We start from the raw sequence: 72,089 nt of genomic DNA on the forward strand, positions 1-72,089 counted from the left end.
AAAGTGTATTCAAGAAAAATACCCTTAAAACCATTAAAACTCCAGTTTTCATGTATGTTGAGTCTTGATGCGGAGAGACTTATTAACGACGCTTTTAATTGGTTTGAAATATTTTAAAATTTTTATGGCGATCGCATTTTGAGAGCGTTAAAAGCTACTCACTCATCAATAGCCACACCTCTAACAATTTCCGTCTTTAACGAATTGACTTCTTTGATGAAAAACGCAATCATTGCCCGGAGCTTTTCTTTCATTGCAAACTCATCTTCCAAAGAAGAAAGTTATTTCTAATTTCACTCATCTGAATAAAGGCAAGAATCTCTGACGGAAGAAATTTTTAATCAAGAGTTGAGTTGCTTCAGTTCTTCTTCGGGAACAAATTTAATCAGGTGTAGTTCCATGCCTAAAAGCTGAGCATTCACGAAACTGAATTAAGAGTTTCAAAGCATGAAAAGGGAAACTTTTGATTTGAAAAGTGCAAAGAAGACCGAAACCGTTTAATTTTTCACTCGCACGGCACATCGAGAGTGGAAGACCTAAATTGAAATCTCTTAGAGCTGAGAAAAAATCATTTCTCCTAAGCGTGAACTTGAATTCTGAACGTGAAAATCTTTACGAAGTTTCATCCTTAAATTTGATACATGACATAATTCTTTCGAAGAAAACAACTGACGCCTCGACTTGCATCTACGCCATCATAATTTCAATTTTCACCTGGAAAGCGAGGTTCTAAAATTACGGAAAAGTAAATAAATTGGTGTATGACACTTTGATTTACGTTAGAAAAGTTTAGCGCAACTTTAGCTTAAATTTTTTTTCCTAAAAATATTAAAAATATTTTCAGCAAGACATTCATATAGCTTTTCTCATTATGACATTAAGGACAGCATAGAAGGTTGTAGGTAAATACATTATAAAAAGTATTTTAAAACTGAAACAGGTACTGTGTAAAATTAAATCGACGCACGTTGCATTTCTTTGCTGTTGCTATGATATGAAAACGTCGTATTGTTTTCTTTAATAGGCCCTCAATTGACATAACGAATGCTAAAAGCAGGCCGATGAGAGGCCATTTTAGCCTAGTCGGAAACTAGGGGCCCGTTCCTTGAGAGGGGGGGAGGGCGACAACGATGCAAAAAAAATAAAAGAAAGAAGAAAAATAGGAAAGAAAAGGGGGGGGACTCGGAATAAGAGAACACGTAAAGATTAAGTAAAATTTACTCTTTTGGTATTTACTGTTGTTGCACTAAAAATAGAGTGGTTTTCTAGCAAGCAGTTTTGCTTTTCCCCCCTTTTCTTTCCCCATTTTTTCTCTTATTTCCCTCTTTTCTTTTCTTTTCTTCTTCTTTTTTCTTTTTAGAGAAGACCCGTCTTGACTCTCTGCTGCCCTGGCTAGGAACTGAATTTGTTTTTATTGTGTAGCTGTGGATAATACTGCAACCGATAAAACTAACTTTTGATCAAGTTAAGAAAAAAAGTTTTAGCTAGTGAAATGAAGATTAAGTGTACTGTAAAATTCATTAATAATTCGACGAAAAATGGTCTAATTGACGACCAAGCAGCTCGACCTTGAATGTCACGGATCTGGATAAAATTCTGGATTTAAGTTAATTCGCACTAGATATGAGAGCAGTTTAAGCGCATTGGCCCAACTTTTGTTCAGGAGGGGGGGGGGGGGGCTCGAAGTTCATTTCTTCTACTTCCTGAAAAGCAACGGCGTTTTCATTGGAATTTGAACTTTGGCACAATATTTGCTCCGCCAACATTTATTGGCATGCTTTGTCAGTTCAACGTAAGAGAGAGGAGATGCATTCTATAGTGATGTACGGTGACATGCGGGGTGTGGGCGCAATAATTGAACAAGTAAGAAACATAAACGACTATATTTACACACACGAGTATTTACATTACGTTTTCTTAACGAGATCTACACAGAGACTGAAACATAGTTACTGCGGAGCATGCGTCGACGATCGCTCCCTCTAGCGGTGGACTCTTCTTGTGTACTTACCTCGAACATTCCGCCCACCTTGAAACAGTGTTGTTTCAACATGAAATATTTAAGTATTAGTACAAATACAAAAAAGTAATTAAAATATGAATAATGCAATTATGAATACAAACATTAGCAATTTAACCAAAAAAAAGTGTAAAATATAGTTTAAAAGTCAATCATTGTCCATTGGCAGTTTGCATAACTTAACGATGGGTCTCTTAAGCTGTCTGTCAGAAGTTTTTACTGCTGCCACTCTAACACAACCGTCTTTTCCTGGAAAAACCTCCGACATGCGTCCCAGACGCCACTTTAGCGGGGGTAAGTTTTCATTTTTAACCAGTACGAGGTCTCCAACTTTCAAATTGGGTTTTCTGGAAAACCACTTTGGTCGTTGTTGTAAACGGGTCACATACTCGGAACTCCAACGCTTCCAGAAGTGCTGCAATAGACGTTGCGTCAGCTGCCAGCGTGTCAGATGGTTGAGTTTAGAAGATGTAAAATCTGTTTCTGGAACAGCGTTTAGAGGACCACCAGTAAGAAAGTGTCCTGGTGTGAGCACTGAAAAGTCATTTGGATCACTGGACAGAGGTGAGAGAGGACGAGAGTTGAGACATGCCTCAACTTGCACTATGATCGTGTATAACTCTTCGTAAGTTAATATTACGTTTGATATGATGCGCTTAAGATGGAATTTCACAGATTTGATGCCCGTTTCCCAAATGCCTCCCATGTGAGGAGCAGCTGGTAGGTTGAAGTGCCAGTTGATACCCTCATCAGATAAGTAATGAGCTATTTTCTCGTTATGGTTTAATGATTTGAATAATGCATGAAGTTCGTCAAGTTCCTTCTTCGCACCAATAAAATTAGTGCCGCAATCACTGTAAATGTCAGAACATTTACTGCGACGTGAAATAAAACGTTTAAAGGCAGCTATGAAGACATTTGTTGGCAAATCACTAACTAGTTCACAGTGAATTGCTCTGGTTGAAAAGCACACAAACAGACATAGATATGCTTTGCAGGTTTTTGCTCTGGAGCTCTTTGACATCCGTATGGAAAAAGGGCCACCATAGTCAACGCCACATTTAAAAAATGGTCGGGATGGAGTTACTCGTGCAGCTGGCAAATCGCCTAACATTTGCTGAGCGGTTTGAGCTTTAATCTTGGCACATGTCATGCATTTCCTAATGCGTTGTCGAATAGCATCTCTAGCAGATAGTATCCAGTATTCACGTTGGATGCACGCTTGAAGTAACTGAGGTCCGGCATGTAAGTTCGTTACATGGACTGAAGAAATCAACAGATCCGTGAAAAAGCTGCGTTTAGGTAACAAAATAGGATATTTTTGATTTTCCGGTAGGTTTGCATGGCGAAGACGACCGCCCACCCTGAGCAAACCGTAATCATCAAGGACAGGATTTAGAGACAAGATCTTACTCTTTGTAGGTAGTGTGCGAGAATGCTTCAAACAGTCTATTTCTGGGTGAAAATTCTGTTCTTGAACTTGTTTGATCCAGAATTTAAGTGCATGGTCAAGTTCTTGTGATGTCAGCAGTCCTAAATTTCTTTTTTCCTTTGAACGTTTGAAATTGTAAATAAACCTGAAACAATAAACTGTAACTCGCTTCAATTTGGAGAGCGAAGAAAATTTATGCAATAATTCTAGAATGTCACTGTTTTCTGCTGTCGCTGTTGCGACGTGGGTTGCAGGTACGGTTTTCTTTTCTTCTGCACGAATTTCATCAGTTTGAATGTACTGAAATTGTTCGTGCGAGATATCTTCTTGCAAATACAAAAAATCAGGGCCTTGCCACCACAGCGGAAAGTTCTGTAACTGTTCAAGAGTCATTCCCCGTGATGCACAGTCTGCTGGATTTAACTTGCCGTCTACGTGGTTCCAAAGAGCTTCAGGAACAAGTTCATGAATCTTTTCTACTCTATGCGCAGCAAAAGTTTTCCACCGGCTAGAGTGTGATGCTAGCCAGCACAAAACAATTGTGGAGTCTGTCCAGCACAATATCTTAACTAAATCGAGTTGTAGCGCTCGAGACGTAAAGCGAACAAGTTTAGCTAACAAGAAGGCACCACAAAGTTCAAGTCGAGGAAGAGAAACAAATTTTATAGGTGATACTCTGGTCTTGCTAGTAACCAGTTGCACGTTAATGTTGCCATTCATCGAAATCGTTCGTATGTATACTGCAGCCGCGTATGCTTTTTCGGAGGCATCACAAAATCCGTGAAGTTCTATGATGTTGCTGTAAGGTTGAAGAATGTACCTGGGTACTTTAATTTCTTTTAGTTGAAATAAGTCTTCGACTAGAGATTTCCATTCTAGCTGTAAATCTGGTGGAAGATTTTCGTCCCAGCTGAGCTTCAATTTCCAGAGGTGTTGAATAAGCAACTTGAATTTAAGAACAACGGGAGAAATCCATCCAGAAGGATCGAAAATTGTAGATATGAAGGATAGCACGATACGTTTGCTGCAAAATTCTGACACAGGAGGTAAGTTCCACCTAAAAGAAAAAGTGTCTGTTGCTGGGTTCCACAGAACTCCAAGGGTCTTAACATCATCTGTAATTTCCAGAGGCAAAGATGTTGCACGACTTTCTGGGGGAATATTTTCAAGTACCAATTCTTCATTCGATGACAATTTTTTGATTTCAAATCCTCCACGCTTCAACATTTCAATTATTTCTTGTTGCAGTTGAATTGCTTCTTCAACGGAATCGGCTCCAGTCATGAGATCGTCTACATAAAAATCTGATTTAACTACTTGAGACGCGTGCGGAAATTTCTCACTTTCTTCTGCTGCAAGTTGTTGCAGACATTTCGTGGCCAAATATGGAGCTGAAGCTGTGCCATATGTGACTGTCAGCAAGCGGAATTCCTTAACTTCCTCGTCTGACGATTGTCTCCAGAGTATTTTTTGGTATTGTGTGTCGTCCGGGTGAATCAAAATTTGCCTATACATTTTAACAATGTCACTTGTCATAGCGATTCTATGTTTGCGAAATCTCAATAATAAGGTCGCTATGTTGTCCTGTAAAGTTGGACCTACCATAAGCTTGTCGTTGAGAGATGCTCCACTTAACGATTTAGCAGACGCATCGAAGACAACGCGAAACTTAGAAGACTGAGATGATTTCATAACAGCGTGATGCGGAAGATAGAAATGTTCTCCTGAATTATCATTTTCTGAACACAGTTCCATGTGACCTAACATTACATATTCGCGCATGAATTCTCTGTATAATTTCATTTTTTCGGGTTTGCTGACAAAACTGTTCTCATTTTGAATCAACCTCTTTTCTGCGACTTCACGAGATGAACCCAATTTTAGATTATCATTGTGAAAAGGTAACCTTACGATAAACCTACCCTCATCATTACGTGTAAATGTGGAGTGAAAATGGTTTTCACATGCCTGTTCTGAAGGGGAGAGTATTTTTTTGTTTGGAATTTCTTCTAATTCCCACAACTTCTGAACTTCGAACTCCTCACAACGAGTGAAGTGAGTATAAACGCGATTTGAGTTGCCTTGAGTTTTTCCCACTTTTCTCAAGATAAACCATCCAAAAATTGTTTCCTGAGCCATCAAATTCTCTCCTGGAATAACAATATGCCCACTCAGCATTATGTTTGCTAGCACGTCAGCACCCAGCAGGACATCAATGGTGCTAGGTTGATTACAATTTTTATCTGCAAGTATCAAATGCTTAAAATATTTCAATTTCGCATCATCAATTTTATTCTGGGGAAGATTATTTGTAATTTTAGGGATGGTTAATGCATCAACAGTGAGTGTCAAATCAATATCTGAGACTGGCGATATTTTAATTTGAGCTGCACCCGAAATTTTATTCGATTCATTAGAGCCTAACCCTGCAACAGTAACACTAACCCGCTGCCGTGGAATACCTAACCGCTGTAAACAATCCTCTCTAAAAAAGCTTGCTTGAGATGCACAATCAATTAGAGCTTTACGAAAATGCGCATTTCCATACTTGTCGTGCACATTAATAATAGCAGTTGGAAGCAAAACATTTTGTGCATTCAAATTAGATTCCGAATAATGATTTGATACTAACGTATCACTTTTCTGTTCTTCATTTTTGACATTTGATGTTTCGTGGAGCAAAGTGTTATGCTTACGATCGCATTTTTTGCACTTTGAACTCTTACATGTATTAGCAAAATGATTTGGTCGAAAACAATTCAAACAAATTTTCATTTGTATTACGAAGTCCTTTCTCGCACTAATTGGCATTTCTTTAAATTTATCGCACTGATAAATTGCATGTGAATTATCCTTACAGTATAAACAAGTGTTCGTAACAGCCATATGTTTTGACTCTATTTTGTTTTTTGATGAGAAAGATTTTTCGTTCGGTGTCCTTGACGAAAATGATCCGGCGCCGTGTGTGTTATGTCTCAGACACGCTAAAGCTGCAGCGCGTTTTTCAATGAATTCGCGAAATGATTTGAATGTTGGAACTTCCGATCTGTTCAAACTCAATGTAAACTGACGTAATGTTTCAGAATCCAGTTTCTTTTTCAAGAAATAAACTAGAAGGGTATCCCAATGAGATACTGGTTGTTTTAGTATTTCTAAAGTGTCAATACACTGATTAGTAATATCTAATAACTTTCTTAATCCATGAGATGACTCAGAATTTAAATTTGGTTGCGAAAATAATCGGTCTAGGGTTGCATTAATTATTTCCGAAACGTTTTCATATCTATCACTAATTAATTTCCATGCTTTATTGTAATTTTCATTCGTGATTTGCAGAGCTTGAATTAAAACAGATGCTTGGCCTTTAATCGAAAGCTTGAGATATTGCAAACGTTGAGCATCAGAAAGAGATGAATTGTTATGAATGGTTGCAATGAATAAGTCACGAAAACTTAGCCATTCACAAAAATTACCTGAAAATGTCGGTAGTTCTATTTTGGGTAATTTAACAGAGTTCAAATGATGTTCTGAATTCGACTGATTTGATACGTGAGAAGCATTAATCGTACTGGTCTCACCTGCTGTTTTGGTTTTAATTTCTTTAGAAATTGTTACCTTTAAACTTTCAATTTTAGATGCGATTTCATCATATTCTTTGTCGTTTGCCTCGATTTCCGTATCCTTTTGAGCTAGGATAATCTCCGCGTTTAACTCGTGAAATTCATGCCATAAATCCCGAGCATCAGAGCCATGTATTTCGAGTTCTTCAATAGTAATTGCATCTGAATTAATTTTGTCGTTAAGAATATTAATTAATCGAGTCGTCCTACCTTTGAGGTAGCTCCGTTTCTTCTTTAGGTTATTCATAGTGTTTGAATGTTCTACTCGTTGACAATTGAATTGTGCTTCTTCCACTAATTTATTGCTGCTGTCGACGGACCAGAAACATGTACGGTGACATGTGGGGTGTGGGCACAATAATTGAACAAGTAAGAAACATAAACGACTATATTTACACACACGAGTATTTACATTACGTTTTGTTAACGAGATCTACACAGAGACTGAAACATAGTTACTGCGGAGCATGCGTCGACGATCGCTCCCTCTAGCGGTGGACTCTTCTTGTGTACTTACCTCGAACAAGTGAATTCATTCAACTGACACATATACTGCACAGCAATAGCGGGAAAGGTGTAAAACAAGAAGTTCTGTCTAGAACTAGATGAGCCTACTTTCCCGTATACCCATACTACTTTCTAGTACCTGATCAATATTCTCAAAAATAGCTAAAATCGCAATTTTTTTCAAACATATTTTAAAAATACTTTAAGCTGATTTCTAGGAATAAAATAATAATAAAAAAAAACAGCAACTTTTAAACAAAGCAGCTAATACACTTTTTTCCATTAAAAAAATCTTTAACAGCTTTCAAAACGAGAAAATAATAATTAAAATTAATCAGCTCATTAAAATAAATACATATATCAAAAAAAAAAAAATCGTTTCTTTTCCCCTGTTGCCAAAAAACATTTTTTTAAATGAAATAATGCACTTAACAAAACAAACAAACAAAAAAAAAAAAACAATAAAATGTCAACTTAAAGAAATAATTTTCTTTGTCAAAAAAAAAAAAAAAAATCGTCTGCGCATATCTTTATGTAGAAACATAAATGACTTCGAGTTTATTCGCCAAAAACTGAGTACCAAAATTGAAACTTTAGCGTAAAAATAAAAACAAGTCATATCAACAATAATTATTTCACAGTTAAAACCATAGCTGCGGAGTCGGAGTCAATCTCATTTTGAGATAAAGGAGTCGGAGTCGAATATTTTAGAATCGGAGTCAGTCATTTGTCCACCGTGTATAAATTTTTGCCAAAACTACGAAGTCAGAGTCAAAGTCGGGGAGTCGGAGTCCGATTAATTGTCGGGCGTCGGAGTCGGAGTCAAGTGCCCCTAAATTCTCGGAGTCGAAGTCTGGAGTTTGACGTCAAGAGTTATTTCCAACAAAATTTGTTTGAAGTAAATCCGCCTTCAAGTACGGAATCTTCATTGACTTTTAGTTTCCCCGTAGACACTATTGTTAAGGGATTTGAACTGTTCAAAATTAAACGAAAAATTGTTCAAATCAAAAAGATATTTTATATACAAGTTTTTCATCAAAAACTTTTTCCTACAAAGCTTGTTTGAAGCAAATTCGCCTCACAGTTCGGAATTGCTTTGAATTTCCCCGTAGGCGCTAATGTTAAGTTTTTTTGAACTGTTCAAAATTGAACAAAAAATAGTTCAAATCAAAAAGTGAAATATGGGAATGAGGTGTCCTCGCCGAGATCTTTCGAACAAAAAAAAAGTTTGTTCGAATCGGACTATTCATTCAAAAGTTATTAGGGGGGACAGACAGACAGACCGACAGACAGACAGACAGACCGACAGACAGACAGACCGACAGACATTTTTCCCCATCTCAATACCCTACTTTCCAATTTTTAATTTTTCAATATTTATTTAATTATTTTATTTATTTTTGACTTTTTTTTGTTTTTCACGATATTTTTAAGATGCATTAAGCCTTCTTTCATGCTTTTTTCTTCTTTTTCTGACTTTTACTGGGAAAGTAGGCTAAAAAAGGTTATTTCGTATCTAGTACGAATTGACGTAAACATAGAATTTTGTCGGACCTGTGACCCTCAAGTTCGTGTTGTTTCGTTGTAAAGCATATTAACTAATTTTTCATTCGTTCACTGTAAGAGTAAAAACTTAAAAATGTAAGACGAGTTTATTAGTCAATTAAATAATTCACGGACTGGGTGAGAAAGGATTTGCTCGTCTTAGATGTAGACAGTTTGTGTGTTCATTTGTTTACAGTGTGAGTAAATTCTAAAACGTCACAGGATATTTACATGCAGCGTTCCGAGATTTCATTGAATTCCAAATGAAAAATTGCATTGTTTGATTATCTACTAGCGGTACCCGCACGGCTTTGCCCAAGTAGAAAATTAAAAGGTGATTTGGTTCGCCTGTATATTTACAAATAATGGATGATGAATTTCTCGCCAATATGCTATGTTAACTTGCTCGTTCATGCTACGGTAATTTGCTCGTCCATGTTGTGAGAATTTGCTCGTCCATGTTGTGAGAATTTACTCGGCCATGTTATGGTGATTCGCTCGGTAAAATGGGCTTAAAATTGTTATAGAAAAAGAACAAAATCGAATTTTTGAAAAATCGCTTCGAAGTGCTCATCCCTGTGGTGAACTAATTTTATACAAAATTTAATGAAAATCTGTTGAACGGTCTTCGCTAAGCGTGTAACAGAGATTGAGACATCCAGAGATCCAGAGACACAGACTTTCGGCATTATTATTAGTATAGATAAAGATCAATGTTGTTCAAAATAATCACAGTTAAATATTATCGGAAGCAGGTTTGTGAATTCAGTCTGTGCTCTATAGCTCAGGGGTTGGATTTTATTTATTTATTCATTTATTTTTTTCATTTTAATATACACTCTGTCGCAAAAAAAATATATGCACCCAGAAGAAATTGAGCTACACCCACGAAACATGGCAGGCATGTAGTGTGTAGGGAGATAAGAAGATGATTAAAAATTCAGAATAATAAATAATTTTATTAAGCAGTTACAGCATGCAAAAGGTTACAAATCAATAAGTAGTAAAGTCGCCTCTGGCAGCTATACAAGCCGAAACAACGACGTGGCATCGAATCAATTAGGTCACTTATGACCCCCTGCGGAAGATCATGCCATAATCTTTGTAACTGCGTCGTTAATTCTCCTGTATCCCGAGATGGCTGCAGTTGCCTTCCCAGCACGTCCCAGACATGCTATATGGCGAAAGGTTTGGTGACCTGGCAGGCCATGGGAGTACGTCATATCCATGAAGACGATGTTGAGAGAGTCGCGGTATATGGACGAGCATTGTCCTGCTGATAAATGGTACCTGGGCGACTTGATAGCATGGACAGAACAATCGGCGTTAAAATGCTGTCCTCGTATCTGCGAGCAGTCAAAGTGCCTTGGAGAACAACTAGAGGTGATCGTGTGTCCCAAGAAATCGCTCCCTACCCTGTTATACCTTGTGAAATGGCTGCATGCCGCTCGACGACAAATGTTGGATCAGAGCGCTGGCCAGTGCGCCTCCACACGCGTGTGCGGTGATCATCAGCACTGAGACTGAATCGGGATTCATCGCTGAAGATCACACGCCTCCAGTCTGTTACACTCCAAGCTGCCTGATGCCGGCAAAAATCCAGTCGACTCTGCCTGTGATGTGGGGTCAGTGACAAGCGTCTTAATGGACGCCGGCTCCTTAAGCCAACTTTGGCCAGTCGTCTCCTAATGGTTTCTCTTGATACCACCGGATGCCTGAAAGGAGGTAAGTGGCGTTGAATCGATGCTAGTGACGTTGTCGGTGCCGACGTGGCCGCTCTTCTGATTGCGCGATCCTCGCTTTCATTTGTGTTCCTGGAACGCCCTGATCCTCCGCGATGGTCGATTCTCCCTTCCGTGATCCACTGTTGCCAACACCGAGCAACTACCATATCACTCCGATTGAGGTGGGGGCTGATGCTCCTGTTTGACCAGCCTGCTTCTCTGAGGCCTATTATACGGCCCCTATCGAACTCTGTCAGCTATTCGTACAGCCGCCGGTTACGGCTTAGAGGCATCTTAAGTCACAATACAGTCTACCGAAGTCAACAGATTCGATTGAATAGCCCTACGTCACAAGTACTCATGCTTTTAAACTCTCCCACCTGTGCAAACTCATATGCTCATAACGCACTTAGCCTTGTTTCATTGGAGCTGAAGTTTTAATCATTTGCATATCGGCTACCAAACTGTCTTTGTGCCGAGTTTCAAGATTGTGGCTCTAATTCTTCTAGGTGCATATATTTTTTGCGACAGAGTGTATATTCGAATGCTTTCCTATTATATCGGACAGGAAATTTCAGTCGTTAAAGGAATTTTTTTCCTCCTGCCAAATAAATATTTCAGTCCATCTATGTCGTAATTCTCAGCAAAGGTACAACTATACTGTTCATAATCGTGCTTTAAAAGTAAAAAGAACAAAAAAAAAAATAAATAAATAAATAAATAAATAAATAAATAAAAATAAAAATAACGTGCATCAAACTACTTTTTCTGTACTTGATCTGCTTTGGAACGTTTTCTTGACTGAGTTAATTTTCCCGTTATTTAAAAGATGGAACTTTAATTACATTTTCAGTTAAATTTAATGATTTTTTAAAGCTTTTAATGCGAGCAAGCACTATTACATTTGCGTAATTGAAATTAAAAGATTTCATTTTTACAATTAGAATAACCTCTTCAATTATCAGACCATCGGTGAACCAGGATCAAGATTTCACCGAATGGTGAATTTAGAAAAACAATGGAATAAGAATCTATTTTCCCCGGTACACTTATCAGTTTCAATCTTTTCGATTACGAAGTTTTAAAAGAATCGCATTTTTAAGCTATTGAACATAAAAGGTGATGAAAATAGAGGAAAGAGAGAAGAAAACTTTACATTGAATAACTTTATTCCAATCATATTTTTAATTTTGATCTTCCTTTTAAGACCGTAATCAAAGCAAAATGTCGTTAAGGCAAGAATCAATATTCACCAAAATAATCTGACAAAGATAAAATCCTTGAATGGTCTTTGAATTTTTATTTAAGGGAGGGACAATTTAAGATAACAATGCCTCTTCAGACTAATAAATGAACTTTGTGATTTAGGTTAATTGTCAGTTTTTTCCACATATAAAAGCACCTACGATAACAATTAGAATTTTAAAGTTGAATACCTTTCAGAAATGATTATCTCAGACTGGATTGTGTTTGTTTGAAACATAATTTCACCAGTGGTCTTAGATTTTTGTTTACAGAATGGGAAATAAAAGCGAACTTACTATTTGATTGTTTTAACGCGTGAATAGGGGATGTCTCTGGGGTAGTTGTAGATTGAATTTTAGACGATGTTAAAAATTTGCTTTTGATTTAAAAATATGTTACTATTTCAATACAACTTTGCCAAACCAGATACAGTTAAGGAAGAAAAGCTGTTTCGACTTGATTTTCAAAGGAAAAATAAAGTGAAATTAAACAAGCATTCTATGTCATCGGAAAACCTTTTAGCTTGTACCAATTTCAAAATTTAGATGAAGCCACTTTTTTAATGATCTTAAAAATGGAATGTAAATCAGTAAGTAAATGTTTGCAATTTGAAGTAATTTCTTTTGTACGTGGGCGGGAGGAAGGAACAGGATAAACGCACCAAAAATGGGATTATGTACACCACAGGATTGCTAACATTTGTCTTTAGAGTCCATCGAGTAGACCCGAAAATCGGTTGAAAGCAACAGAAACGAGGGTTGCTACAATCAAGCTGTGGCGAAACAAGTTTTTATTTTTTGTGAAGCATCATTGTTTATTAACAACTAGCTGCGTTGCCCGGTTTTGCCCGGTCTACCTTGAAAAAAACCATTGCGTCAAGTGAAGTATCTTCAATAACCAGGATTAAATGAAAAAAAAAAAAAAAACATCATGCAAAATTTTCTCGCCAAACAATTACGACAGACACTAAAATAATTTTAAGAAATTAAAATAAAATGAGAAAGATAGATTTAAAAGGCGTAACCATGGAAACACAAAATAAAATAAGTTTAAGAATTGAAAATGAGAAAGATGGAAATAAACAATGGATTCAAAAAGCGTTACCGTGAAAACGCACAATAAAATGGTTAAAAACTTGAATAGAGAGATTTTTGAACTTCATTTAATTCGCTTGTAACTTTTTTCCTAATGGAGATAGAGGGTTAAACTTTCGACCTTAGGTCGAGTTAGATCTGGAGTAAAAAAAGCAGCTCTATCCAATGCTGTCAAAAAGAAAACTGTGGGACAATTCCTTCACTTTTTATTGATGGATTTGATGAAGAAAGTAGTGCCTAAATTCCAGCGAAGCCTAAAACAATTCGAGCTAAAAACGCAAAAAACTCCCGCCGCAACCAAGTTAGAGCATTGGAACAAATTGCGTAGAACACGGAAAATTCTTCCCTTTCCATCGATATATAATATTACTATTCGCGAGTAATTTTTCACCCCCATATTCGGGAATTTACGTGAAAATTGGGCATAAATTGGAACAAAATAAGAACTATTCATCGAATTGTTTTCGAACTGGTATGCAAACCTTCTCAGGACTTAAAGGAACAATTTGTGAAAATTTCAGAAAAATCAGCCGGATAGTTCTCGATTTTTGCGGGTTCAAGCACACAGACGCTTTTTGGAGATGTCATTTTATACTATGTACAGAAGTTTTAGCTAAATACTCGCGCCCAACTTAGCGTTAATGAGCACATTGTGGTGATCGCCTTTACTGGTCTCCCCATTTCCTTCAAGTTTGATGTTTTTACTCTTCCGACGAGAGCCAACAATACTAAGGCACACTATATACCTTTTCTTTTTGTCGAAACAGTCAACATGATTAATAAAAAATATTAATATTGAGCTTAAAATGAAATTCAGCATTCTATGGTTCAACAGATTTTAGCTTAAAAGCTCTAACATTAAAAACAAACCTTCTTAGGTTAGATAGAAATTTTCATTTTTTTAAACACAGGGGAATGGTTGTTTACACGGGATGGCATTTATTATGAGGTACCACAAAAATAACACTGGAAAATATGTCTTCATTTTTTATATAAATTATTTTCACTTCAAACAAATGACATTATTTTTTTTTTTTTAAAAACGACGTCTATATGAGCCTACATGAGGCATTTTTTACACACCGAACGAAATGTTCACCCCTCAGATCGCTTGAAAAAGACCCTGCGCAGACACATACACCGCAACATTTTCATCTTCACTTTCCCTTATCCATTCTTCCTTTTCAGGAGAAAGAAAAGCTTACGCTCCCCCATATTGCGTATATTTCTCAATATTGCGCCCTACTCCATATTGCGCGATTCTCCAATCTGCTTTTCATTCTTATTCACTGTTTCCAGTCACAACACAGCCTCAGAGCAACAGTAAGACACCTGATCCCAGAAATAACGCTAAGATGTCATACTGTTGCTCTGAGGCGACGATAAACTCTTGGACAGTTTTGACGGTTCTTGCGTATTATTCCGTCATCGACATCTTCCGCAGTTGTCGGATGCATGCATACTAGAAAACATAAGCATTCCATATTACGAGGTATCGTCATATTGGGCACTTAGCCCAATATTTATTTTAAATTATGTATAAGTGCTTGTTTTCCACTTTTTCTTTTTTTTTGTTTTTGGTGACTCATACAAATCATAGATATAACTGTGTTCTGCTTTTTTTTTTTAAATATTCGCTGCCTAAAAGTAATGCATTACTTTATGGATAACTAAATAAAATACATTTTTAGCAATCACTAAGTGATTTTGAAAGAGGAGGTTTTAAAACGGTATCTGCAAAGCGTGCATTCTCTCGATTTGATGATTCAGTGCTATGCGCATGAAGAAATAAAAAATAATAACAATCAGTATTTTGTATAAAAATTAAATAAGCAAAAATCTCTTTAGTTTTTGAGCAATAAGGATTTTTAATTTGATTGGCAGGGACTGGGGAAAACAGGCAATCCGTTAGACACTTATTTTCCCCTTTTTATCTGACTACTTTCAATTTTCTTTATTTTTAAATATTTATCTTTTTTTTTTTTTTTTTTTTGAATCTTTACTCTTATTCATTATTTTAAAATTTTGTCCGTTATTAATTTTTTTTAATTTGTATTTCATTATTTTAACGATATTTTTGCAGTAAATTTGTCTTGATTTCACATACTTTAATTAATTTTTATTTCTAAAACCATCAATGAAAAGAAAATGGTGAAAAATTGATTCAAAATGAGTCAATTATGGCTACGATAGTTCGATAGTACCGCGTTTTCTATCAGGTATAAAATGTTAATAATACACATTCCTTCTTTTCGAGTGAAAAAACACAGTAGCAAGTTTATTTCTCCCTCTATTTTATAATCTAAAGAAAATAAGAATCACTCTACTACATTTTTATAAGACATGATGAAATATTTCTGATCATCGATATTTTATACAAGAGCAATTTTATAGCAAGAGTTTTGGAATTCCAATTCTATTCTTTTAGTTCTGTGTGTTTTCACTTCGAATCATTCGGGGAAAGAGCAAAACAATTCTGTTTTCTTTCTTAAACTTTTATCACGGAATTAGTTTTTTTGGCTAGAATTGTTATTTAAGCTACGGAACACTACTTTAAAATAGCGTTGAAATAGATGTCGGAAAGAATGAATTTTAGATCTCTTTCTGGTGTTAGAATTTCATTTAGCAGGGAAGAATTATCCATAATTCAGTAAAAAAGGCAATTTTTGGTCAGGGGATAAGTTAGTTGCATTTTTTACTACGTTTTGTTTGAAGTTACATAAATTTGTCCTACGAAATATAGATGGCTTTTTAAAACTGACATTAAATTATTGCCAGAAAAGGATCTCTTATGTATTTTTCTGCTCACTTAATGAAAGAATGAATGAATAAAACCATTTCTATGTTATTAAAGAAGAAATAAATCCGACATCATGTGGCTATTTCATTATTCTTTCAGTAAATGCTGGATGATACAAAGGATAGGAAGCCCGAGCTAAGTATCCGCCTAAGTAATCGGAACAAAAATTTAACTTGGCTGTTTGAAGGTATTCGTAACTCCAGAGCTCGATTACGCTACCTTGCGGTGATTAATAATACTAAAGAAAAAGGTAAAACATTCCATTCCACGTGTTCTCTTTAGGGTAAATTACAGGCTTCACATAGTTTGTGGTGAAATGTAATTTCAGAAGAATAGAAAAGAAAGCTTCCCACAAACAGATGAAAAATTACTGTCATTCACTAAGCGTCAAAGCAAGTTATAAGCTACGGCATTTTTTTTTTTTTTTTGTTTTACCTTTTTCATCCGCCATTAGATATTGGCTTCAGCTCCCCCTATAGTTTATTGGAGTTGCGAATTCTCTGGCAAGTGTTATGATTTTAAACAACGTAGAGTTCACGATTACAGATAGAAAAATGTGAAAATTTTGAATGGCAGCACCCACTTTTTTGAATTGACACACATTTTAAAAATTCATGGATTGAGCTGTTTTCGATATTAAACGCCTGATATATTATAAGATATTCTGTGTAAAAAAGAAGCTTTGTTATTTAAAATGAACTTTAGTAAATGCGTGTGTTTATAGTTTTGTACGTGTGCATAATGAAATGATATTTATCGAAGAGCAAACACTTTAATCTACATTCACTGTAAAAAAAATTGTGCAACCTTACTCCATTAAATCTGTTACACATCGCTTGGCAGGGTTGGCCGGATTGGACCCAATTGGGTTGGACCCAATGGGTTTTTTTGAAAAAACCCATTTAAAAAAACCCATTATTTAACCCACTTTTGGGTTTTTTTAAATGTTCTAAGAAGTTTTTAAAAAAAATAATTAATTTAAATACTTTTACAATTCAAACTTCTATTTTATTTGTTCTTCGCCACAGACAATGTACATTTTAAATAAATATACTTAACTTTTTTCTTTAACTTGTTAAATAAATAACCCAAATTATCTTGACTATGTCCTGTCACCTCTGATTTTATCAATATTTGTAGATTGTACATAGGAAACTACTCTAGTCAAAAGGCTTTCGTGTGAAATATTTTCTGGAAACCAACATGTCACAAATCTCGATTAAACAAGGTATATTTTTTAGAAATTAACAGGTTTTACAAATGGACGGACGGAAAACAGAATAGGATGTACAGTATTTTCATTATCTTACGAAAAAGTTTAATATTTGTTACGCTGTATACAGAAATAGAAAAACAGGCAACATAAAATTCAAAGAAATGTCTTGATTAAGCTGGAATTCAGTAAATAGGGATTTAAACTACTTGAGGTTCTACAGAAGTTTTGCATAACAAAATGAAATATAATAAAGTAAAATGCCAAAAAAAAAAAAATGTAATTAAAAACGAACAATAGATTTTATTACTCAAGAAGTAGCTTTGCCTTAACTGTTGGTAATCATGGAAACTAAAAAATCTGAAACTTCACCATTCTTGGGTTTTGTCGTCTTTCATACTTTTCTTCAAAAAACGTTGAATTTTAACTAGTTTTCCAGCTTTTTTTACCCCAAGACAATTTTTGCGCTTTGTCCATATACTTACGCTACAATATGCTACAAGTACCCTACATTTTCACTAAAAAAATACAAAAAAAACCCACATTTCTTTTAAAAAACCCACTTTTAGTTGGGTTTTTTTGGGTTTTATTTAAAAAAACCCAAAAAACCCTGGGTCCATGGGCTTTTTAAAAAAAACCCGGGTTTTTGCCAACCCTGTCGCTTGGTGAAAGGTACACCATGGTAATGTAACTATAGCGTAACGTCTCACTCATTTTTGCGTAAGGTTATTCCAGAATTTTCTGTATGCTTACAGAGAAATTGTTTGAAACGTTACCCCCTGGCAAAAATTAAGCTTTCATCTGACTTTCTTGAACGGGTACTCATTTTTAATTGTGAGTAGACTTATACATCAAATTAACTATTCGATGGTTTAAATTACTCAAACGTATTAAATGATCAAGTAATAGTTGCTTTCTATACGTTTTAAATTAAAAGCTGTTATAGTTTCGTTATAACAGTATAAATAAAATAAAGCTATAAACCCCTTGATTTTTTCTTCTTTACAGCTTTAGCTTTCAATCATTCGTTTATTCAATATTTATCAAGTTCATGAGAGAGGAAATAACCTGAGTGGTGTCCGAACCCACAACGCATGTCTCATTGACAGGTCGCAAAGCAGCCGCAAAGGCTGGTTTTATTTTCGCCAATAAGAATTTACAAATTTTGCACCATGTCGATCTTTATGGAATCGGATCGAATGGGATGAATTCCATCGATCGGAATGGATCGGAATGGATCGAATTCCACCAAGGTTCCTCCAACAATTTGAGTTTTTAAAACAATGATACTACACACTCCAGAATTCGTGTAACGTTACACCCATTAGCAGTTATTTTTGACCAATGACCATTTGTGTTTAAATGTTTATTCGTTTTCATTGGTGGGAAAATAACGGTTGAAAAAATCATGGTTTTTAATTTTTGAAATTTGTTACATTGATGCAGTTTGCATATACTTTTGCGTCTCTATTGTCGAATCGTACGTATATTAAAAAAAATATTATTAAGTTTGTAAACACCATTTAGGATTTCGGACAGAGCAAATTTATGGTAAATGAATTGTTACAAAATAATCAATCCTTGTTTTTTGCAAAGACAAATTACTCATTTTTAAGTTCAGTTTGATTGTTTTAGCAGATGCAAAACATTCTAAGAAATTTAAATTTGCATTAGTATTTTATCGCAGCTACTTCATTTACGACTCCCAAGAGAAAAGTATAAATCTGCTCTAAAAAAATAGAAAAGCGGTTCTAAAAAATCAATAGTTTTCTAAAGTCAACTTCTAAAATAGTTTTTATACTCTATGAAAGAATCCGAGAACCGCAAAGTTAGATGAAAAAGCGAAAAATATAACATTTTCTTAGTTCTATTACGGGCACTTTCTTCCTGAAAATCGAATTCTGTATAAAATTACACATTTTTGCTGTCAAAAGCTAAAATATTATGAGAAGTAAAATATTTTGCTTGAATTCTTAATGAAATTTTGCGATCAGAGGAAAAGCATTTTCCCCACAAAGTTGGTAACATTCTGCTATAAATATTTTAACAAGAAGTCAAAAAATCTCGAACATTTTCCCTGAAGTGCTAGTTCAGAGCTTTTTTTTTTTTTTTTTTTTTCGGGAAGTAAATAAATTGAAAACTTTTTTAACGTCTTGAGAATCGATTTTCTTAAACGAATATCCTAATAAGTTAATCTTTTTTTTTTTTCATCTTTGTATGAAATAAAGAAGGTAATGTATTCGCAGAAAACGTTTCTCAAGTTTCGTTCTAAATTTTCCATTTTACTTACTCTGTAATGAATGTTGATAAGTTCTTTCGATCCTGAATGTTGACAAGTGTGCACGTGCGTATATTCCTACGAGCGTGTGAACAAGCGATTTTGACAGACCAGTGTTATTATAGTTATCTCGAGTTTTCTCGCGAAATCTGCATGTACGCATGAACGTTTGTGAGCATGTACGTATATATCTTGCAGAACTCGAAAACCGTATGTAATAGACGGTTGGCATTTTGTATGTAGACTCTGTATAAAGCTTAAATGCTCTTTTTGGTTGCATTTCAATCTTCTACATAGGGTGTTTTACGCATTTTATGTTTCAAACTGGTGTTGAGTGTTGATTATAACGCAATCTGTAGGGTTGTCATAAATTAGCAACCACTAAGCGGTATATTGCGAACTTTTTGCCATCGTGTGATATTACCAAGTTGGAGACAAATTTTGTGACGAAAATGAGACACCGAATTCGGTTTCAGTTTGTTGCTACCTTGCAATGCATTTTTTATTACATGAAATGCTTGTAATCAATTAAAGTATAACTTTTAAAATGATTTTCAATTTTTGCTCTTGATTCTGCTTTCGTAAACAGTAAAACTTAGTATAGTAGCTATTATTACGTTTGAGTCGAGAATTCGTATGAAAGAAAAAGAAGGAAGTTTCGGTCACAACATAATAGATTCCATTTCACAAAGCTAATTTTTGATAAAACAGTTTTATGTGACATATAGGACTTTTTTTTTAAACAAGTGCGAGGAAAATAAATTTTTCATGTAATCTCATGACAAAAAACAAATCGCGTTTTAGGTTGTTTATTTATTTAACCAAACTGAGTTTTTCTCTGGAGATAAATATATTAACCACGCGTTCTAACCCTTCTTTAAATATTTACAGTAGTGTGCTACCACCGACAAAAGGGAAATGATTTTCTTCAAGTTTCATTAACAATTCAAGAGAAATCTAGTTCTTTTTTTATAAAATATTTTGGTTTCTGGCAGTGGAAGTAAGGAATTTTCTTTTTATAAGAAGGAATTTGAAGTAAAAAAATTGCCATAATAGCTCTGTAAAGTAATATGTTCTTTACGAGGTAATTGTAGTGCATCTATTTATTTGTCATACAGTTTTCTGGAAATGCTTAGGAATTTCAAATCCAGCGTTTTCGTCTGAAAAGATATTTTTATAAAAGTTTATAGTATCGGTGCGTCTAGTTGCGCTGACGTTGTACATTGAATTTTTTTTCTTCTCAAAAATTGCAATTTGCCACTGTTTAGTGAACCGAAATAAAATTATTTTCGTACCTTACCTTAAAAAGAATCCAGGAATAGAACTTTTAAGTCTTGTTTATTGAAAAGTATATACAGTTGGCTCTCTGTTTAACGACTTTCAAGGGACCACAAAAAATCTTCTTTAAGTAGAGAGCGTCCTTAAATAAAATGCTTTTAACACTACAGTGGACCATCTGGGACCGTGAAAAGCCGTCGTTAAATAGAGAAAGTCGTTAAATAGAGCGTCATTAAACAGAGAGCCAACTGTATATGGTATAATATATACATGGTAAATTTCACAGGAAACTTTTTAGAGGAACACATTTACTTTGTGCTTCCAGTGTACAACTTACAATAACATGCACTGTTAAAAATTCAGAAAACTTTTATGGTAAAATATTGCTGTAAAACGGAGTGTTTACAGTACAGAAAAAAGTACAGGAAATTGGACAGAAGAAAATAAACGATTGCAGTGCCAATTGAAACACACTACGTGACTAACAGCGCGAAGCACATAAAATCGCATTTCCCCTCACTCGATGTGCCTCGAATGGTATGGTGGTCAGCAAAGCCACCGATCAGTACGAAGATCCCGAGTTTGTACCTGCTGCGTGCATCTCGCCTTTTTTAACTCTCGTTTATTCTACCACAAAGTTTTACCGTAAAATAGGGTTTTACGGTAAAAGTAAAAGTTACTAGCAACGTGGATGCCCGTAACTGTTACTGTAAAACTTCAGGATTTGTTTCCAGCAGTGTATCAATAATTCTAATTCGTAGTTCTATTTGAAATGTTACCACTAATAGAAACATAATCAGTTATTCGCACTTTGGCTGTATTAGAAAACTTTTAGACAGGAGTGAGGTTCGACCACTACATTTACAACGTTTGTAGTGTACGTTTGATTCACGAAAAGGTATAGCCTCAGCTAACTTTCTGTTTCCTAAATTACATAGTTGGAAATCTCGTGAAATGGAGAGGAGAGACTAGTGTCCTTGCTAAACTGATATCCCCAATGTCTCTCGTCTTACATTAATTCAACTGGTATATTAATAAGAGCAAACGATTATGAAATATTGTTGTACAATAAATTATTTACAATTCAATTAAACTATTGGAGGTACTGTAGCCTTTGGCCAATGACTGCTGACAGAGGTAAAACAAAGACCCACCTACTTACAGCTATCCAATCAGATGTCCGTCTTACCCACACCAAAATGCAAAGTTTTTCCTCTTTGGCTAATTTTTTAAATCATCACAAGGGGGCGTATCCAAGCTCTTGAACTGCGAATCTGTTTATATTTAAGTTGTATGAAAGTAAGTTGACAATTCTTGTATTTACACATAACTATAGATTAAATTTTTTGGAATATCAATGGGTAATGGCTTGGTTGATAGCAAAAAGCTTTGGAAATTACTTAGTTTTCGTGAAATTCAATGAAAGTTTGAGCAGAATTTTCCATCCGTTGATTTTACAAATGAATATTTGTCAAGTTCTGAAAATTTGTCTACCTATTATCAAACTACATGGACCATCTATAAGTTTCATAGAAATATTTTGAACTCTTCTCAACTAAAAGTACTTCAATACAAATAAAAGCGTTCATTTGAATTTGTTTCCATTGATTTTTTTTTTGAGTGTTAAATGGTAACTCTACCAGAGTAATTGGATGAAATTTTTTTTTGTTAATTTCGTTGGCCTCAGACGTGGCTCCAAGGGAGGGGCAGGGGGGGCAATTGCCCCCCTGTCGGAAACGTCTTGCCCCCCCGTCGGGGAAAATTTAGTATTTCGTCGGGGAATCTGTTTGCTTTGGCGTTTATCGTAAATGATAAAAATTTTCTCATATATGAACTCGAAAAAAAAATTAGTAGAAAAAAAGTAGAAGTATCTTATATATATATATATATATATATATATATATATATATATATATAAAGGAAACAAAAAATAAATCCCCTTTGAGGCAAGGTTAGCCCGAGTCCGTATAACGTCGTCCAGATGGTGACAAAATATAGCTATTGCTTCGGGGGAAATGGTGTGTTTTGATCCTTGACATTTCTGTTTGTCGATGCAGGGTGTCGATGAGCTGGTTTTGACCTCAGGGTGTCCACTTAGACTAAAAGACTACCACTTAGACTACCCTCCCCGTCCCTGCAGAATGTAGTGGTGATTACCAGTCAGGCCTAAGGCGTCGTCATCGGGTTACGAGATAAATACGTACCGAATGACAATAGCCGAGACGAGAGGAGAGGAGGGGGGGGGGGGTCATGGGAGAAAAAACATGCTTCGGAGATTTTTGCTTTTCTATTACATTCGCTAAACAGCTCTTCATCAGCATGTCAAGTGTGCAGACCCAGACGCACTCATTGGTACGTTTTAAAGTACTTTATTTTCACTCAGAAGTTACAAGTAAGTTATTACTATAGTTATTTTCAGCTTTTCTGATTATTGTTGGATTATTCTGCAACAAAACATATCGATGAGTAAACTATCCTTTTACCTCATACAAGGAAGTGTACTAAAGTATGTACTAAAGTTAATGTTTTAATTTTTTAGTGTAATGATGTCTTGTCGGCAAATGCTAAATGCAGGAAAAAAATTCTTTGGACTAATATAATAAAAGCAAATAGATGTTTAACATTTTAAATACATTTTTCTCAAAAACTTATATTGATCTTGTTTGTAGACTGCATAATAGTTTTGTTGGGAATGAAGAAGAAATGAGAATGATTTACTAAACATTGGGCTTGGCGAATCAACACACCAAACAATCATTGGATTATTAAACGTCGGGTTGGTGGCATCGGGCGTCGGGTTGGTAACATCGGGTTTGTGTTCTTTTTGAGAAAAATGTCTGGGGGAGGGGGAGGGGCGAACCTTTTGGAAAAGGGAAAATTAAAGAAATAAATAAATCATGTGTTAAAAGCAATTGAAAACATACATTTTGCTTCCAAATTTATTTTCTTCAGATGTTATCATGTAGTCGAAACTCATATTTCTAACTTTAAAGTAAAAGCTGCGCTTAGCCCAGACCGCTGTAATCATTTGATCGGACCAAGTCCAATTCAAAAGTCAACATTGCTCCTTCGAGATCGATCAAACCATCTTACAGACTGATACCAGACTCAATCTTGTTTAAGTTTTTTTTTTTTTTTTTTCAAGCTATATTTTATTTTTTTTATTACGCTTTTTTTTTTTCCAAGTACTAAAATAGTGTAAAAAAGCAGTGCTGCGCAGTCAGAGTCGGACAGATTTTGGAGACAAAGAGTCTGAGTCGGCATTTGTAGGTTAAAAATTCCAAGAGTCGGAGTCATTTTCCCTCAATGCCTGTAACACTGCCAGTGATCGCGGGGTCGGAGTGAGAGTTGGAATCGAACTGATTTTAAGGTAAAGGAGTCGGAGTTGAATTGTTTGTCGGTGAGTTGAAGGGGTGATTAAAAACTAATTGTATCGAAAGCCAATGTGAGCAAGAAGCAATGAGTTGTCTTTTCGTTTCCCGCGCTGTATCTCTCTGTCGACTGCTGTCATTGGTTTTTCGAATCAAAAACAATTTTTACTGTGTATTATCTTAATTTTTGAAAGAGTTTATAACTTAAAAAAAGTTTTGTTTGCCTATTTCTGTCCTGATATTTTTGTAGTTCCAACTACATCTTATAAGGCTTCAAAATGCAGAATTTTATATCTATTTTTCAAAATTTCCTCCGGGGAAGAAATCCCCGGGCCCCCTACAATTGGGAATATTTTGTACTCCACTTAAAGGGGAGTCATGTGTCACTTTCTTGATAACATTTCCCCTCTTAAGGTCAATCTAACACAGGACATCAGAAAAAACACATTAAAATACGATCAACAAAAATTAAAGTATTGCTGTATGTATCAGATGAAAGAGACAGACATAGTAAAGGAGAAAAAAAAAATTAAAAAAAAAAAGCCTCTCTCTCTCTTACACCACCGAGAGAAACGTTGTTAAAACTACAAAAGGGGTCCCATACCTAAAATAGCTTAGGGCCCCGTTAAATCCAGCCCTGAGTTTGAGTCGGCTATTTTCCCTCCGACTCCGTAGATCTGCAAAAATGGTCCATGTAGATAAGTTTTGAGGTAAGACTTTGAATTTGCATCCCCCCCCCCCTTAGTCTGGAAAGTGAATTAAAACTTGAAATTTGAAAGTATGACAGATTTCAACCGGCATGTTCAATAAAAAGTTTGAAACTAATGGTTATGCATTTTCGAATTATGAATGCTTCAAAAAATTTGAAAAATAAAAAAGTTAGGTATATAGTTAATTTAAAAAAAAGAAAAACCTTACACAAGAGAAACTTGTGCAATTAATGTTAATTACTTTGATACTTAATAGGTTTGTTTATGGCGTAATATCGTCGGCACTATGCTGAACTACCGAATGTGAAAATTGGCTCTTTTCAGGAGAGCCGAAACAATATTTTTGTCCACCAGACGCTTTAGTTATTTTCAATGTTTTGATTTTTATAAATAACAGTAAATAAGTGTAAATCTTATTGTTTGAAGTACAGTAAACTCTCGATTATCCACGAGCGGATTATCCGCGAAAGTCTCAGAAGAAGAAAAAAAAATAGTTAACTTAATCCTTGTGGAGAAAATTTTTGTTCTTCAAAAACACGGATCTGAAATCAATTCGTCCCAGATTTTTTTTCCCTTTCCCATGACAAGTGCTCCTTCTCAAAAAACGTGAAAGTCGTTATGCATTTTCATCAACTTCTCTTTGACACGTGCCTCAAGGGAAAGCGTTCAGCTGATTTCGGTAAAACACATGTGTTTACTGAAGACCCCTAGTTTATCCCCGAAGGAGCGTATGACATTATCCTTATCATCTGTTCCGATTGAGAAAGGTTAGGAAAACGCCTGCAGGTCTTCTGGGAATTCTCTGATGGGGGTGGTCTTTTTTGTTGTGGTCACTGTTTTCACTTCTGGGCTGTTGAATGTTTTAGTTTGACGGAAAGTTTCTACTCATGATTTAAATTTTAATTTATTCTAGTTCTGTAGAGCTTGAAATACAAATATTTTTTAATGCCGCATCTCTTTTAAACGTTTCACGTTTTATTTACAATACAATCATTCTCAAGCAAAAGATAATTTCTGTCTTCTTTACCTCTGGTTTTAAACCTTTTTCGTATTATCCGCGACTTTCGTTATCCGCGGTATCTGGGCCAATAATTCCGCGGATAATGGGGAGTGTACAGTAGTAATAGCCCTTTCTGAATACTACGGCAAACCATTGAATTTGAAAAACGAGATTCGCGATTTTTCACCTTCGTTTGTACCGAGTTTAGCATAGTGCAGATCATATTATCAAGTTTCGTTTTTTTTTTTTTTTGGATTACACAAAACACACACACACACATTACTTTCGTTTAGTACATTCAAAAACTTAGAACCAACGGTGAGCAGTTGAAGCCGGACTGATTTTGAGGCAAAGAAGTCGGAGTCAGGAGTCGAAGGTTTAAAAATTCAACAGTCGGAGTCGATCATTTTCCCTTAAAATCTGCAACTCTGCCAGTTTGGGTGGAATCAGAGTCGAAGGCTCTAAAATTCCCTGCGGAGTCGGTCATTTTTCTTCCGACTCCGCAGTCCTGCTTAGAACTGCTGGTGTGACTATTCATTTCAATAATTCTCGCTCACTACATTTTAACTTTTATTTTCTATTTCAAACACGCTTCGGCGACCCACACATTTTCCTCCAAATAGCTGTGATTTGTACGATGATATTTTACCCGTTTCCAATTTCTATTTGTTATCAAATAAAATACTTGTAATGAGTTTTAGCAAACTAGGCTCTTCAAAAGATTTTCAATTTTTTCTCTTGATTCTGCTTTTGCGCTAGCAAAACTTAGTAGTTGTAATCGTTTTCCCTTTTCCATGCTTTCCCAAGTTATCCCGGAAAAATAATATAAAGAAAGAAAATATAAATAAATTTAATTTTATACCTGTTCTGATTCGCGAGGTTCACCTAAATATAAAGCTAGGTATCGGACTCAAGTTTCTTCTGAATTTTTTAACTTAATATTAGTTACTCTTCTTTTGTTTACTTAAGATGTGAGTTTCTCTGCTCCCCAATAAATATTTTGAGCTAGTGGATGAGCACCGCTATAACCTTGAGCCCTGGAGTTTCCCTCCGTAAAATTTGTGTTTTTATAAGGTTTGATTACGGAAGGCGGGGGGGGGGGGGGGGGGAGGAACCGTCAGTATCTTAATCGATCAATAACCCCATCACCCTAACGTTACCAAACATGACCTACAATTGCGTTTTCGATGCATCAATTTTAAAACTTTTTCGGGGGTGCACCTCGACTCTCACTCCCTATAAAATACCATTACAGATCGACGAAAATTTCGTTTATTGGACTTCAATTTCTTAAAATTCTTTGGGGGTGAGCACCCAAACCCTTCTCTCCATGAAATTACCGAAGATCATCTAAAATTGCGTTTTCAGAGCTACAATTTCGATAATTTCCCGGGGGAGAACCCTCGGACCCCCCTCATTTCTACACGCACAACTAAATTCCTGTTGTTAAGTTTCTTTCTCTGCATAAAACTCTGTTGAACACACATTTATAATGATTTTACATCATATTCAGATTTTTCGTCAAATTCTAATTCTCAGACAGTTTTAGTTTATTGATCTCGCGATGACCCTGCTCACAAAAGCCTAGTTTCATGTTTTTCATTTTAAATTTAATTTTTTTCCCTACATATTTCATTTTATCTATTTTAAAATTTTTATTTTTTGCTTTTAATTTTTATAGGGAATTCGTGTTCTTAGACGCAAAGAATGATTAAATTCTTTGTCATTTGAATTAGAGGGGGCAGAGCCTGATTACCGCTGGTGCATGTGGGACACAGGCCCCTCCTCTTAGATTTCAGGGGGGCCTAAAATCCCCTTAATTTATCATGTTAATTAAAAATAAATAATGATTTCACTCAGAATCTAGAGTACAATGATATCATTGATAGTTTTGCAAATGCCAAAACAAGGGAAAAATCTATTTGTTGATAAAAATTCGCCTTAAAAGTGTGATCTCTTTGCAAATCAGAAAACCACTCCAAATTTAGTCTGTACTTACTATTAAAAGTTATATGATAGATCATTTTGGTATTTACGGTTTACTGCAACGGGCAAAGTTTAACCACATTTACATATGTGGTATATATGTGTACATTTACATGTGTGGTATATATGTGGTATATATCGTAAACTACTAAATCTCTTCTACTTTTTAAATGTATATATTACAGTGATATGAGGTACCACCAAATTTAGTACGGTTGTGTAAAAACGCAAGTATCGAAATATTTTATTGCTTCAACATATAAAAAAAAAGCTGGAATGGGGGGAGGGAGGGGCGGCACAAAATGAATTTCCTGAAATAGAAATGTGCCCCATGTCTAGTGTCAGGATGATCAGGCTCTGGGGGGGGGGAATCTTGCAAACTAAAATTTGTCTATGCCCCCCTGTCGGGCAAGTTTGCCACCCTGTCGGGGACTTCCTAGCGCCACCACTGGTTGGCCTCATTAATATTCAAATTATTGTCAATGTAAACCGCTGTGTATGGGCATGTTTCAGATCTTCTCCGTTTCAAAGATAAGTGTTTCGGAATGTTCAATAAAATGATAGTTTGTTTAAGTAAATTTTCTCTTTATTTTTTTGAAAGTAAAAATGCGAGTTAACAGCACCAAAACGTTTTAAAATTGCGAGCACCCAACCAGTTTTAAAATGGCAAGCAAAAAAGAATTTTCTTTATTGCTGTACAGAAAATTTTTGCCCTATATTTTAACCTCGAGTGAAATAATTTATTATAATGTCGCATACACAACACACTTTTCTACCTCGTAAATAACCGCTCAGGTTCCGAAAAAAACCGGTTAAAAATTTCCAAGTTTACATGTGAAAAGAGGTTTTCCATTGTACCAGAGAAAGCGGGTTTTGCTCAGCATCCTTAGCGGCTATACCCAGCAAGTAGACGAACTTGTTTCGCGTAATGCATTCTGGGTAAAAACTCCGCTTTTACTCCAGAAGGAAGCAGGAGGAGAAAAATTCCACATGTACCCCGCAAATAACGAATGTGGTGAAAAGTAGGTTTTTTTCCGGGGTCGAAAGTGCCCATGAAAACACGCCTTACGACTATGAACAACGAAATACTAGAAGGGCAATTCCAGAAGTAACTGGCTGACATTTTCAAAGCAAAACAGTAAGTATTTTATAACATTCAACGCAAAATGTACGTTAAGTATACGATATTTTCAGCTGAGTTATTGCTTTTCTTAAGTTGAATTTAATGGTATAATGGAATTCTCAAACTGCATTTTGGATGACCTTTGAAAATATGTTCGAAACAAAAGGTAACTGACTGATATTTTAAAAAGTAGCATGTAAGTCAGTCACCAAGTTTTCAAAAATCATCCAAAATATATTTTGAGAATTCAGCCATACCATTAAATTTAATTTTAAGAATATAATAATTCAGTTGAAAAATATTTTGTTCTATGTATATTTTACTTTGAATATTACAAACTACATACTGTTTTGCTTTGAAAACGTCAAGCAGTTACCCCTGGAGTTTCCCAAAAGCTACATAAAAGACGAATCTATAACTATATTTGAAAATAAGAATAACAATTAATTTATTTCTTCTTACAAATAAACATGAATAAATAATAACAAAAGTTCTGCTGTTGGTAAAAGAAAATTCAATTCGTTTTCAGCTTTTACGACTACCCCCGGACCACTATGCACCCTTGTTGAGTTCCACCAATGTCTTCAGTCGCTGCAAAGTCACAGCAATGACTTGACCTTCGCAGTCACACGCTATGAGCTTCTTACACTTTGCGGGTAAGTTGTGAAGTCGCTAAATTTTTTGAGCTAAACTTTCTCTTACATTAATGAGTAATATTAACAAAAGAAAAAAAAATGTTTCATTAGTAGTTCCGAATCTTTCTTCCCATTTTTATATAATTCACAACATCATTATATTATAATGCTTATTTAATACACGAAATTTTTTTGTGAATTTCTATAATTCATTAAAATACCTCTTTCCTTACTGAAATAGTCTTTAATTGGGTTTACATTAAAAAAGCAAAGTTAAAACTTTGCACAATTTTTACAATAAGAATATTTTTCTTACTAGAAAATCCATACGATTGGCCATTTACATAACATAATTTTGCAAATCCTTTCGAATTCAAGCGTCAGGAAACCTAATGCATATATGCATTCCACGAATAGAATATCTTCCGACGTATTAAGCCGATAGCAACTACACAAAATGTCTTACATTCTTTCAAAATGTGAGAAGAAACGGAAAAAAAAAGCTACTAGCCTGAAAAATACGATAATCACGTGCAGTGAGTGATGTTGCCAACATAAGAAAGCCAGTCTTCGTCTAATAGCCTGCAGTCGCATGCTGAAGTTTCATCATTTACTACTCAACTCAGCTTTTCACTCATCTTGGCCGAGGGGATAAAAAATCGCCACCATAGCTGAAGACGATAAGCTTAAGAACATGTGTCGAAACGAGAAGCTGGTGGAAACGGAAAAACTGGGAAAAAAAATTCATTCAAAAAAAGTTCCTTTTACTTCATTGGGTGCTTTTAGCATAGAGGAACTGCAAATAAGATTTCTTCTTGCCCGGAATTTTCTAAAGCATTTTAAGTATCACGCTATGGAAAACTTGATTATATTTTCTTCAAAACGTACATTAGATAAGGCATCTATTGTGTCAAATGTAGTTTGAGTAAAAGAGGCGAAATTTAAAACTTGAAACTATGCGTAATGGAGGCCGAACTTTGTACACTTTTGGAAATTGCTGTTTTCTACTTTTGTATGCTTTGTAGGGAAACGTCACATGTTACATTATATAAAATGGAAACGCATATATTTCATTTAATGGATGATTTAATATTGAACTCACTACTAATACGTAACAAAAATCAAGTAAATTGTAATACAAAAAATAGATATATTTTAATCCAAAAAATTTAAGATCTTAGCGATATGTCTAACTTTTGTGCACAATTAGTGTTCTTGTTCTGGGAATGTTAATAACTACCGTATTAGCTTACAATTGAAACAATTCATTTTTGTGCTTAGTTCTGCAAAAAAAAAAAAATGTTTCTCATTTAATCAACTTACAATAATTGCCTCTTAACTTATTTTGTGATGCAAATATTTGATTTTTGTCTGTTTTGATTTTTTTACTTAATCATTATATTTTCATTAAAATGATGTATACAAGTTGGCTTTTTTTAAAACGAAGCATTTTCTATCAGCAGACAGAGGTAAGATATTTCCGAAAGTATTCACAATTTTGAACACCACTGTGTGTTTTTTCAATACTCACCTATACTTGACTTGAATTTAAGCAAATATTTTTGAGGAAAAGAGGAAGTGACTACATAAATACTACATTAACTATTTGTTTCTACTAAAACTATTTGTATATTTTTATAACTGGTGTTTTAGTATAAAATCAACATCATACAATATATTTTCGGGTTGTTCTCAAAGAAAAAAAAACTACTTCGCAAGGTTCATTCAGAAAATCCTTAATAACTGTTTTACTGTACGCCTCGTCTGACTAAGCAAACAATCAGAATTTTGCTCTTAATGGCCTTTAATATTTTAATTAAACATTTATCTTTATGCAAACAAAACATGAAGCACACAACAACTGTGGCATTGATACTGTTGCCTTTGATAGCACTACATGTTAAAACAAAGTTATAGGGACGTCAGTGCCAGTCACAATGGTCTGGCATACAAGGTAAAACAATCGTGACGTCTTACAGGAGTCACGCCAAGACACATTTGTGACATGTTTGATATTACTTCTCTATGACATCGCTACAGCTATGAATTTGTGTCCAGTCACTTGTGGTGTTGCAAAAACGGTACTACAACGTCAATTTGGCACGTCGTTATGGACTGACAATCGAATGTTTTTGAAATCTAACAATGCAGTAGTCTTTTAGGACTGACGCATGACTTTCACATAAGTTTCCCATTGAGTCTCTGAGCTATTTTAATACTAAAGGCATGACGTAAAACAACGAAGGAAGTTGAAGAAGGCTAGACATCTTATTTAACTTATTCGGCAGACACCCTTTTGTCAGTGGCGGATTTATCATGTCGCAACTGTTGCAACTGAGAGGGTCATCCACGACCATAGAGACCCCAAAGGGGGTTCACAAATTCCCTTTAGAAATGTTTTTCATAGTTCTGTGATAGACAAAGGGGTCTCCAAAAATGCATTGTGACTTGTCTCCAAACCAGTGAGTCCACTACTGTACTTTGTGCCATCATTCCTCAATATCCTTTTGCCTGATTTCAATCTAACAGTCGCACTCCTAGCAGAAGTAGACCACTACTCAAAACTATCTAGTTTTCGTAGGACGTATTGAAAAATGTTAAACATTTTTTGAAATGTTAATATTTAAAAAAAAATAAGTTTACATTTATCAGAGCGAGAATAATATTTTTGATTATGCAAATTTCGATGGGAAATATTATTTTCAAATGCATTTTGTGCAACTATTATAGATTTATGCCACATTTAAGCTCCAATTATTCTCATTCTCAACTCAAAACTCTCTGTGTTGACAGCGGACTTAATTTTAACCAGTTTGGGGTAACCTGGGGAATTATCTATTAAATTGAGAAAACAGTACAAAATATAATGAATTGCAGAATAATGTTACACTGTTAAAAATTCAGGAAACTTTTACGGTAAATATTACTGTAAAATGTCGTTTGCAGTACAGAGAAAATGTACAGCAAATTGTACTGAAAAAAAATAAACGATTGCAGCGCCAATTGATACGCGAAGTGATTTACAGTGCGAAGCAGATGACACTTTATTTCCCCTCACTCGATGTGTCCCAACTCGTATGGTGGGCAGCAAATCGGCTTACCAATCCGAGGTTTCTGAGATGGAACCTCTGCTGCTCGCTGTTTCCATTTTTTAACCCTCGTTCATTCTACCGTTAAATTTTACAGTAAAATAGGATTTTACAGTTAAAGTTACTGACAACATAGATGACTGTGGCTTTTACAGTAAAATTTCAGGATTTTTTTTTATCAGTGTATGTTACAGAACATAAGATGAGAATATTTATTCATTATTACATACTCATCGTTACACATAACAGCAATAATTTGTCTGGAATAGCTTAAACAAGTATCTAACTAATGCTATGTAATTTGTACAAAAAGAGGACCCCAAAAAGGCTTAGCTACGTATTTCACAATTTCAATTTCCTCCTATTTTCACTTGCATTTAGGGTACTTAGCATTGAGTTCAGAGTTGCTCTAGAATATTTTCTTTAATCGGGGAGTAAAAAAAGTACCATCGTCATGTATCTCGACCGATTTCTTGTAGAATTACGGCCAAAAAGGAAAAAAAAAAGAACGAAAAGAAAAGGGAAATTAATTTGAATTTTGACATCTTGAATTCAAGTTATGTTTTTCGCAATCACGAGTGTGTGTGTGTGTGTGTGTAGGTTTGTGTGTGTAGGATGTGGAAGCAACCTGTAGATGGTTTTCGTTAGAGGAGCAGCAGGGGCCGGTTGAGGGTGGTGCTGCAGAGGGAGACGGGAGGAAAATAAAATCAAAGGAACGCCATTCAATGGCCAAATGAAAACAATAATGAATGTGATTGCTCAAAAAGAAAAACTGTATACATAAATATTGAAACATAATCTCTCCGTTTTGTCTTGGTAGCACACTGAAAGAGAGCGTGTCGTGCGTGGACAACCACATGAAGCACTGCTTCAATCCGACGCAAAGGAAGGTCTTCAACAGCGTCGTCGCAGGGGCGAGGCAAGTGCTGCTGGAACTGTGTGTGCCGGGGCCTATCCAGGAAGGTGAGATACATTCTATAAACTCGTCTTGGCTTTAAGGTATCCGACTCGATTTTTGACTAAAATTCACGTTTTCTTACAATGGTTTCATTGAAAAACACCAATATTGGGGCAAGAAATTTGGCATATATCTCTAGTGATTGCTTGTGAGACCACAGATTTTGCAAATGATAAAATATTTATAGTTTTGTGGCCTTTGTTCCAAGAAAATGTGAATTATTTTAGAGAAATTTCTGAATTTAGAATGATCCAAGATGTTTCTTAACCTGCGGTCTATTACACTTCGAACATTAATATGAATAAAATTATCTAAGCGAGTTGTATGTAACTAGTTATTTTTTTTTAGTGAGCGTTTCTCATAATTTGTAATTTCCGGTCATTTTTACTAAAACATCACTCATTTTAAAACGCTGCGTGATTTAATGATTTCTTCTGAAGCAAAATACCTTGCTTTTAGATTTTTCTGTTTCTAAAAAAAAACTAATATTACTTCATAATGAGATTTAAAAAAAAAACTGCCCTGAACCTAGTCAGATACCCTTAATAGCACGACTGACTTTAGAAATTCCACCATCGCATCGTAAGCATTCAACGCATAAAATCTGTCATAAGACTGTATGCGTACGAAAGAAAAGCTTTTTTATAGAGGAAGTGAAGCACTATTTTTCGTCTTTTGGATGTAATAAAATTTGCTAAATCAGAGGAGATCAAACTGGGTTACTAGGAACCCTTGACTCCCTGAAACTTTGACAAGAGTTCCGCAAGTGATCATTACTTGCTGTTCTTCTTCTGACATACTGAGTTTTGAAACGCAATTTGCTTTTAAAATTTTGTCTTTTGTATCTTTTAAACACTTGTTGTCATGAATTAGATATTTTTAATAGGCATGTTTATGGATTTAAAGAAGATATTTTAAATGTTATACATATTTCACTAGTTTTAATTGATTCACCTATGCATCTGTTTTGGTTTTAACTGCCATTGCAATCAAAGGTAGGCAAAAAGGATAGTTTATAAAATAATTGAAGCAATGAGAAGCAAAGGGATGTAAGTGGACATTTTCAAGTTTGTAGTAAAATACGTTTAAAGTTCCGGTCATAGGTAGGCTTCTGTTGAGAAAAATGTCTAAATCATGCTGCATGGCAGCACCTACGAAGACTACTAGACCTAGGTACCAGGACTTTCTTGCCATAAACCAGAGGAGAAAGTCAGTACCATTTGTACTGGTTACCTCCTAATTTTTAATTTTGGCACTTACATCACTTTGTTTCTCATTGCATCAATTGTATTCAATAGTTTATGAAATAAATTTTGAACAATAGGGTCACATAGTCCCTTGACCCTCAAAGGGTTAATACCTTCTTTTCCTCTTCTTTTCCTTTTTCGTTTTCTGGTGCGTTTTGAATTGCAAATAAAGAATTGCTGTTGATTCTTTTCCTTCTATTCTTCAAGATGCGTTGGTTGCCCCCACATGAGTAACAGCTGTGTCTTCTTTCAGCTTATCTCCGGTATGCGTCTTGCTTCAAGAATGTTTCTCTCTCGGAAGAGAAGTGCGCGCCCAAATACAGACACCTGATGGAGCTCTCGGAAACTGTGAACAGGAGGAAGAGCGTCGACGATGGACTCAGGGATTCATGCTGGTGAGTAAACTTCCGTCTATGGTTTCAGTTTTTAAAGCAATCACGATTCTTATTGTTTTCACTTGACCATGAAATGGCCTCTTATCCTTTTTGAGGAACGCTGATGTCCACACTTGGGTGATCCTCTTGGACGTGACTCTTTCGGCTTCTCGTCCATGCCCTCCAGAATAGAGTTTATTTCGACCCGACCCTCATGACAAACCTGTTTCAACAAAAACAGCATCCAGAATCCTGAACACAATATGTACTATCCAGCTCCTGGCTTTCATTTGAATTTTGTTGTCTTGGATTCAAATTATGTTGTTTTGCAGATAAGAGCCCTTTGTATGAATTCGAAACCCAACAAGTAGGGTCTTATTACAATTCATGATTTCGAAGAACATGACTCGAGTTTAAGATGTAAAAATTCAAATTAATTCCAAGGACTGGAAGCTAGATGTTGTGTGCTGAGTTTATTTATACATTAGGCCTAAGTCATTTATAGCTTAGAAATATTTTTAATAAAGTTAATTATGTTGAAAAATGTTGTCTATTTAAATTTTACGAATCTTTTCACAATTATTGTCGAGAATTAGATAATTTTATATACTTATTTTTGAGTTCAAGCACCTGTTTCACTTATGTTTCTATTTTTCGTTCAATAGCCACTGCAATTAAGTTTTTGCTGTAGTGTACTTTTAAATAAAAATATAAATAAATATTTTCTACTTAAATTTGCTTTTTTTTTACAGCGCCTTCGGTGAATTCGTCACTTGTAAATATTTGCATGTGGGCCAAGATTGCGGACACGACGCAACCAGATTTTTGCAGCAGCATTTGGATCGCATTTCCAGTCCCCTCATTCACGAGCATTGCGCCATCTACACTTACGCATCCGATGCCTGTGCCCCTACGTCGGCGACGTCCCCTACTAACACAGTGGCGTTTGAAACATTTGCATTCTCTGCGGCATGGATTATCTCCTACTTGATGACCAAGCACAAGGCTTGAGTTTGATTATCTCCTAATTCATGACCAAGCACAAAACTTGAATTTGATTATCTCCTACTTGATGACCAAGCACAAAGTTTGAACTTGGTTCTCTGAACTAGACATGAATGTTGTGTATTTAAGGCAGAACAAACTCTTTGGAAAAGAAAAGCGAAAATGAAACTTTTCGGCTTTCTTTTTCAATTTTTATTGATGCGTCAATAGACATTTATTTAGAAGTACTTATAGAAAGTGAGTTCTTAATCAAAAACTTTGCGCAAAAGCAAGAGTTGCGTAATTAAACCACTCTTTGAATAAATACACCAGAAATGGACGTGAAATGAAATTACTTTGAAAGCAGTGCTCCATTCCTGAAAACGCCTAGGTTCCATGCGTATATAAATTTATAAACAGGGTTTCCCTGAATGCTATGTTCAAACTTGGACTAGAGGTAGAGAACACGATAGTAAGCAGAAATTTCTTTAGGACAGATGATCGCAATGCTGACGTGCTATATGCAGACAAAGCCAGATAATGACGGATGTGAAACAGGTGATAAATTTATTACACAATGACGATTTTACACAACATTTTAGATTTTAAGAATGGTTTAAAGCGGTTTTTTGAAATTGTTGCTAGTAATTATAACATGCGCGTCACAACGACAACGAACTTGTCAAAATGGATCGTAATTTTGACGCTCGGTACGCTGTCACTGCCAGCATACATATGCAGTAGCAAAATTACAAGAAGCTCTTCCTAATAACTGAAATGTAGGGTCAAATTTTATTTGTATGATAATTTATCATTTTTTGTTACATTTTTCGCGTCTTTCTGTGTCTGGCTTCGTGTGCATATAGCGCGTCAGCATTACATTTGTCACCTTATGTTCCTAAGTGATTCTTGTTTGTCATCGTGTTCTCTACCTCTACTCTAAGTTTGTACACGACCTTCAAAGACACCCTATATGTATATGTGTGCATGAATGAAAAATCTTTTTTGATTTCGGAAAAATGTTTTATTAAATATTTTCATGTGCGCAGCCAGAGGCATAGCAAATAATATTATCCCTTGATTTGTTTATCAAATCGGAGAAAATACTACTTGACGTTTTGTATAGGAGTAAAATGTGCAAAAATTTTAAAGACCATAATAATAATAAATTATATAGAAAAAAAATCTACTAACTTTCTAAGAATGAAATTAAAGATGGTAAGGAAAGAAAAGATGCACACTGTTCTGATTTTTAACATTTAAAATGTTTCACAGTTTGTAAAAAACAGCAAAATATTCAAATGCAATATTTTTAATATTCCAATTGCTTCTTTTATCTCCCAAATTTCCTATGTTGATAAATTTTTATTGAAAACACATGGCTTGAAAATACGGGTGACTAAATGTTTTAATTGTATTGTCAATTTTCAGTATGTCTAATAGAATGGTCAAATATATCTCTGGGTGCAGCATAAGTGTTTTTTATTCTTTAGCAAAGCAACCTGCTTACTAAAACACTTTTTTAAAACTGTATTCGAGGTGCAGTAATACTAAGAATACAAGTAGTCTGGTAGATGCTGCTGTACAGCATGATTTAGAAAAAAAATAAATAAATGAAAGCTTACCCAGGACCTTATTTTTAAAGTCGTTTTACTCAAAATTTTAAAATGCCCACTTACATCCTTTTGCTTCTCACTGCCTCATATAATACTTCTCTAGCATCGAAGAATAATATCAAAATGCATAAAAATAACCAAGAATGTCAAAAGCAATAGAAAAAAACATTGATGAATCAAAGTTAGAGAAAAGCATTTTTTTTTAAATTGTGTCACGAATTATTATTTCTAAAACTGTTTAGAAGTTTTCGAAATTACCGATGGACTTTACATAGTTTTCCTTCTTTTAGAAATTTTAAAATTATTTTCCTTAGTTCTATGTTACGATTAGAATATACCAAAATTTTTGATTTCGTCAGGATTTTTGTAATGCTAATACAATCTTCGTGTGATACAGTCTGTAAAACGAGAAAAATAGTAGATATCTGGTAATGCTCAAGTATGTCACAAAACTTAATTCGTCTTCCAGCTTGACTTGTCAAATGTGGCATGCTATTAGCGTGAAAAGATTCGTGAATGAAGCACAAAGCTTTTTTGGCGTGTACAGTTCACAATACCACACAATGTAACGATGTTAAATGGCTGTATTAAGAGCTAGTGTAAACAAAATAGTATTGAAAAAAAATTTAACTAAGCGAAATACTTTATTAACATTTTAGGAAGAGAAAGAATTGATGTTATATTGAAGTGGTTGTAATACTAATTAAAAGTCAAGAGTGATATTTTAGAGTCATGACAGCTATTGTTGAAACAATTATTTGTAAGTATATCAGCTAAATATTTAAATAAATATATGATTTGGAATAAAGGTGCTATAAAAAAAGAAGTTTTTAAAGTAATAAAGCTGAAGTTATAGCGTTTACATACATGGGTTAATTAAAGGATATTACTGAAAGTAGAAGCTAAAGCCTTAAAAAAAAAAAAATAATTCTTCAGTTTTTATTTATTCAAAATACTCAAAGCAAGAGATTTTCAGCGACACCAAATTCAGGTTTTTAGGTAGATTTAATGGAGTTCAATTAAAATATTAATGGGGCTGGAATGTATTAGAAGGCTCGTAGAATTTTACTTCCAAATGCGATTTTCTCAGAACGTCAATTTTAAAAGCTCATTTTCCTTTTCTAGAAAACCACTTTACATATCACTTGGAAAAATTCACCACATTTTATTTTTGTGTTCATAATTATACTGAAGTAAAATCTTTGCTTTAGGACTCACACTTTTTTCCAAACAACTGTTTCTATGGTCAAAAACGGTTCTTTTTTCATTTAAAACCATTGGTTAAAATTCGATAATGCACGAAATAAACAAATTTCTTTAAAACTTCACTTCAGTATATTTTTAGATATACCTTGCAAACACTGAAAGTTGTAGATTTCTATCATTAAAACTTCTTGAGAAAATGGAGAATAAAGTTTAGCATTTTAACATTACTCGTATACAATGGGCTCAGACTACCCTTTTATGCAGTTCATCAAGGGTATGTATACAAGGCTGGAGAAAACTTCCTTCCCCATCAACCTCATGTCCAAATTGTGAACAAAGAGATGGCTGGTGACGCCATCTCTCCGTGCTAAAGCCAAGGAAGACGACAAGGATATTTAACTGTTAGGTGACCCTGCACAAACAATCTTCAATTTCTTGGCACTGAAGGGGAAATGTCAAAACTGCCAAGATCTTCCACTTTTCAATAAAAAGAAAGATATTGCATGTCTAGTGACAGATGATTAGATAAAAATAAATATTAAAAAAAATGAATTCATTTGAATTTTGACCTCTTGAACTCAAATTATGTTTTTTGCAATCACGAGTGTGTGTGTGTGTGTGTGTGTGTATGTAGGCGTGTGTGTTTATGTGTATGTGTGGGGGTATGTGTGTTTGTGTGTATGGGGGAATGTGTATGCGTGTGTAGGCATGTGTGTTTATGTCTGTGTGCAGGTATGAATGCTTGTGTGTGGGGGGGGGGATGTGTATGTGTGTGTAGGCTTATGTGTGTGTCTGTGTGCAAGCATGAGTGTGTGGGTAGTTGTGTGTGTATGTGTAGGTGTCTGTATGTATGCGTGTGTGTGTATGTGTTTCAGTGTGTGTATGTGTTTGTGTATGTGTTTGTGTGTGTGTCTACGTGCGTGTATGTATGCGTGTAAGTGTAGGATATGGACGCGCTAGAGCAGCAGCATCGTGAGGTGGCCGGTCGACGGTGGTGCTGCAGAGGGTGCTGGCGGGAAAGTAAAATGATAGAACCTCAAAACAGTCAAATAAAAGCAATAAGCAATCGTGATTGCTCAAAAAAAAAAAAAAACATTGAGTGGCGCTCTTGTTGCTTCGGGGTGAAGAATATTCACTGTGCTTCAAATAATGTTTTACTAAATTAAGTTCTTTTAATATTGATACTGCATTCAATCATGTTGTCATATCCTGATAGAAGATCGGACTTGACGCTTTGGACTCGTTAACCGAAAGCATGCATTGCTTCTAAGCTGACTGATAGTGAGATTTAAAAACATATTTTAGAACTTATCTGAAAGAGAAAGAAAGTGCAATACTGATAGTTATGTTAAATATCAGGATGTGTTGAACTGTGTTTTAAATTATGAAATACTACATGTACAACGTTCTTGTAAAAATGAAAATAAATTATATAATTTTTTTTCTTCTTTTTGTTCTTCTTTGAAATTTCTGGTTTTAACTCATCTTCCTATTTTTGCTTCATGCTCATCAAAAGCTTCTTAGAAAGCATTTTAACGATTTGAGTTAAACAACTAAAAACTAAAGTCAACAACTTGAAAGTAAGTTCAGCGACTTGAAACTGAATTTAACTGGATTGCTTTTTCGTAATGAAAAGTGTTCAATAAACAATGTTCAATAAACAAATAAAAATTATACAAATTGGGCTTTACAAAATTAAATAATATTAATAACATTTAAGTTTAAGGTTTTGATCGCTTTTTTCCCCTAGTGTACAGAAAACAATGAAAGAAATGAGTCACTTAGCTTCTAAACCAGCTCTATTTATGAAACTTCAAAAAAAAAAAAAAATCATGATGTGGTATTTTTTTTGTCTATACTATTACGCCACAAAGCGGTTGGACTCAATCTTTCACAATCAGTTCGAAAACCGTTGCTAAAACCCCGTTGTACTTAAAAATCAGCTGAATCCTTGCTTTTGTCTTATCGCCATTGTAAACGAGCACTGTCACATGGCTTCCTTTTATACCAATATAATGATAATAGTGCCTCGGAGTAAACAAGGAAACACTTGAAATATTTTCACTAGTTTGTCGATACAAAAAAGCGTTTCACAGAGACTTATTTTCCTAATATCGAAATTTAGATGTGATTCATTGGATAATACTCTAAATCTCGCCAATAGCGCCGAATTGAAACCAGATTTAAAATATACTTTTTTTCTCGCATGACCAACTTGGCGATATATTGCCAAGTTGGCGACAAAAAGCTTGACGCTCTGTCGCCAAGTGTTTTCCAAATTATATCATTTCTTGATTTTGCATTGAAATTAACTCTTATTTTCCACTAAAAAGGTGTAAAAGATCCATTTTGGAACATCGAAATGCATCCAAAAGAGGAGGTGCGCAACTAAACCCCCCTAAGAGCCTATGTGCAAAATTTTAACATTCTACGGCATACCGTTTTTGAGTTCTGCGATATACAGACGCTCATACATACATACAGATGTCACGAGAAAACTCGTGGTAATTAACTCGGGGATCTTCAAATTGGATGTTTCGTACGTCCATACGTTTTTAGGTACATACGCACGTGCGATCGGGCCGAAAAAACAATCCAACATTCATTTGAGGTTAGGCAAAATGGAAATTTTGTCCAACATTTGAGTAAAATTTTTTTTTCACGATTACAATACTTCCTTCACTATGTAAAAGGAAGTAAAATCATACGGGTAGCGTGAAGAACATTATTATGATAAACTACCTAATCAACTCATATTTTTGATTGTACAGGCCAGATGGCATAGAAGTGAGAAACCAAATGAGTTTAATAGGAATTTAAATAAGAAATTAAGAAATAAAAAATAATGTAAGATCGATTTGTTTTAAGACCGCTCAAACCACATTGTTTTTATCTGCAAATAGTGAGACAACACTGCTCAGTTCAAAAAGAAAGCAAAATTAAAGTCGTATACCGAATGGTTTTCTGACATAATACGCCTCAAATATTGTCAATTACCAGCATAGCAAGATTTGGGCTGACAAATTATAACAGAAAACTAAAATAATTTTTCCGATATCATAGGGTCTGGTGGGGTAAAGTGGTCATAAAATCGTAGGTTTTCAACTTAGGTGGATAATAAATACAACAAATTCTTTAAACACTTCAACTTTTTTTGTTGTTATTTTACATTGCATTATTAAAGAACACGGTAAATTGCATTTAAGGAGCATTTTTTAGTAGTTTTATAGCACTTTCTTTTCCCTATGTTTTTATGACCACTTTACCCCATGGGGTGGGGGAAAGTGGTCATAGCATGGGGTAAAGTGGTCATGGTTAAAAATAGATGCAAAACCGTTATAAATAACCCTAAAACTTGGATATTTCGGTTGTTTTTATAGTTACAAGTACATTTATGAATATATGCGTGTATACACGAATATATTCGTATCGTGTTATGCACGAGCAAACACGATCCTATATGAGTAGATACATGTATACTTCAGATACATGCATGCACGTGCCCACTCAAGTATATACGTGTATATACGAGTATATAAGCATATATATATATGTGATTACCTACAGGAGTGTATACTATCACGTATGTATCTCTACATGAGTACATACGTGACACGTGTATATACGTGTCACGTTTATACGCGTGTCACGTGTATACCAGTGTATCCGCGTATAAACGAACATCATATGCGCGTATGCAGTTGTATCTCGAGACAATACGTGCATACTTGAGTATATATGTGTAGAGTAGACGTATATATGCATATATAAGTGTACATACATACATATAAGAGTATAAACGAGTTAATTCGTGGATACAGCCAGTGCGTCTTTGTATGTTTCTACTCACGTACATATAATATGGAAGCACGAGTATATACGCATGTATACGTGTAAACACGATTATATACCAGTATAAACGTATATAAGTACATTTACCAGTACTTATAAGTGCATACACCAGTATATGTATGTATACACGAGAATATACGCTTATATACATGTCGGCCTACTGAGTGAATCTAAGCTTTTGGGCAAAAATCAAAAGAGTGTAAGAGGGGAGGATAAGAAGCAAATAATCATAAGGAAGTTATAGTCACTGACGCGCTACATGCACACAAAGCCAGAAACTGACGGATGCAAAGCAGGGCACAAATTTTTTGCACAAAGATGATTTTACGTAACATTTTAGTTTTTAAGAAATATATAGAGCAGTTGTTTAAAGTTACAGCCTGCAGTAGCTCTAATACACGCATCGCAACAAAGGCGCAGCGGTTGATGAAAGTTTTTCAAAAGTCTCGTTATTGCAACAGAGAGTGATCTGTGAATGCGATGCATTATTACATCTGCAATCCGCAAATTTCATCAATCGCTTTAACACTTTCTTAAGATCTAAAATGTTGTGTAAAATTACCTTTGTGTATTATAAATTTGTGACTTTTTTTGCATCCATCAGTTTCTGGCTTTGCGTGCATGTAGTGCGTCAGCATTGTGTTTGTGACCATATGTTCCTTATGATTCTTACTTCTTATCCTCCACTCTAACACCTTTCAATAATGTGCTCAAGGGTTTAAACTCACCCTGTGTAGTTGTATTTCTTATGCTTGTAAGTAAGTGTAAGTGTCTACTCGAGTAGGTACGCGTATATTACGTCTGTATCTGATTATATAAGTGTTCTTGTGTATACGAATATAAGCGAGCATATACATGTATAGTAGAATATATAGCTGTATGGATAAAAGATACTTGCAGATACCTATATACGTATTTATTGGCGCATTTATTTGAATACGCCTATGTACGTGCCTACACGAGTATTTATGCTTATGTATACGCATATAGTCGGTATATTTAACCCCGTTTACTGTAAAAACAATGCATATTAAGTAAAACTAATATTTAATTTGTATCTGCCTAATACTTAAAGATTAAGTGACATTAAAAGAACAATATTCGTTAAGCCTAATATTATGACCACTTTACCCCATCTCACTTAATTTGTTCTAAAAAATTATCTAAAATAGATTCAGCTAAATGCTAATGAGTAAGAGTTCTTGAGACATGTAGGAAGCTTCCTGTGCAGTCAATCTGTTCCTAATTCTAACAAACAAAATTTCCCAAGAAAGTTAAAATAGACGTTTAGATTTTAAAAGTTTTCATATTCACGCAAAATATTTTTTTTTTACCAAATAAAATTTTGCCAGTTGTAAAATTTTGTATTCAAAATGTAGTTTCTAACTGCCCTACTCTGAAATAAAATTTTCACATTCATTCGAACATTTATTTCCAAGCTATAGCTATTTATTTGACGTATGACCACTTAACCCCATTGACCACTTTCCCCCACCAGACCCTACTGAGATAAATTTTAGCACTCAACTGGTAAGAGGAGTATTATACATCCGAGAAGAATTGGACTTTTGCATTCCTGCGTTTTGTGATGTTTACATATATAGTTTTATATGTGTAGGTACCTCACTTACTGTAGTGCTCAGTCGTATAATAAGTAAACTAGGGAGTAAACAAGGCTGCTGCTCACCAATCCATGAAAATTGCTTCGCGAAGATTGAAAGCGACTGTTTAGAAGAATCAGATTGAAAAACACGTTACGATTAGAACAAAACAAAAATCATGCTCCCCTTCCGGTAGAAAATATATTTCTTTAAAAAGCTCATTAAATTTAGAAAAATATTAAAATCGTACTCCAACACGAAGAAAAAGAGAACTTGATGAAAATTCGTATAATAAAATTATTTAAAAGAAAACGCTTCAAAGAGTACCCCTTCCCTAGTGTCCTAGTGAAAAAGTTTCAAAAGTTGTTCCAATTGAAAAGTTTTAAAAGACCAAAATCCAAAAATCTACGGTTGCTGCTCACCCTTAAAAATAACTTGTTAACTTCTTTACTAATAATAAAGCTCAAAGTCTCTCTGTTAGGATGTCTGGATGTCTAGATGTCTGGATATCTAGATGTCTAGATGGAAACATAATGTTGGGGTTACGTACACATCACCTCACCACTAACGTTGAAAAAAAAAATCATCTCACCGGAGTTAAGAATTAAAATATTAGCGCTAAATTTAACTATACTAGTAATACTGTAATGCTTTAAACGATTTTCCCGCTAATGGACTTAAACAATCATAACCGATATGGACTTCAGACAATTATAATTTGACGATAGTCAGCCTAACCACTATAGAATATCCATCGTCAAGGTGAGGAGCAAGTGTTAATAGTCCGATCTCAATAACATGATGACACTACAGGAAATTGAAGCTGCGTGTACAGATTCCTAGTAGCGTTATCTTGTCGTTCTACATTGCCCTTTAGCAGTATTGAAATCTAGATATGCTATAGAGTTACTGAATTTCAGTAGTTTAACATGATGGAAATTGCAACGCTTTGGTAATCATAGAGAGTTTTTGTGGTTTAACCACAACTTCGATTTGCAGTTTAAGAACAGTTATAATTAAATTTTTCAGTTCTAAGTAAGCTGTGAATTAGTACATTAGAGTTACAATAAGTACAATAATAAACCAAACAGTGTTAAAACTTTCTAACAAAAGACAAGTTGTTATAATCTTCTTCATAACTTTTTTTTTATTATTATTAATCAAGAAGATTACTCATTGATCCCCCTTCGACGACGGTATCCACTTTGGGATTGGTTGCTAAAATATCCTGTGACCCTTTCTAATTCATTTGAATATATTCAATGCAAAAAATCATAAAATATTCATTTTTATATTAACATTTATTCGAAACTCAGTTCTATTTTTTTGGCACAAAAAATTTAGTTTTATCAAGAACTTCATGGATTTTGAAACATTATCTTCTAAACCTTTATCCGAGAAAAAAAACTGCATGACTAAAAGTTTTCAGGCACTTTGAAAATTTACATTTTTACGAACTTCTCGAGAATTAAACGATTAATTGCTGTGTATATTTTGTCATACAAAAAAGTATGCTTAGATCACGCATGCATTTTGGAAACTAACAACAAATAATTGTTGTTTGTCCCCTTTGTTTGTTGTAAACTAATGAATCAAACATAATTTTTTTGTTCATCCTTCGCGAGGAATAACAGAGAAGAAGATTTTAAATTCAGAATTTAGTTTACTTTCTGTAAAATTATTTTACAGCTTTCATAAAAGTATCACTTATGCTTACGCAGACAGAAGCATTTCTTTTAAGATTGTCATTTGTATTCGCTAGTTCTTGGCTCTCACAAATTTTTCGATCAATCCTTATCAGATTTTTTAAAAACTTTGTAGCACACAAGAAAAACAATGTGTAAAGAAATTCCAAAAAAATATTGAAAATGAGATGAAATGTGAATTTCTAAAGCAATTATTTTTATAATTTTATTGCACGTTTCAATATGAGTAAACATTGAGAATTTACATTTCTGTGCGTCATCTCTCCCAAAGTTACTTTAAACAAGCCTCTAATTGTATCTAACTCAAAGGCTGGTCAACTTTCCGCCTAAGTGATCCCAGATATGCTTGATCTTTGACGAATCAGATTATCGAGCTAGCTAAAGAGGGACGATGATATAGTTGATGTAGCCCTGTTATAGTTCCTTACTGTGAGTGATCGAGCAATGTCCTGTTGAGAAATGGCTCGTGGAAGTCTAGCTATAGCAACTTATGGGACGAAATACAGGGTCCATTATGAAAGTAATGAGCATAATGTTATTGTGACGTGACGATAGATGGCAGCACGGTAAAACCGGCTGGGAAATGTGGTGCGGGATATGCACTTTCAATGCATCCAGTCATCAGTTGCTTTCGAGCAGTGTGAGTGGAGATAAGTGCCTTCGCTTGAAGTATGTTTTCAACTTTTGTAACATAACGCAATGGAGCGTTCGCTTGAACAATGACATGCCATAAAGTTTTGCGTGAGGTTTGGAAAAAATGCAACCAAAACATTCCAGATGCTGCAAGAAGCCTTCAAGGACGATTGCATTTCAAGATCACAGTCTGGGAAGTGGCACAAGGCATTCAAAGAGAGCCAGGAGGAGATCGCAGACGAACCCCGTTATGGATGTCCCCCCCCCCCCCGGTGATCCCTCACCACCTTACAGTCCCTACCTTCTCTTTGTTTCCGCGACTCAAGAGAGAGAGAGAGAAGAAAGGAAAACATTGGGGAACCTTGGGAAACATCCAACACCATGTTACAACGTTCCTGAGAGGCATTCCCTTGGAAGAGTTTCAAGGTGCCTTTCAGGCGTAGCAAACACGTCTCCGCAAGTGTATTGATGCAGGAGGAATGTATTTTGAAGAATATTGAAAATTTGTACAAATTACGATCAATAAATATATTTTGCCAGTAAATGCTCATTACTTTCATAATGGACCCTGTATGTCACGGACGTACCACTTGAATTTCATAGCGTAGTGGGTCAATATCAGAGTTGAGTGAACGATGACACCTCTTAACATCACATCTGCAGTAGGTGCAATGCGCCACTAAAAAGCGAAGGCAGGATTAGGGCGTTGACACCATTTCCTCCCTTTGGAGTTGACGCGTTGGACGGGATTGGACTGTAATCGAATGAAACTAGGAGTTATTTAGTGACGAATCCAGATTCAATTTGGGCAGTGATGAAAATCGTGTACGTGTGTGGACATCCCATTGTAAACGTAATAATATTGACTTTGCTTTTTGATGGCACACTCCACTCATTGTTGGTGACATGTTATGAGATGTTGCCATCGTCATACCTGTACACCATCGCACCTAATATTAATCCACAACACTGTGCCAGTCAGGCGGTACGCAAGTTATTCTTTGGTCATCTGTATTGCACTTTTGGCAGGTGTTTCACGGGAACTATTTTTTCAAAAGGATAACGCTCGGCCAACCAAAGCAAGGGTGTGTGTCAGAGAACTACCACTACCACATTATCACTTTTCTCTGGACTGCTCTGCGCTTCGATAGGTCACAGATCGAGTATACTTGGGACCATTTGGTACGGCAAATGGCACAACCTACGAATTTGATCGAATTTTAAAGCATGTTTACAGTAATTTTGGAACGAGAGGATATAGGACTTCGTACGGGGCAGTTGTGCCTAACAAGCTTCGTGCATTGATGCTTGCATTTACACTACACGATGCCAAACATGTAAAACCTACATTTAACTCTGATTTACTTTTCAATAAATGATCGTTTCTTTTGATTTTGTAATCGCTTGCTTACATCAATGCTGTACTTGTTTTAGGAATAATTTGGCACTGTTTATCTGTCAAAGCTTTCAGTTCATTGCAACAACTTTTGCTGAAGAAAACTTAAAGGTTTCAAAATGATTATACAAAGAGAAACATAACGTTGCCATGCGTTTTTTATTCAATAACTTAAATTTTATTTACTTTTTAACAATACAAATAGAATAAAGATTATGTCAGCTATTCCTTTTTATTTATTTATTTTTTGTTTTACATTTCATTTCGCACTCGAAAGATTTTCTATTCTATTAACTTGGGTTTATTTTCAAGTAAATTGCAATTTTTTTTAAACATTTTCTTGGAGACATTAAATTGTATTTTCTTCGCTGCTCGTGTATTGATTATGTTTTTAAAAAGTATGATAATCGTTAATTATACTATCAATTTACTACGAGTTTAAAGTTAAAAACGCTTATATAAGTTTTATTGCGACACATACAAAAATTGTCAACGATACTTTCAGTTATATTTCATAGTTTATTTTCAAAGAAAATAGAAGAAGAAAAAGGTATGTACTAATATTTTTTTACTTATGCATATTATCTCTTTTTTGTTTCCATTTCTTTGTTACAGTTACTCAATAATAACTTTTAGAAACATAACTAGTGTTTATCTACCCACTAATCAATGAAAAGCCATAGTAATAACAGAAAATCAACTGTAAAATAATTTCCTTAAAATCATTAAATGACATATCGTTTTCCTCAAGACACCCGCCCTAAAATTCATTCATAACGTTTATAAACACACTTTGAACCATAAGCGTCCTTTTTGATGCAAAATAAATTGCCACTTAAATATATAATGCGTGGGACTAGTTAAAAGCGTTCTCAAACTGTTTAGATAACTGAGAGTTATAATATGCTTAACCATTAAGTACCATTAACAGAATGAGGCATTTTCGAACTATAATGGTAAGCACTTTATCTCTGTTTGATTAGCTTTAACAGGTGGTTTCTTGTAGGTGGGTAGCATCAGTAATTTTTGCTAAACATATCCATCTATTTGATTGATACCTACATTTACCCCCCCCCCCCCTCCCCAAAGCAATTTTGTACTCCCTGTATAAGAAATAAGACAGGGGGAAAAGGGGAAGTCATTGACCTAGCGTCTAGTATTACAGCCTTCTGGTATCCTTTGACCCCTGCTCGATTAGTAGACACCTCATTAATAACCATACTGCCGTGGACAGGTAAACGGCAATAACTGCAGATTTTTAAATTTTCATTTTTTTGCATTTTTCATCTCTATATTGCTATAGTTTTAAAGTACAAACATGTTTATTTGGTTTTTGGAGACAAAAAAAAAGCATTTTTTTTATCAGTGTAATTAGCAGTAACTGCTTTTTTCGCAACATTGTGCGGAAAGTCGGCAGTATGTACTTACTGCTCTTTACCTGCCCACGGAAGAACGGAAATTGTCTCCCGTGGGCAGACAAACGGCAGTAACTGCATTTTTTTTATTTTTAATTTTCATTTATTCGCATCTTTGAAATTTTTTACTTATAACCGTTCTGAAACGGGAATGTAAACGGCAGTGACTGCGAAAGCTTCCATTTCCACCTTTTTTTGCATTTCTGAAATCTATATTACCGGTACTTCTGTTTTATGGTGCAAACATCTTTATTTGCTTGCCGCTAAATAAAAGCATTTTTTTTTATCAGTGGTCATTAGCAGTAACTGATATTATCGCTGCATTGTGGAGGTAATCAGTAACATGCATTTACTTATCTATACCTGCCCATTACCATTGCCCGAAGAATGGAACATAAATAAATCGACCGAGCGGTAATGGATATCTTCTCCAAAATATGCTCTTTCAATTATTTCAAGAGAAATTTTCTTCTTTTGAGTTTTCTTCATTTCAAGACATTTATGAAAAAAGAAAAAAATACGTTAAAATTTGGGAAAATAAACGTATCAACTTGACCCAAGCGCAATCTATCAACGCGACCCAAACAACACCTATACGTTGTATCAAAAACGGCAAGACAACAGTTGCGAAAATAAGCAACTTCCCTTACGTAAAAGCATGCCTCCTGTTCAAGAGACACAATTGTATCTTGCTTAATATGATATAATTACCTAAACACCTCGAAAGCAAACCAAAAAAGTTTGCGTTGGTGCACAAAAAACGATTTTTTTAGAATAATTCTAGAACAACTCTCAAACAAAGTTAAAAGCTTTGCATCAACTTAACCAACGTATCAACTGGTCCCATTTGCCCCTACAGCTTCAGAAAAAGTTTACAGAACGACTATTTCCACGTTTTTTAAATTCTTAGAACGCTTAATGTTGTATTTTTGTGGTACTAAAAATTTATAACCCGAACTGGCGATTGTGCAAATTGTTTTGCTTATGTGTTATGTTTGGGTTATCTGAAAATGAGAAACACGTGTTACAACTTCATGCCACTTGTTTTCATAACTGAATCTGTAGTTTCAATAATTTTTTTGTTTGACCTTTTTAAACATCAGAAGCAGGTGGAAGATAAAAAAACGAACCTACCCGAACATTTCAGCCGTTGAAAGGCAAATCTTTTTTTTTTTTTTTTTTTTTTTTTGCATTTTTGACATCTATTGTAGCGTAAATTTATTGCACAAGTTTACTTATTTTGGGTCGCTGAAAATAAAGCACGAAAAAGAAATAAAATAAACAAACGTAAAATTCCAATCTGTTGTTAACATGAAAGGCAAAACGCAATTCCTCAAATATCTCAGAAACGCATTTCTGTAGATGCTGCAATTTATCTCCTCATGAAAATTTACAAGAACCAAATTAAAAGACTGATGGGACCACATCGAAAAATTGGGGATATTTCATTTCTTACTATGAAAAGTCAGCAACACTTGTGCAATTTTCGCTTGTTTTTTATTCTATTTTTTAAAGACTTTGTTAGTGACTTCGACTGGCTGCTTTTTTAGTTGAATGGAAAACATTAAAAAACAAATAAATAAATGAATTTCGTTCAAAATATGTTCAAAAAGTTTTAGATAGAGAAAAAAGAACTATTCAAAAGTTTAAAAACATATACTATTCAATATTATAGTCAAAGGTTTATGTCAAGAGGTAAAATCAATTAAGTATATTATTCCACCAAAATATTGGGGAAAACAAGAAGTAAATACAAAAATATAATTTTGTGATGCAGATTTCAACCTTGAATGAGAGGGACAAATCTTTAACAGGGGGCGGGTAAAATGTATTTTAAACAAGAAAAAGGTGGTGACACAAAGTTGGCAAAAGTGTTTTGCCATAAGAAAATTTTCTCCACTTCCTACCGTAGCTATCTGGTTGGTTTTCATCCTCGGCATTACATTTTTGAGATGAGTACCAGTTATCTTCGAGAAAATTCCTACTCGATAATTTTTAATAGTGTGGAAGATATGCTTAAAAAACACGAAGAAATTTCACAAAATCGGTGCACTTGACCGATAAGCATCTCACATTTTCTACGATTTGTTTTGTAGCATTACTTGTCTTTTAGCACTTGCCAGTTTTAAAAGTTCCTTTTCTTAGAAAATGCCCTTTTGAGTTCCTCGGCGTAACGTTTTTATGCAAGAAAACGTGTTCGGATTTTATGTATCTAAAAGCTATTAAAAGAATCTAGGCTGACGGAAAAAAAGTCACCATATTCGCCATTTCTGGGAATGAAAAAAAAAAAAAAAGGATGCTTGCTGTTTTGCATCAATATCTATTTTACGACTGGAAAGATGTCCCCATTGAATGATGATTGAAATTTAATGATCATTTGAAAAGTAGTCCTTTTTATTTAAATAAAATCACATCATTTTAATGTTATGTTGCAATAATATCAAAATATCAAAGAATGTTGACATCAAAAACCATGTCATAACATAAAAGAAAGTTTTATATTAAAATTCCACAAAGAGCTAGAAGTTACAAGACGTGCAAGAACTAGACGTTAGCTGAATTTATGTTTTACTTAAAAATAAGCTTCCTTTAAAAACATAAAAGAACAATACTAAATCACGTTTTATTCTTGTCTTAATAGGGGGTTAAGGAATGAATTATTGTTCCATTTCAAAGTTTCAAAAGATTCGATAACGTCAGTTTCTCTGTTAGACGAAAGAGCATTACATACAAACAAACAAAATAGTTTCAGATCCTGAAACTGTCAATTGCTAGATTGCTGTACTAATCAATATCGAATACCATAAACACTGTTACAAAATCACTCCATATAGACTTCGCAACAGAGGGCTAAAATAAACATTCTTACTTACAACTAGGGATTGCAATTCCGGTATACCGAATTCCGGTATTTCGAGCAATTTCGCAATTTCGAAATAATGGTGTTGTCGAGATAAAATACCGGTATTTTCGGTATTAGCTGAAAATAATAAATAGTTTCAATTAAAGAATGTTCAATTTAACTCATTAAAAATCTACTTATATTTTTAAATGTACATTTCTTTTTCCATGCTACGGCTCCAAACCTAATCTAATGATGTAAAAATTTGACTTCAAAAGCACGAACTAATACAATAACATTAAACTAAAATAGAGAAAGATTGCAAAATGATATTGTCATTACTAGATGGTGAGATGAATTGCATTTTCGTGCTCTTTAGAAAACCATGTTCTTATTTTTAACATTTCTCCTCGCTCACTTTCCCTATTGTGAAAGTTAATTTCGAGTGTAATTTTGGATGCATTTGTCTTATGAACAATTTATTCGAACCGTCAATTGTAGTGATGCTTAATGATTTCTATTTTAATTATTTGTCTCAACAGTGCAAAATTCGACAAAAACTTTTTCTTATTAGAAAAAAAATGGTAATTTGTTGTCACCAGCATTGGTTTGTTGTCTTATCTCACTATTTGGCTTTATACTTTGCAATGTAATATTTAGAAATTCTATAGTGCCTTGAAAATTTGCATAGAGGTAAGCATAATGTATTGAAAGATATTTTCAGATCTTTGCATAGTTATAAATACAAAGAATTTTTAAAAGAAAGCGAAAACGAATAAGAGAAACTAACAAGATGATATTTAGTCAAGTTTACTGTAGATTTCAAACCAAAGAGCTACTAAAAAGCAAACACAAACCACTCCTGCTCAAGAGAGAATGACGTTAATATTGGAATATTTAGTATATTATGTATCGTCTATCGGTTAAAAATCTCAACTAGCTATAAATTTTAAAAATATAACAATAATACACACAATACAAAAGAAACACACACACACACACAAAGGGTTTATCTAAAAATAATGCGCAAGAGACCGAATTGCTTGAAAATGAAGGACTTCTAGACAATTAGAAGAGGTATATAACGCACTGATAACAGTACCATCGACCTACGTGAATTCAGAAAGAGTATTTTCAACTTTAGGAAAGTTGAGCACTAAAATGAGTTCCAGGCTTAGAGATAACTCAATAGATGCACTATGATTTTTACTATTATTGATTTTTTCCTATGACATTTGTTCCTTCATTTTATATTTATTTACAATACGTTTTCATAAGTAATACAATTTTTGTACAAAATTATGAAATGTGGCAACAAAACGAAGATCTTTGGAGCAAATTTTGAGAAATTTCAAATACCGGTATTAATACCGGTATTCCGGGATCACGTTTTTAAATTACCGAATACCAGTATTGAATTTTTTGTCCGGTATTGCATCCCCTACTTACAACTGATTAACTTATATCTGACCAATAAGGATGGAAGAAAGTCTGTTTGAATTCTAGGATAGAAAAACGCAGATGTTTTTTGAAATTTCAGCAATCTTCTATAACAGAGGCTTTTGACCTGGGTTCTGCGAAACCCTAGAGTTTTCTGGAACTTTAATTGTGGTTCCTCGAAGGGATCACTGCTTGCTTAATCAATGCGACAAATTTTCTATAATTTTTAACAGGTTGAATTCCAAAAGGTGGTTTGCTTCAGAAAAAATATAAGTATTTTATTTGCTGCTTTTGTTTTTCAATAGATTCATAAAATATATTCATGGACTATATTTTAGAAAGTCAAAAAACAAACAAAGAAGAAAAAGGAAAAAACGAAAAATAACTCATTTGCTACCTTACCATAATTTTATTAAGATGTTTGTATTGTGATAATAAAAAAAGACACAGTAATAATTTTGTAAATTTGAGTAGGATAAAGTTTTGATATCCTAATATTGTTTTGTTTGATCAAGAGGCTCTTTCATGGAAATGGTAAGAGCAAAGCTTTCGTCAAAGCGTAAAAAGCAGTGTTGCCTGATGGTCAAATCCAAATTTCCTCAATTCCCTTCCAACTTTTCCCCAAAGAGTGATGTTTTCTACCAAAATTTCCCAAATGCAAAAATTATTTTTCCACTAATATTTTCATAAAACGAATCGACCTACTCTAATATTTTTGTCTCTTGAAAAATCCCCCCCCCCCCCACATAGCCAAATTTTCTTATAAAATTCCCCAACTTTTTTTTCTTCACATTTTCGCTTTTTTTTTGTCTTCTTTATCTTTATCTTTCTGTATCTGAACTAATAATAAAGCTGAAAGTCTCTCTGTCTGGATTTCTCTCTGTCCGGATCTCTTTCTGTCTGTCAGGATCTCTAACGCGCATATAGCGCCAAGACGGTGGTTCAGCTGATTTTCATGAAATTTGGCAAAGAATTAGTTTGTAGCATGGGGGTGTGCACCTTTAAGCGATTTTTTGAAAATTTGATTTTGTTCTTTTTCTATTCCAATTTTAAGAACATTTTCCCGAGCAAAATTATTATAAGATGGACGAGTAAATTAAAAAGTTATCATAACGTGGAACCGTAACGTGGCAAGCCAATTGGCGAGAAATTCATCATGCATTTTTTGTAAATATACAGGGGGACCAAAAGACCTTTTAATTTTCTACTACGGGCAAAGCCGTGCAAGTGCCACTAGTCATAAATACAAGCGCCTGACCGAGAGATAAGAAATAACCAAATATTTTTTTCTACTCGCATTTACTACTCTGCTTCTGTATGTACTTTTAAACTATGATTTTTGTACATATTTATCCAAGAACACTCCTCATCACACTTATTTTTACCTGTTTCACGTATCAACTAGTTACTCACGCAGAACATTAATTTGAATTCCAAATAGCATAATATTCCACACAATGCGAAATGCGAATTCCATATTGTTGAGCAAAGCTTACCCAACGCTGTTTGATACAATGTTCCCACTACTTCTTGACGCGAATTTAAATACGAAAAAAATCTTTTTTCCCCGAGGTTTTTATTTCCCCAGGTTTTCCCCAAGGAAAAAAAAAATCCCCAAAGAATTCCCCTCAAAACCCATTTCCCCAAAATTTCCCCAGAGAGCACCAGATTTCTCCAAAATGGGGAAATTTCCCCCAATCTGGCAACACTGGTAAAAAGTAGAAAACCCTGGTCTACGTGAAGCATATACCTGCAGCCCGATTAGGACATACAGATACTTCCGTTCCTGTCCTGTTTGGCATCATCATTCTGGAATATCCATAGCTAATCTGAAGGCAGATGTTCTCTCATTAAAGCTGAGATTACCTGTATACTGATAGATAAAATTATTTTACCACGTCAGCCAGAATCCACAAGAATGCGGCAGCTCAACTCGTAAAATTCTGGTAAAAGCGAAAGTAAAAAGTTGTAAGTTACGCGTTAATTTATTATAACAGGAAGCCGGTATATGCTCGCAGTTCATCCTTAGCTTGGGGTTGTAATTTACAGTTTTTAATCATCTATTAGATTAGATTCTACAAATTACCATAGGTCAGCAGACCATATCTTTTCAACTTCTAACCAAATCCATACCATCCTATGTTAAGTCCTTTCAAAAAAGAGAAACCAAAGTGTGTAACGCACATTTATTGAAGTAAAGCTTCAAGAAATGTGACAATTTTGAATGTAAATTATTGGAATGAACACCAAGTTTAGCGCGATTACAACACAAAAAAACTTAGCACAGGATTTTGGATGTTTCTTTATATAAACCTTAAATGCTGAATTTTAAGGCCGTAATTTATCTACTTATAACAGTAAAGTAAGACAAACAACGTTAGAAAAAGCACAAATTTGCCAATTACAGCAGACACGTGTTTCGGCGTTATAGGGAACGCCTTTTTCAATGCAAAAAATAATGAGCTTATAGATGAAAAGACATCCGACAAAAGCTATATTGTCGGATGTCGAACTATAACGCCGAAACACGTGTCTGCTGTAATTGGCAAATTTGTGCTTTTTCTAACGTTGTTTGTCTTACTTTACTGTTCAGCACAAAGGTATTTATTTATCTTACTTATAACATTGTTTCGCACGTAATAAAATGATCATTAACCGTTTAACCGCCGAACTATTGACGGATGATCAAATTTGAGTAATTTTTTGAAATTATGTCTATTTATGTCTAGTAAATACAGAAATAAAATAAAATTTCCAGAAAAATTTTTTTTACTATGATTTTCAGTGTGTTCCATTTTTGGAACATTGGCGTTTTGCATGAAGTTTTTTTTTTCAGAGAATTTTTTTAAACTAAGAGGTTTTGAATGCAGTTTTTATCTTAGCATACTTTATTGCGGAAAAAATAATATTAGAAATTGCATTTGTGTACATATCCAATACAGAAAATCCAATACAGAAATATCTAATGCCCATCATATGAAAGGAAGCGTTGCTGGTGAAGTCGTTTGTCGCAATGGAAACATTTCTTAGCCGTATTTTTTTGCACACCGCGCAACGTCCTTGGGATGCAGATACAATATAATGTCCGTCAGACATTCTTGACCGTTTATGTAAATGACAACGAGGCCCTGGAGGACTTTCCACTCGTACTTTTCTTCTTAGGAGGTGAGTTGTTATTTCTCTTCGGAACTCTAAATGCTTCATCTTGACTTCGTGTAAATCACAATGAAGTAACCAACTAGCTACAACTGAAATATTCAGCGCATTACTAAAAAGATTCCACCACCATTTTTTACTCCTCAAATGAGGTCTGTAGCTCCCTAAAAGTTTATCCAAGACGTCCACACCCCCCATTTCTTCATTTTATCTCTTGATAAGATGAGGTTGTTGCACATCTATCTTGCATTTCTGCGCATTTGAGTAACATTTTACAGATGCAAGTGGCTCATGTGTATAACAATTAGATGCTACTGTAACCACTGCATTATCTTTCCAGCTGCACATGTACACTGATCCATCAGATCGATAGTCAAAATTTCCGCGATATTCTTTAGAAAGGGCTTTTTTGGATTTCCGTGGACAATGGCCAATTCGGTTTTCACGAATTGTTCCTGTTGCTCGTACACTTTTTTTTTGATAGCTGAGAAATTAAGCCATATGATGTAAAAAAGTTATCAAAGTATACTTCATGCTTAGACGTGTCAGTCAAAACTGATAATAGATCATTTACAACTCTGGATCCTAATTGCACATCAGGGGATCCTTCTTTTGCCTGAATAAATCTCCATGGAATATGGGTATCCACTTGAAGAGCACAGCATCCAAATTTTGAAGCCGAATCTTATTGGTTTTCATCTAATAAACATTTTACATGAATGCCGACCGTAGTAGGGAACCATAGATTCATCTATGCTTAATTTTTCATGAAATACACCAAATTGTTGAGGGTTTTTACACAATTCTTCGTAAATAAGGAAAACTTTTCTTAGTTTGTCATTTTGTTTTAATTCATGGTTGTCCATCAAATGAAAGTTGTTTTTTATTTTGAAAACGATTTTGAGGCATAATTATTAGTACAATTGGCACAGATGTATCTTCTGCACTGCTCCAATACATATCTTCAGAAGGAACAGAATGGTACCCACTCAATAGCAACAAACCAAAAAATTGTAGGATTTCATCTCTGTCAACATCTATTCTTCCTCAGTGATATTGCCTAGTTCATCAGGGGGTAATTGGCATATATCTACATCTGACAAATCCGAATCTGACAATGTCTCTAAATAAGCCACAGCTTGTTCTACAGTAAGAAATCTTGTAGACATTTTTTAACATTTATGAACAGTTGGTATACGTCAAACAGAATTTCCTTTCGCCCGAAAACAAAGCTAGCGAATTATTGAACTGCCTTTAAAATATGAAGAATAAAACTCTCACTAATATTATTTTTTATTATTACATGACAATGCAGCTGTCCGAGCAGGTGTGGATTCGGAGCCATATAGTCCGTCAAACAGAACACTGTTATTATTTTCTTTGCTAACGAAACGTCATATCCTTTCAAAATATAAACTTACTTGGTTTTGCCAACATCTACATCAGAGTACATTCAAAATGAGAAAAAAAAAGAAACATATATTACGAAAAATGAAATTTCCCCTTGGAAGTCGAACGATTTACTTCTTGGAAATTTGACTCCCTAAAAGCGCCAATGTTCCAAAATTGGAACATGCTATTTTGAAGGGGTACACCTTTCGGAAATATCATTGTACATTTCTACAAGCATTTTAAAATCATATGTTGAAGTATTTTTCACAACTATAATAAATATCATCACATTTTCTGGAAAAACCAATTTTTGGTAAATTTTATAAGAAAAAGTTGCAAAAAGCTAAAAAAACACTCATCTTTGAAAAATTGCAATAAATAATTGAAAACATATAAACAATCAAGCAGGAAATCAAAAAATACTTTGAAATAAGACTAAACTGTGTAAAAAAAAAACTTGTTTATTTTAACGTTATTTCTTGGGAAAATTTTCACTTAAATATGATGTTCCATTTTTGGAACATTGGCGGGTAAACGGTTAATTGTTAGTTTAAACTTGAAAAGTGTAACATACATCTTTTAAAATTCAAAATTGATTTCTATTTATCAGTCCAGAGTTTTTCTGTTTTTTTTTTCCTTTTTTTTGTCTTAATATGTTTGTTCTCCATTTTACATGAATTTGTAGATATTTTTTTTATATGCGCAATAACAACGACGTTTCATTTCCTTCCGTCTGATTTTTCAACATTTGAAGGTAATGCATGAAATTATTTTTAGTTCTAATACAATGCAGAATTCTAAAATTATATTTTTCTAATAATTTAGTATAAAAAGCGAAAGATCGGATAAAACATGCGCATTTTTAACTAGGCAAAACTGTAGCCAGTCAAGACTTGACTGACTACAAAGCTGAACTTTCTTGCTTTATGTTATGTTCTAAATTTAATCCCTCGGGTACAACAGAAGATCGAAGATGGAGATATCGTGGACTGAGTACAACAAGGTAACTAACAATTTGGCAATTTTCCAAAGAATGTTCGATTTTTGTTGAAAATTTTTGTTCGAAAGAAGATATAAATACAGTGCCCGCCGCTTATTAAAATCTGATTCGTTCTCAGGAATTTGATATTATAAAGCGGCTGATTTTATAAACCGGCATACCTACATTTGAAAAAAATGAAAGGTTTTAAAGTTTAATGCTTTAAAAAACGAAATGAATTACGTCATTTATTTTTGTTTTTGGTATTTCAAAAGAAAGTTGTCATTTTAACTAAACATGAAAGGTTTTTTTTATACACAAAGGACTTAAAATATTGGCGTATTGCAGTTTGGTTAACAGAATTGGAGAGTAAAGATTCAATATCGTTTAAGAGTTTACTAAATGTTTTGCAACGTTCAACATTATGTTTTCTCTTTTGCTACGAAGTGCGTCGTATATCATCAAGCGTTTTTCTAACATCCATTGAAGAGGCAAATTTGGTGTTGAGATATCCTCATCTTCTGAGACCAATTCCTTTACTTCTTGGTGCTTCTTTATCAATTTTTTACGTATGATGTCCAAAATTCTGATTTTACAAAACGGCGATAGTGATTTTATTAAAGGATGATTTAACATGTTTTGGTATTGCAATGATTCTGTTCTCCCAGATTTGATTCTAAAAAGCGGCTGATTTTATAATCCAGTGATTTTATTAGTGGCGGGTACTGTACTCATAATTAAATTCATTTCAGAAATGGTAGTTTAATCACATTTAAATAAAATCTTCGCATTCCCCCAAAATCGTGGAAAGCTTTAATTTTTTCGAGTTTTCTCAAAACAGTATGGAAAAAAACTAAATTGTAGTTACCTGGTTGTAGTATTCACTCCACGACACATAGTTCTTGAGAGGAAAATTTGTGAAAAAACTTCTGTAAGTTAATGATACGACTCGGTTATTGAGAGAAAAGGGGAGCTGAACATATTTTTTTCCAAACTACCTTTTATTGGAAAACTATCATGAACATCCCGTTCGAGCAGATGACCCATTTCATTTATCTTCTGTATTTTATTGGCACTAGAGACTATTGTGTTTCACCCAAAACTTGGCTCATTTAGCGAAATAAAAAGAATAAAATCTTGATTTTACGAAATTAGACATTTTTTTTCAAATTACCGATCATATTAATTTAAGGCCAAATTTATGTTCTTTCGAAATTTTGAAAGAAAAATTTACTCGCACAAGCAAAATAATATAACCGATGGGTCAACCCACTAGTTATGAGAATACAATACTGTCGATTTGGGTGTGTTTTTTCTTTATAATGTCTTAAGTTTTACACTTTTTGTACAACAAATAAATAAAGCAGAAACTCCGCAAATGATTTGAAACACCGAATGTCTTATTCTGATAAGTGTTTTATTATTTTCTCCAAACTGAATAAAAATTGAACAATAAGCAATAAGAACGGAAATTCTATTAATTACTTTTAAATAAAAAAAAAACGCCTTAAAAAAAAACAAAAAAAACAAAAAAAAAAAACACCTATCAACTAAAAAGCAAAAAATAACCGATTGCACTTACATACTATTTCCAACCCAAACCTAGAAATGAAATTTATTTTACTATTCCAGTACAAAAGACAGCTAAACTAACCACATAATTATAAATAGTCCGGTCAATTTAGACAATTGAAATAACAAAAATTCCGGGAAAGCTAAATTTTTGTAGAGACCTTGGGTTTAGCATTTCAAATAAAGTGCCAAAAGTCCCCGTCGATCCCATGTGCGCTAAAAAAGTTATTCGGGGTCAAAGGTCAAAATTTTAGGTTTTTTTGGATTTTTCTCAAAAACGGCAAGTTTTATCGAAAAGTACCTCAGACCAAAGTTGTAGATCTCAAAATTCTCTATAAAAATGGTCCTTATGATTTTTATCTCCAAGACCAAACCATTTCCCAGATATTGCGTACTCTCAAAAGACAGCCATCAGTCACTTACAGAATCCCCTCTACTCGCATGGCCTTGAATAACATCTAGCTATTCTAGTCCGTGTGGCGTCGTTCACATACCCAGGGGTGCCCAGCCCACTAAGGGCATGGACGCATTCCTCAATATCGCGGAGCCCCCCCCCCTGAAAAACAAGAGCCCCCCCCTCCAAAAACTGAGAAAAATACCCCTTGAAACAATTATCCCCCTAAAAATTTCAATGGCGCAGTCTGGGCCATGACCACTTCTAGGTGGGCTGACGTGCATGCTTCTTTTAGAGTAAAACGTGCAATTCGAGTGAATAAACGTATTTATTACAAGCGTCTACTGTTTGTGCTGATCAATATTTAAGAAAAATCGCATCTCGTCGTACTGTAGCGCGATTAAGTGAGTTTGAATCCAGCTTTTGTTTTCAAAAACACTGCTTATTTTGTGGCTGTGAAGCGGATGAGGAGGCTGAGAAGAAGAAAGCGCAGAATTATCGCAGAAATATTCATAAAGCAGCAACTAAATCATACTCAACATTAAAACGTGCAAGGGCAGCTTTTGACACACCTCCGAACGATCTTTAGCTAATTTTAAAAGGGATTCTTTGAATGCAAGTGTAGAAAATTTAAGAATTTTTCTGCTATAATTCTGCGTTTTGTTTTTCTCAGCCTCTTCATCCGCTTCCTCGCCACAAAATAAGCAGTGTTTTTTACAACAAAAGCTGGATTCATATTCACTTAATACCGCTCTAGTACGAGGTGGACTTACTTTTGAAGTATGTACTGGATATGTTCATTAGGGTGGCTTGAAAAAAATCAAAATCTGATAAACGTAAGTAAATAACCCGGAAAAGTTGCTTTTTGTAGAGATATTTATAGCAAAAGGATTTTGACCGCAAAAAATATCTTGAGATGTCGCTCCGCCTTGAAGTTGATCATGAATGCATAAAAACTGAAAAAAGTTACAATAATTTCATCAAGCATCAAAATTTGATAAATTTGATGTTATCGCTCTTAAGAGTAGGCTTTTTGTGTACCTTACACATTGCATAAGATCATTTTAATAATAAACTGTATTTTAAAGTTCCACACATGCGTTAAATCTTGAATTTGACCAATATAGTGTCAGAATTGATTGACACAGTGTTGCTCCGTACCTGAAGAAAAAACATTAGAAGTTATGATTTGTAAAAGTTTGCTTTCATATTAATTAATTCTTGCATAGATACGGAAAAAAGAGCAATAAAAGCATTTCTTATCTAGTAAAAAAAAATGTTAATTCTCCACTTAGCCCATAACTTTGGCTCAAAATGTCAAATTTACCTATGATAGAGAACTTTAAGACAAAAAAAAAACCTTGTAAGACAAAATACGTTGCTAAAGAAACTTTAATGGGTTTTGAGCCCTCAAACTGTAACCACATTGATTACAATAAAACATAAGTTTGGCGTGCGAGTTGAACTATTTTGCTTCTCATAATTTTCAGTCTTGATTGAAATTGTGGCTTGATGGTATTGTGGCTTAATATTTCTAGATTCTAATCTGAATCGAATAAATCCATCCCTTTTGGTTAGACAACAAACTGTACCTGACACTTCTTTCTCTTATTTTACCTATCGTCTCGCTGCTTTAGTATGAAATGTGAGGTTTTGAAAGCCACATACTACTCAGTAAGTACGCCATCAAGCAATTTCTTTCAAAGTTTTATCGAGAGTCCCCTTTTTGAAAGAGGGAGCTGCCGAGTTTTACCAGTTCTGCTTATCAATGAGCTCATAGTATTCTCTAAGCTTCAAAATTGGAATCTGGAATTATAAATGTTCTTTGTCCATCTTCGAACTGGTCGTCGTAATCCGTCTCGAAACAAGTTCTCTGATGGTCATCCGCAATACCTAGCGTTACATTTTTTAGATTCTCAAAGTAACCAGTTTGCAGAACAAGAGCTGATGATCCAAACATAATACGATGACAAGTTTGAAGAATTCGATTGTGCAGCGAAAATTTACAATTCCAGATTTCAACTTGAGTTCTTTGATAAGCAGAAGTGGGAAAACTCGGATCATCTTCTTAAAAAAGGAATATCAGATAAAACTTTAAAAGAAATGGTGCTTGATTGCGTAACTATTGAATTATATGATTTCCAATACCTCACGTTATACTAAAGCAGTGAGACGACGCGCAAAATTAGATGAAGTTTGTTGTCTAACCAAGACAGATGGATTTTAGAATTTAGAAATCTTAACTACAATGTATCACTAAGGCCAAACATTGTCAGGAGTCAAGATAATAATGCGACTCGCCAGCCAAACTATGTTTAATTGTATGAAATATGGTTACAGTTTGAGAGCTCAAAAAACATTTAAAGGGGGGGGGGTGTTTAGAGGGGTATTTTTCTCAGTTTTTGGAGAAGGCTCTTGTTTGTTTGTTTTTTTGGGGGGGGGGGGGGCGCCACGATATTGCGGGGTGCGCACATACCCTTAGTGGGTTGGGCACCTCCGGGTACGTGAACGATACCACACGGATTAGAATAGCCAGATGTTATTCAAGGCCATGCGAGTAGAGGGGATTCTGTAAGTGACTGGCTGTCTTTTGAGAGCACGCAATATCTGGGAAGGTTTGGTCTTGGAGATAAAAATCATAAGGATCATTTTTATAGAGAATTTTGAGATCTACAACTTTGGTCTGAGGTACTTTTCGATAAAACTTACCGTTTTTGAGAAAAATCCAAAAAACCTAAAATTTTGGCCTTTGACCCCGAATAACTTTTTTAGCGCACATGGGATCGACGGGGACTTTTGGCACTTTATTTGTAATGCTAAATCCAAAGTCTCTACAAAAATTTAGCTTTCCCGGAATTTTTGTTATTTGATCACTATTTTTATGTCTAAATTGACCGGGCTAAAAATAAACACTGATTTTAGTTAATATACAATGAATTATTTTAAATACATAACTAATTATATACGATCTCTTACTTTTTAATAACCTTATGAAGTCGGGGCCTCCTATAATTACTACCTAACGTAACTGACAGCCCACTGAATCCTGAATTAAACACTAAATTATACCAACACGAAATTAGTCTTTAAAACTAAATCTACTCAGTTATGTTAGGTAATAATTTATAGGAGGCCCCGACTTCAAAAGGTTATTAAAAATTAAGAGATCGTATATAATTAGTTAGGTATTTAAAATAATTAATCGCATAGTAATTAAAATCAGTGTTTATTTCATAATTGGGTAATTAGTTCAGTTGCTTTTTGTACTGGAATTGTGAAATAAATTTAATTTCTAGGTTTGGGTTGGAAATAGTATGTAAGTGTAATAGGGTATTTTTTGCTTTTTAGTTCCTAGGTGTTTTTAAAGGCGTTTTTTTTTAAATTTAAATGTAATTTATTTTTTGCCTTTTAGTGGTGTAAATATAAAATAAGTTCGTAGGATAGAATATGTGGTACATGATGTTGAGGCCTCTTTTACACGCATCTCGAGTAAGAAAGCGTCGAGCACTCAGTTGTGTCTGAAATCATCTAAAATGATCACGATAGAGAAAGAAATAGACCACAGCGTCTCGGAGACTTCCGACGACTGTGTAGAAAGGACTTTTCAAATGCGCAACTATGTGCAAAAAGATTTTGTCTTCATCCTTAGTTGAACTTTATCATAGTTTGCTTTCCGAAAGCAAATGCACGAGTCACTAAAAAAAAACAAGAGAAATCGCATTAAGTTTAAAATTGTAAATTTTGAAATTGTAACATTGTAAATTGTAAGTTATATTTCAGAACAATACGTATCACACAACCCTCGATAAAGTTGTCATAGATTTAGGAAAAAAGAACTTTGCGAAAGGACGAGTATACGTAGCTCTCAACAGGGTCATTCCATACAGAACGGATGAGTGCGCTCGACCACTTTTAATTCTTTTGAAACTCATATCCCAAAAAGATGCATATGAATGATGTTTAAAACCACATTTATTTTTTCTCTAATCTTAACCCTTGATTTTTTAGAGGTCATCAAAGTCATTTTCGCAGTCAAAAATGGGACTTTTAGACCTTTGCATTTTGGCCAAAATCTATTTGAATTACATTTATGGCAGTTAGTTTTACGCTTTGATGTTAAAGTACATAAGATGATAGTCTTACATACTGAGTTACGTGGCTGTAACTTAATAATTAAAATAATGGCAACAGGTTTAAGTTCAAGGTCAAATGTAAAATTTTTACTCATTTCAAAGGGTCAGAACTTGCTTAGGGGATAAAAACACAAAGCGAAATATGGCAAAAACTAATCACTGGAGTCACACTAATGAGAAAATATAGCTGTAATTGTGTGTTTGTTTACCCTTTAGAAATTACAGCCCCTCGAAGATCAGAAAATTGAGAAAAATGACATTTTTAGACCCCTGTAAACCAAAAGGGGATGGAATTAAAAATAAAATTTCTTGGCTAAGTGAATATTCCATTCAAGTACTATACATGTTATATATATTGTTTTGTGTATTTGGTTTGTAAAAAAGATTCAGGTTTTTGAAATTGAGCAATTTTGCTAGTTAATTTACGCACTAAAACAGAAATAAAAAGTGTGAAAACTTCATTGCACTTCATTGCATTATAATATATTATACTGGAAAAACATATTTTAAGTATAAAAAAACTATTTTAATTTGATAACTTAGAAATATTTGGACATGAATGAGTAGTTCACATACTTGATTGACAGCTTAAGTAGTTAATTTATAGACTATCTACACACACAAATTTTCAATACACATTAACATATCTAAATTGCCTTAAACATATGCAAAAACATTATATATACAAAATTTAAATTTTAAAAAGTGCTTTTTTTATTTCTTGTTTGAGTGTAGTTTTGAAAAAATGAACTCACCTAGTAGTCCTATAGTTGTAATGGTGACTCAAGTATATGGCGTTTTGGAATGCTTTACCAAGGCACATTCATAATAGGATACTTTGAAAATGTACTAGGAGCAAGACAATGACAGAAGTTCTAAATTTAGTGATCAACACAAGCTGTGTAATAACCTTTTTGACAATAATGGGCATTTTCTTTTGATAATCTTTTTAGTAACACACTATTCTTCATACCTATTGCTAGGGGACAATAATTTTACAGAGATAATATGTAAATACGGTGGCATAAAGCAAGTGATTAAATGTTGTATTGGGAATTTTATTTGCAGAGTCAAACCTTCCTTGCAGCATTTTTTCAGCTAGTTTAATACACTGAATGCTCACAAGGATGCAATATTTAGTAGCAAAAATGCAGAAGGTATGCATTTCTGTAGGAATTTCTGTAGGTAAAATGTGACTTCTAGTAGTTCTTTGCAAGCTAGTCTTAGTAGTATCAATTATTTTTACGGTTCTTCTAAATTCTGCTACAATGTCCATTACCGTGTGATATTGCATAGAAATGCCATTCAGCTCTCAAGTTGACATACGTTTCGTGATTACATAAATTAAGAAAGTTCTTTCTATTTTTGTTGTGTATTTGAGTAAAGTATTTCAGTACGCCACATACTGTGTCACCACCAGAACTATAGTACTACTGAGTGAGTTCATTTTCTTAAAACTACACTGAAGCAAGAAATGAAAAACTCACCTTTTTTTTCCTTTCAACTATGTAGATAATGCTTTTGCACGTGTTTAGGCAAGTTACATAAGTTAATGTAAAGAGCGTATGTTTGTATGTATTGAAAATTTGTGTGTGTAGATAGTCTATAAATTAACTACTTAAGCTGTCAATCATGTATGAACTACTCATTTATGTCCAAATATTTCTTAGTTATCAAATTAAAATAATTATTTTTATACTTAAAATACCTTTTTCCAGTATAATATATTACATAAAGCACACTATACGTAATTTAAGAAAGTGCAATGAAGTTTTCACACTTTGTATTTCTATTTTAGTGTGTGAATTAACTAGCAAAATTGCTCAATTTCAAAGACCTCTATCTTTTTTAAAAACCAAATACACAAAACAATAGATATAACATATATAGTACTTGAATGGAATATTCACTTAGCCAAGAAATTTTATTTTTAATTCCATCCCCTTTTGGTTTACAGGGGTCTAAAAATGTCGTTTTTCTCAATTTTCTGATCTTTGAGGGGCTGTAATTTATAAAGGGTAAACAAACACACAATTACAGCTATATTTTCTCATTAGTGTGACTCCAGTGATTAGTTTTTGCCATATTTCGCTTTGTGTTTTTATCCATTAAGCGAGTTCTGAACCTTTGAAATGAGTAAAAATTTTACATTTGACCATGAAATTTAACCTGCTGCCATTATTTTAATTATTAAGTTACAGCCACGTAACTCAGTATGTACGACTATCATTATATGCACTTTAACATCAAGGGTAAAATTAACTGCCATAAATGTAATTCAAATATATTTTGGCCAAAATGCAAAGGTCTAAAAGTCCCATTTTTGACTGCGAAAATGACTTTTGATGACCTCTAAAAAATCAAGGGTTAAGGTTAGAGAAAAAATAAAAGTGGTTTTAAACCTCATTCACATGCATCTTTTTGGGATATGAGTTTCAAAAAAATTAAAAATGGTCGAGCGCACTCATCCGTTGAATCTGTATGGAATGACCCAGCAGAGTGAAGACTTAAAGGAATAGCTCTATCTGACTTAGGACACTTTAAACTTTTAACTAAACCTCACGATGAACGTACATTAGCAGAAATGCAACAATTGATACATCTCATTTCTAATGAAAAATAGAACGGGTTCAGTATTTAGTAAGAACCATTTAATGTTTACGGTTTCCCAAACTACAAATAAACTGTAAATTGCAAGTCGTAAAATTGTAAATTATAAATTCTAACATTGTAAATTGTGAAATTGTAAATTGTAATTTATGTTTCACAACAATACGTGTCATTTGATTTGTGATAAACGTCGCATGGTTCTTCAAATGTCCCCATTAGGGTGCGTCTTATTTTTGAAGATGTTATTTTTTCATGAGGCACCCTCTCATTTTGTTCCTTTGGATGAAAAAAAAAATCACATATCATAAAAATAAAAATTGAGTAAAATTTAGAGATTGCTACCATTTCTGCAAAATTTGAAATGTTTTTTTTTTTTTTTGCATTGATTATTATAATATTTATTTATGTTATCTTTTTGTCATTAATTTTAATTAGTAATAAATTAGATTGTTACTGACTTTGAAATTATTTCATATTTTATTAAATCAGGTTAATTAACTGTAGCAACCAATCAACTCTCAATCTCTTAACTAACTGTTGGTTAGCAACTCAAAGAAACACAAGTTGTCAGTTAAGAACTCAAAAAGAAAATTAAAAAAGTTCTATTTCAATAATCAAAAACAAAATTATTGAAATCCATCATTAGATTATTTGCTTGACCTTGCTCTTGCTGATGATACTTTTCCGCAAGATTTCACTTCCAGGCGAGAAATTATTTCTAACTGAAAGAAAACTAACCAGGAGGACAAGGCGAAATTTGAAGCAAATAAATCTCTATTTCAAAACTTGCGTGAAAAGAAGAAATTTTGTAAGAAAGAAAATCATGAAGAATCTGAATCAACTGTAGTGTTTTTTTTTAAGCCTCTGTTGTAACGGAATGTACATTGACTGATTTTGAAGAACAAGAATTTGCAATAAAGTTTATCTAGATTTGATTTTTTTTTTTTTTTTGTTGAAAAGCATTTTCACTAACAAGAAGGAAACTGTTGCTTCAAGTAATTTTATTTGACATCTACGTATCATTTCTGAAGAGACAAACTCCAAATTGGTCTCTTTTTAAAGAAACCTAAAAGAACAACTCCTACAATAAGACACTGAATAGCAGATGTTGTATAACTAAAACCAAAGGAAAAAAATAGAAGATTTCATTTTATCATTCATCACATTCAGACTTCTTCACCATAAAGGTCTTTTCATCAAGTTCTTTTGAAGAGATATTATCAAATAGTTTGGATGATAAGTAGCAATCAAAAAAAGGCTTGTATAATTCACATTACTAGAAACAAAGGGAAAAAAATTACAATATTGGTGAATGTAAAAGTTTGAAATTATAAACTATTGATATGAATGGCGTAGTGGAACTTTTGCATGATTTTTGTTTGACATTATTACACAGCATAGCAACCATGAAATGCTTATTATTTTTTTGTATGTATAGAAAATAAGTATTTGGATTATGCTTCTACCTTAACCAACCCAATTTCATGCTGATGTCAAATATTGCAATAGAAAAGTGGAAATATATTTTTACTCTATTTTTTCACGATGAGCGTAATTTTAATCGCTGGTAGCAACCTCTAAATTTTGTTCAAACTCTATGAAACTTTTAAGTGGATGTTTTTTCATCAAAAGGAAACAATTAAAGGGGTGCCCCATAAGAAATTCAAAATTTTTTCAAAAAGTGCATTATAAGATGCACCCTAGTCCCCATAATAGATGAAGATAAAAATTCTACAAGAAAGAATTTTATGTTTGCTTCAGAGAATTCTTGATTCAAAATTTTCATTATGATAACTCTTAATAATAATATTTTGTCGTACTTTCTTTCCCTATGGGTAAATAAAACACATACCTTTGTTTTATTGCATTTTTTTAACAATGGGTTTTATATTTAATCGTTTGTGAGGGAAATTGCATAAAATTTATTGTTTATTACTCATAACTTTTCTCTAAAAAACAAAAAGGGTAAATCAAAGATTTGGAGCCAGAGTAAAGTTAGACCACCCCCAAACCACTAAACAAAAAAAATCTTTAAAACCGGTTCACTGAGTGAAACGATATACAAAGTTCATAAAGTACAAATTGCTTTAAATCTGAGTATGATATTTGAAGAGTTCCCTCAATTTTATCAAACCCGAACTTGATTACCATTAGACCGCCGGGAAAGTACACCGTTTCAAACAAGAAAAAAAGAATTTTCCTAATCGGTACAGGCAGGGGGGGGGGGGGCGTGCACAGAAATTTTGGGGTCCGTCACAAATGACTTTTCTGGGCCCCCTCTCCAAATTGTTTACCCCTATAGTTCACCCCTAGTTTTTAAAATATTGGGCTCCCTTCATTCTCAGGTCCGGGCAAACAGGTGTTCTTTCTCCCCCCCCCCCTGTGCACGCCCCTGTGTACAGGTGTCTTCGTGTATTATTAGGGATTCGGATAGTTGGAGTTCAGATAATTGGAATTTCACTATAATAGAAATCTTGTGCTGTTGTGAAGTACAAAGGAGGAGATTTTAGACATTTAGTTACTAATTTTTCTTTTTTTAAGTTTCGCTATTTTTATTACAATAATTAATTTCTGATGTATCACAAAATCACTCTAAGTGGCAGGATCAGTTTGATCTATTCAAATTATTAACTGCAAATGGATTCAACAATAATTTCTTATTCCTTAATGTTGGATAACTATGCTCTATTTTAGGAAAGTTTCTTCCGTTTTATACCAACAAATACAATAAGACTAATGAAATCTGAGTGCGGCAGTGAAAAAAAGATAAACTTTGGCTCAAAGTTTCCTTGAGTGATTGTAACTCAAAAGAAAACTAGAATATCAATAGCATATGCACATTATTTAACTTACTCTTTTGCGTGAAAAACTTACTACCGAGCTAAATCAACTAAAAAGAAAAAAAAATCCTTTTTAACAGATCTCTTTCCAATATGGTTGAATTTAGTTTAGTTTTATAAGAAATCGTTTACTGAATCCGCAACTTCTGTCGTATAAAGATGTGTTTGAAATTCAATACATCGAGAAACTATCGGAGGAAGGGAAGTCAATGGCTCTGTCTACCTTGTAATGTCTCTTTTATCGTTGTTGGAACGCTCTCATCCCTCAACATAAGATTGTCTTTTGTGGCGAAGGAGCCGGTATTGAAAAGTTGGATCACTTTATGGTCTTTTATTATGGTGGGTCATTCATTTCATAGGTCATCTATTGACTTGTTTCCAGAGTTCCTATACACACAATAAAGGAATCGTTCATTGAAAAAAGTATGTGTTGTGAATTTAATGTATATTTGCTTCAAAACTGCAAAAGTTAACCAGAGCACTATTTATGGTATTAATGGACATTACTATAGGGTGGGATTTTAAAATGATGATGACACATATAACCTTTTGTTATCAAGCTTTATACAGCTTTGAAAAGTATTTTAAGCTATATTTGTAATTACTTTTCTTATTCTTCCTATTGTTTTTTTTTAAAAAATAGTGTTTATTTTAATATTTTTAAATAATTTATTTTTAGTTTTAAGTTTAGATTCTTTATTTTCAGTTTTTTAATTTAGTGTATTTACAATCTAGCTTATTAGCAATCTAGTTTATTTTTAATCTTATCTTCTAATTCATTTAGAAGCACATTAGTTTTTCTTCTAACAGTATCGTAAATGGATGTAGAGAATTTGTATTAAGGGGGAAACCAGTTTAGATGGGTCATCCACTTTTTTTCAATGTCATAAAATGTTACTAAAGCTATTCAAGATTATGTAGCCGAAATTTCATTGAAATTTTTTGATTAGTTCCGATACTATTGAGCACATAAGTGATTATGGAGATTTTTAAAACGTCCCAGCTGCATTTTTCAAACGCGTTTTTCTCAAAACAACTTTTCTTTTCAACTGGTGGGCATTCTAGTTCAAAGA

The 72,089-nt window shown here is 34.1% G+C and overlaps 1 protein-coding gene across 1 annotated transcript; it reads left to right on the forward strand.

Moving 5' to 3' along the window:
* The first annotated feature begins 10,812 nt into the window (after positions 1–10,812).
* LOC129222984 (uncharacterized) lies at positions 10,813–37,242 on the forward strand. The gene is made up of 5 exons (XM_054857547.1): positions 10,813–10,849; positions 29,476–29,602; positions 33,491–33,633; positions 35,129–35,270; positions 36,002–37,242. Exons 1-5 carry the CDS (start codon positions 10,813–10,815, stop codon positions 36,258–36,260), a joined length of 708 nt encoding a protein of 235 aa, XP_054713522.1. The 3' UTR covers positions 36,261–37,242.
* The last annotated feature ends 34,847 nt before the right edge of the window (positions 37,243–72,089 follow it).

This window comes from Uloborus diversus, chromosome 5, assembly GCF_026930045.1.
Source record: "Uloborus diversus isolate 005 chromosome 5, Udiv.v.3.1, whole genome shotgun sequence".
NCBI lineage: Eukaryota > Metazoa > Arthropoda > Arachnida > Araneae > Uloboridae > Uloborus > Uloborus diversus.

Bases quoted from the DNA above. Each gene is read 5' to 3' on its own strand.
- LOC129222984 (XM_054857547.1), top strand. From the start codon at position 10,813: ATGGTTTCTCTTGATACCACCGGATGCCTGAAAGGAG. The intron at 29,603-33,490 runs GTAAGTTGTGAA...TTGTCTTGGTAG, and splicing joins GAGCTTCTTACACTTTGCGG to CACACTGAAAGAGAGCGTGT. The intron at 35,271-36,001 runs GTGAGTAAACTT...TTTTTTTTACAG, and splicing joins GGACTCAGGGATTCATGCTG to CGCCTTCGGTGAATTCGTCA.